A 72,089-nucleotide genomic window follows, 5' to 3' on the forward strand; every position below is an offset into this window, starting at 1 on the left:
TCTTTAAGTCATTCACGTCAACTTATAGATATTCAAGAAGACACATATAACAGCTCACCCTTGCAGAATAACAACCTAGAGTCGTATGTTTATCAAGCCTACTTGATATATACAATATTTCGCAAATGGTTTTGCGTAGCCGACTTTGTGATGAGTTTGTACGCAGCACACGTACATATACGCCAGGATCTGTTCTTAGCTCAGAGATCATGAAACTAATTAATTCTAACACATCGATCAGGTGATTAATTATATAAGATATTAGAGATGTGCATTATTGAATGGTTATTTGGTGTATTAAATCCTACATCTCTAGAAGAAGACGGATCTTGACCTCCCAATAACCCATAAAATTAGAGTGGTGATATGTGCAGAAATAGTTGACCGGAATATTCTTTTCACTAGAACTCAAGTCATACTATTCATGCTTTTCCCAATATAGCATTTCAAATTAATATTTGAATTGTATCTCTTAGTTGTTTTAGAAATGTGCATATATACATGCATATTTTTTAGCTTATTAACTCCAGCTATATATGTTGTTCTAGAATGCAAGTAATAACCATGCATTCCGTTCCCCATTGAGGAGGAGCCGGTGATAGATGCATGTACATTCATAGAATATATTAACGTACATCCAGTAATTTGTTCTAGTTAAGTGATGTACCATTCCAAGTCATATATCCAAATGACTTCATTGACACACTGGTTGCCTTAGATAACAGACCGGCCTTCAGAAAAAACACGATCCGCAAATAGGCTTGGAAATTTTAATTCAAGATTGGCGCGCCACAAGATTAAAGCCACCCGTGCTGATCGAACGTACTAGCTAGGAAGACAAGTTCAAGTCTTCAACCACAGAAAGCAACGCATATCAATCGAAGACGGGAACAGTGAAGTATATGGTTGTAAATCACATGTGAATTGTGAAAGTCTGACCTCAAAATTAAAAGAGATCTGAAAACAGCAAAGACTCACCAAGGGAGAAAATGGACAAATCTTGGTGAAAGGAAGCAAACACCATGAGGCAAATTAACCTTAGAGGAGAGCAACAATGAACCCAATAACGAGTTTACTACTAATTAACAATTTGACACTTATTAGTTGTATATTGATCATTAAAAAGAAGAAGGATGGAAGATATTACAAAGTCTTAATTTGGAAGTAAGAAAATAGTTTTTTTTGTTTTTCGTTTTTTTTTCATATGGTTAAAGGGGGCAAGTTTTTCCATGGCGGTTAGAAGCAGTGAAACGTACGTTCACATGCAGATTGGATATTTTTAATTTTGTAGAGACCACTGCAATTCATATAATTTTTAATCTTCTACATGATAGTAACTTTTAGATTTTTCTTAAGCTCAATAGTACTGTACGTATAAGCAGAATCATACTATGTATTCCTTATGTTTTTGGGATGTTTCGCGCGCGGTTGAGCCAAAGAAATATATAAATTGAAATCAAAAATATAAGATATGAATCATTATTACATGACGTACATTAAGTTTTGGTGTGGTCTTAATATGAATCACTGACCCTAACCCTAAACAACAATTGTCTGAAATTGGGATATAGGTGCAGAATACAACTTATTGTCAATAAGCTTTGCTTTTGAAAAACATCAAGTATTGCCATGATTCTTGAGGTTTACTCAACATCCCTATATTCTAAATTACTATAGCTAATAATATTCTTCAAGTCATTTTTTCTTTTTTAATAGGTATAAGATTCTTCTTTCTATGAACAATGAACAAAACTCCTTGATGTTAATTGATTAAAAACATATGCATGAAAAAGTCCTCGAAAATTAAATTGTGTCAAACATATATATATATACACAAACGTACGTGGCAGCAATTCATTTGCTAAGCCATCGTGATGCGTGGCATAATTACTTGTTAAACTATAACCGTGTAGTATATTAATTAAGCCTTCAGGGCCAGTTAACTTAATTGCATAATTGCATTTACAAGTTTGATGTATAAGCTGTATAGAGACCTACTTGGAGATGAAGCTAGTTTAAAAAGAACACGTCACGTATGCATAATGTGTATAGTGTGCTTTCTTCATTGTGCAACAACAATTCATTAATGCTAGTCCCTTTGCTTACCCTAAGAGCGTGCCTAAATTTCTTCAGGTCGGCTGTTCGAGCACATTGGATTCACATGTACGGGGCACTCCATGGTCAAAGGGGATCGAGGATACAAGATATCGAAAACACCCTCTTTGACTATCAATAAGGCAGAAGAGGTTAGGACGTGTGCAATGTAGGGGTCGATAATTAAGTGGTTGTCGAACATGTATATTTGAGTATGAAGAGTAATATTAAACGTTTGAACCGTTGAAGAGTGATGTGTTTGGAGAAGTCCGGGTGTCTCCGTTAAAAATTGTTGAATTCTACTTCATTATTAACTAATTTTAAGGTGCATGCATTGTGAACCATATTTCTGGGTATCACTTGTATTCCACTTTATATGGCACAACCACGTCATTTAGTGAAATAATGTGATAGGTTGAATTTTTTACAACATCAGTTCCCACATAAGGTGGAATGCATGTGGTACTCAAAAAGATGCTTCACCTAGCATTATTCTTGTCTTTGTGTAGAGTAAAAATTCAAGTCGCAAAGAGTTGTATTACTCGTGGTAAACAGTACTGTACATTGATCTATTTCCTAACTCTTCAGCATGTTAAACTGAGACCCTAGCTATAGTATGCATTTCGGGGCACTCCAGCTTCGAAAGGAGTATATATATGGTCATCTTGAAACAAGGGTGCCCTTTGAATGTGAAATGTTCCGAGTGTCCAAATCAACAAAGTTTCCTTAACAAGTAATGTGCTTAATTAGGGCCTAGAATTCGACCACACTCTTTGCAGCACATCCCAAAGAAACAACTGCTTTTACCACTTTTCCCGCGTCAACCCCCCATAATATAAACCCCAAGTCTTCCCCCCATTCACCACCAAATCAAACACCTCCTGAACTCCCCCATCAATCCCCTCTCTCCCTCTCTCTCATCCCCTCTTCCTCTCTCTCCACACACACCACAACGTACAACAACCTTGAGTTGATCACAGCAAACACATCAAGGGACAAAGCCATGGAGCTCATCAAGATTATGCTGATCATAGCAACAACCATGGCTTTGTCCATCACTCTCATGACCGTGAACAGGGTCGGTCGTGAAGAAGAAGAGAAACCCTCTTTCGTGTCGGAAGAGCACCCCCTCTACGACGAGAAAAATCTGCTTCTGCCTTCGAAAAGGGTGAGTCGTTTCCTGGCTGAGACTAAAAACCCTAGAGCAGCCGACCATTGCAACAAGGACAACGAGATCTGCGCCTACTTGGCAGACAGCCACACGAACTCGACATGCTGCAACAACAAGTGCATGGACTTGTCCGAGGACAAGCACAACTGCGGCGCCTGCAAGAAGAAATGCAAGTACACTGAGACGTGCTGCAGAGGAGGCTGCGTTGACACGAATTTCGATAAGAGGCACTGCGGAGGCTGCAACCAGCGGTGCCAAAAAGGCCAGTATTGTGTGTACGGCCTGTGTAACTATGCCTGATTCATTTCATAAGGGCCGTCCGTTAACGGATTGTGAGTACTCCTGAGGTTTGTACGTAATTTTATTCATATTGCAATAAAAAAAAACCACAATTAAGAAAATGGTGGTTTCTCAATTATAGTTAATTTACTTTGATTATACAGTCCTCGATCGAGTGCTTTTCTAATGTAATGTTGTTATTTCTGTTTAAGAACTTATGGTAATTGGTGCCTAATTGTATTAATCAATTACTTATACCAATACTTAATTAACACATTTTTTGCTCACAATACACAGTATTCAAAACTTCATATGCATGGAAATCATTCAAAAGTTTGTTCATTGAGACTTCATACTTCCAAAAGTTGGGGGTGGAAATCCCCAAAAACATCTTCTATCTATATGCAATTCTTCTTTGTTCCTTTCTTTTTCAAAAATTGCTCATTATGCAACCCACAATCATTTAGTCCTTAATTTTTTTAGTAAAAGGTCCTGAAGAATTACAAGAATATTTTTCCTTTATATATTTTTTCTAACATGGCCATAAGTAGCATTTGTAGATGCATTTGTTAAGAACGAAGCAAGTTTAGGAAGTGGTGCAAGTCAAACGTACGTACAATAAGAGGCTGTATATATTTTTCATATTAATTGATAAGTGATAACTTGATAAGCAAACAAACCAAAGAAGCAAGAGCTAGCTTTAACCTCCAGGTGATCCATCCTTGATTCCCTCGATCAATTTTGAATTCCTCAACAATTAAATTAACAAAATAGTAATTACATGCGTTCGTCAATGAAGCAAATCAGCCATAGCTAGCATTTCCCAGATTAGTCGCTAATAAGCACATGGCTTCTCCTTTAACACCCCGTTCACTTACATGTATAGCTTCATTTTAATTGCTTTTCCACCAAAGTGACCAAACCATAATGGTCATCTTGCCAACTAATATAACGTAGAGATGCAAACACATTCTTCATTCTTCTCTGTCAGAAACTGGAGTACATTGGACCGAATGGTGGTATTCATCTCCCACGCCAGCCTTCAGTGTCCAATCGTGCACCCTGGTAGTGTTCTTCGAGGAGACCGTGCTAACTGCCGGCAATTTTTGTTTTCCTCAATGATTTCATATTTATATTTTCTAATTTGTGTTTTTGTATTTTACTTTGTTATCCCTCGTTGATAATTTTCACTTAAGTTAAAATGTTCTCTAAATCATGGGTAATATTGGGAGTTCAAAATTTTGGTGAAGCTTTGACGCCAAATCTAGTGTCTCCCTTTTAGTGATGGCAATGGGGAGGGTAGGGTAAGGAGATTAAATTACCATCCCCATATCCGACTTCATTCTCTATCCCCTTACCCTCCCCAATCCTCATAATAAGATACTGGGGATTCCCTGTCCCCGTCCCCATTGGGGATTAGGTCCCCGTACCCGCCCCAATCCCCGTTAACAATATTACTAATTTATTATATAAAAATTTATATAAATAATTATGGATTGTAAAATATGAAGTTAAAATCAAACATCAAAATAAAATAAATTTCTTATTTCAATCAAAGAAAATTAACATGTTGATAAAGATATTTTATTAAAAGAATCTTCTTTTTTTTTTAACATATTTATTAATAGAATTTAAATATTGACAAAAAGATGAAGTTTACATAAATATTTATTTATAAATAATATAAAAAATATATATAATAAATAATATATATATATATATATATATATATTTCAGATAATTCTTATTGGGTGGGTATGGGGATGGAGATCAAAATACCATCTTCGCCCCGCACCTGATTTCAAAATTCGAATATTGGGGATCTCCATCCCCGTTACCCGATTTCCCCCGAATTTCTCCCCGTTAGGGTCGAATATCCAATGGGTACCCTACCCGATGGGGATTTTTGCCATCCCTACTCCCTTTATAGTAGTAGAGATGGAAAATTATCTCTCTCTTGTGCATAAATAAAAAGCAGAAATCGTCTAAATTTTAGAAATATTAAAAAATTCACACAAAATATATTACGGCCTCTGCCAGGCTAGTAATATCAATCAATTCCTTGTAGACCATACCATCCCTTGTTTGTTTATTCTCACCATTAATTTATGTGTTGTCTTAAAATTGCTTCTCACTATTAGTTGAAGCTTCTCAACTCGTGTCTTCTAACCCTCTACTTCATCAACATAAACAACTTATGGTGATAAGTAGAGAAAATTTCACAAATGGTCACTCAATTATGACTTATTCGACACTTTGGTCACTGAAGTTTCAAATATATCACTTTGGTCACTCAACTATTACATTGTCAATCACTTAAGTCACTTTGTTAATTTTGTTTCATTAAAAAAATTATAAAAAATACTCTTTGGGTGACTTAAGTGATTGACAATGTAATAGTTGAGTGACCAATTAAAGTGATATATTTGAAACTTCAGTGACCAAAGTGTCGAATGAGTCATATTTGAGTGATCATTTATGAAATTCTCCCTTATACTGAATAACCACATGAGCAGCACGAGCTCAACAGTTATCAAGATGCAATTTGAGAGTTTGTCGGCCTCAATTTTGTTTCGCAATCATGATAACAACAACACACCAACGAAATAGAGGGTACAATACTATAATTAGCTAGGGCAAAAGGATACAGTCAAATAGAGCAAGGTTGAGGATGAATTTTCTGATATTTTATTAAACCCATTCTGTGGTGTATATAAACATATTATAATTGTACTACCACTATTGTGTACTACTGTACTACACTACATATACAAGGTAAGTAGTTACAACAATATATTCCCTTGTAGTCTATTCCTAATAGGGAACTATGACTCACGCTAACACTCCCCTTCAAGTTGGCGCATATACATGAACCATGCCCAACTTGCTTAGTGAGTCATAAAACGCCTTCCTGGAAACTCTTTTGGTAAGTATATCTGCAAGTTGCTCTTCAGTTGAAACAAAAGGAAAACTAATAATTTTGGCATCTAGCTTCTACTTTATAAAGTGACGATCAATCTCCACATGCTTAGTATGATCATGTTGTACCGGATTCTGTGATATGTCAATAGCTGCCTTGTTGTCGCAATACAACTGCATAGTATTTTTGAGTTTGAAACCCAAATCATGTAACAGATTCCTCAGCCACAACAATTCACACACTTCGTGAGCCATACCTCTATACTCAGCCTCAGCACTAGAACGTGCCACAACTTTCTGTTTCTTACTCTTCCATGTAACCAAATTACCTCCCACAAAGGTAAAGTAACCAGATGTCGACCTCCTGTTTGTAATATTTCCAGCCCAATCTGCATCTGTGAAGCCACAAACCTCAAGAATGTTGTTGTGTTTAGAAAACAGTACTCCCCTTCCTGGAGCTGACTTTAAGTATTTCAAAATCCGCATAACAGCATCCATGTGACTCTCACTCGGATTATGCATGAACTGACTCACCACACTTACTGCATATGCAACATCTAGTCTAGTATGATCTAAATAAATCAAGCACCTAACTAACCTCTGATAGCGAGCTCGATCAGTAGGTACCTAATCTGGATACTCAGCTAAACATTGGTTCTGCTCAATAGGAGTATCAACCGGTCTGCAATCCAACAAACCTGTCTCTGTCAACAAATCAAGAACGTACTTCCTCTGACATAGATAGATTCCTTCTCTCCCCCTGGCTACCTCAATCCCTAAGAATTACTTAAGCTCACCCAAGTCCTTCATCTCAAACTCAGAGGTTAGCTGTCTCTGTAGTCTATCCATCTCAACAGTATCATTGCCAGTAATTATCATATCATCCACATAAATAATTAGAGCTGTTACCTTCCCTTGTTGATGCTTGAGGAACAAGATATGGTCTGAGTTGCTTTGTCTGTAACCAACCTTCCGCATGAATTGTGAAAATCTTCCGAACCAAGCACGAGGTGACTGTTTGAGACCATACAGAGATTTTCTCAATCTGCAGACAAAATCACCAGGAGAAACAACTACATATCCAGGTGGAAGGCTCATGTACACTTCCTCGGCTAACTCTCCATGAAGAAATGCATTCTTGACATCAAACTGTTGGAGTGGCCAGTTTAAACTAGCAGCAAATGAGAGCAGAACCCGAATAGTGTTCATCTTGCCAACATGGGCAAATGTTTCATCATAGTCTACGTCTGAGTAAACCCTTTTGCTACAAGGCGTGCTTTGTACCGATCCACTGATCTATCTGCATTATGCTTAACGGTAAACACCCAACGACAACCTACAACCTTCTTGCCTTGTGGTGGAGGCACAAGTTGTCAAGTATTGTTCTTCTGTAACGCCTTCATCTCTTCCTCCATTGCCTTCCTCCACTTTGGATCCCCCAACGCATCCTGCACTTTGTTAGGTACTGACACAGCAGATATTTGATTCACAAATGATTCATATGACTTAGACAACCTCCTAGTGAACATATAATTGGCTACTGGGTATTTTGATTTGGCAATAAGAGTAGGTTCATATCTTTTGGCTGATTGACCCCGAGTTGTCCTATTTGGTAACACATATTGCTCAACATTAGACTCACTACTACTAGTACTAGTGGGTGGACATACCTCAAATGAGTGATCTTCAATACCAGGAAGCTGTGGGTCAAGGGTAGAAGCAATGGCAGGAGGGGCAATTGTGTCTTCAACTTCATTTTCAGCCATAGAAACTGGTGCGTGGATGTTTGGAGCTACTGATTTAAGAGGTGGCGAGCTGATGGTCTCAACTGGATCAGTCAAAATACCTCCTGCTTGTGTAACTTCTTCTTCTCCTCCTTCTGATTCCTCCCCCTCTCCATGATACAGTCCTTCAAAATATGAATTCTCCCCCTGAAGAGCTGTATCTGAAGAGGAAAAATAACTCATGTCCTCAAAGAAGGTAACATTCATAGTAACATAGTATTTCCTGGTAGGTGGATGATAGCACTTGTACCCCTTCTGATACCCTCCGTAGCCAACAAACACACACTTAAGTGCCCGGGCATCCAACTTAGACCTCTGGTTTTTAGGAATATGGACAAAGGCAACACAACCAAAGATACGAGTGGGAAGATTATGAAATGAAGGTAAGGAGACATGAGATGTAAGAACCTCAAATGGAATTTTTCCCTAAAAGACACTAGATGGAAGACGATTGATAAGATGGGAAGAAGCATGTACAGCATCGCCCCAAAGATACTTAGGCATATGAGCATTAAAGAGAAGGGCACGAGCCATATCAAGTAAATGACAGTTTTTCCTTTCAGACACTCCATTTTGTTCTGGTGTTTGTGGACATGTAGTTTGGTGAACAATCTCATGGGTTATAAAAAACTCTTGGAAAACATGATTAACATATTCCCCCCCCCCCCCTCCCCCCATTGTTAGAACGAAGGACTTTAATGGTGTAATGGTATTGTGTTTGAACAAGAGTACGAAAAGTTTGAAAAGCTAGAAAGACTTCATCTTTGTTTTTTAGAAGAGCAACCCATGACAATCTTGTACAATCATCAATAAACAACACAAAGTATCACATACCCGACACGGTGGGTTCTCTAGATGGCCCCCAAACATCAGAATGAATCAACTCAAAGGGAGCAACACTTTTATTAGAAATACTAAGAGAATAAGTAGCACGATGACTCTTGGCCAAAACACATGTTTCACAATGTAAAATAGATTCATCCACACCAATAAACAAAGTAGGCATGATTTTTCTCATAAGACTAAAAGAGGGATGCCCTAAGCGGCGATGCCACAACCAAATTTCACTTAGCTTATCAGAACTTGCGGGACTGTGCTCTTGGTTTCTCTCCTGCGTATGTCTGATCCAGATGGAACAACCTGCCCCTCAGATACCCCCGACCGATTATCTCCCTGGTGAGAAGATCCTGAAAAATCACATACATGGGATAAAAGGTTACAAAGCATTCAGACTCAGTATTCAATTGGGGAACATATATCAAATGGTGAGACAAGTCAGGCACATATAACACATTATGAAGTTCTACAATGGGAGTAACACGAACTGACCCTGACCCTAACACAGGAAAGGCCTCACCATTGGCATTGGTTACATAGGACACTGGTGGGGAAGACAATTCAATAAAATATGATTTGTCATAAGTCATATGATCGGAGGCACCAGAATCAATAATCCATGTATCAGAACCAACAAAGTTAGAAACCTTTAAAGCCATACCAGTTTTACCTCAACCAACTATAGAGGCTGTAGAAGTAACTCCACCTGCTGTATGATGATCTTGGCCAACCACTCCATAGAAATCTAGTTCTTGGACCAATTGAACTGCAGCTGCTTTCGCCTTAGGACAATAACCTTGCTTTTTAGGTTTAAGGTGTGGGTTCAACTTCCAACAAGTCTCCCGAACATGCCCAAGGTCGTTGCAATAAGAACATTGAGGACGAGGGCGGTTGGTGAAGCTTTGTGGGAAACCTTGCTGATGAAGTGGGGCTGAACTCTGCTGATGAAGGAACGGTGCCGGTGACTTGGCCTGAATGGCTAGGCTAGATACTTCAACCTATGCATGTTTGACACTCTCCTGCTGAGACTCATCCTTGCGGATGTATGTAAAAGCCGTGTTCAAACTAGAAGGGTCTGTCATTCTGAGCAATTCTCCCTTAGCACTGCTATGCTTCTCATCAAGCCCTCTCAGAAATACATGAACTTTTCTAGCTCCTTCTCCTTCTGGTACCACACAAGATCTTCCTGATTCTTGATCTTGCAAGGACGCTTCTGATCAATTTCAGCCCATACATTCTTCAGCTTGGTAAAATACACAGCTACTAGTTGGCCATTCTGTTACATACTAGCAGCTTTACACATCAATTCATGAACCTGTATAAAATCAGACTCGTTGGTATACAAATCCCCCAATGTCTTCCATATCGCCTCAACAGTTTCACATTCTTCCACCATCTGTAGCACATAATCAGTCATGGCTCGAAATAGAATTGACATTACAAACCCATCATCATTTTCCCACTTAGCATAGGCCTCCACATCATCTTCACCAGGAGCCTTGATTGTTCCAATCACATGCCCCATTTTGTGGATTCCACAGAGATAAACTGACATAATCTTTTTCCATGTTCGGAAATTGGTACCAGTGAGTTTGGTACCCCCGAAAGAATCACCTTCTGAGCTCTTGACAGAGACCTCAACCTTCTGCACTTCATTGGCCTTAGAACTTTGACTGTCATCACCACCCATTGCAATAGTACAATAGCAAAAAACACACAAATCCCAAAGTATGCAGCGAAAATAAGAAGAACAGAAAAGGCTCTAAAAATAATAACAGATTTTTCTTTTCCCTTTTTTTTTTTTTGGAACCTATTGGAGTTGACCGGGTTGAGTCGACTGGGTTGAGTTGACCGAGTTGAGTCCGATCGATCGGGGTTGCGAATCTTTTTTTTTTTGCTTACTGCTGTTCTAGGCCGGAGATTGGAGCAGATGACCGGAGGTGGGTAAGCTGGGCACGGCCAGTGTGAGGGCTGATGAAAAGAACGTGGCGGAGAAGAGGATCACGATCTGGAAAAGCGGATCTGGAGAAGTCGATCTTTGGGTGGGTGCCCAAGTAACTTGCTGGGTCTGGTCTGGGCAAAGCGATGAGACGAGAACTGCGACTGGGATTGGAGCGGCTTGGCTAGATGAAGGCATTGACTTGAGTCTGGGCTAAAGACGAAGGCGATCTGTATTGAAAAGATCGCCGGTCTTGGCAAGTGAGCTACTGGATGATGAAGATGGTTGTGCGTAGAGATGGTTGGACTATCGTCCTTGGATGAACGACGAAGTCAACCTGGACAAGAGGAGAGCGCCGACGGTCTTTTGGCTGAAGACGAAGCCTACCTGGAAGAGAGACTGACATCTACCAAGGTGGAGAGCGACGTCGTACAGAGACTGACCCAAATAAATGGGTTCAAAAAACAACTATCTTCTTTGGATTGAGAGAAGACTAAAGGAAAAGAAGAGACAAAGTTCTTTTCGGATCTTTACTCTGATACCAAGTCAAATAGAGCAAGGTTGAGGATGAATTTTCTGATATTTTATTAAACCCATTCTGTGGTGTATATAAATAGATTACAATTGTACTACCACTATTGTGTACTACTGTACTACAATACATATACAAGGTAAGTAGTTACAACAATATATTCCCTTGTAGTCTATTCCTAATAGGGAACTATGACTCACGCTAACAGATACAGGGGGAAAAAATAGTAAATTAAGAAATGAGTTTAATTGGTTATGATTGAGTTTCTTTTGATTATCAAGGATCGATGTACTTTTTGAAGACGGTTGTTTTAATTTTTCTTGCTCCCTTGTTATTTTAATTTGAACAAATATAAGGGCAAAGGGCCTAACCTTCTAACTCGATTGAATTCTCAACCCCCGAGGACCGATTTAAAAAAAAACAGAAGGAAAAAAAAAAAAAACACAATGCAAAGTCAAAATAACAAAGCTCCGATTGATGTAGTTCTTGTTCACACTAATTGCAAAGGCAACTGATATATGACAAGTTCTAGGAAGCTCGTTGTAGGTCAAACCAGAAGTACAGTTGGTTCTAATTGATTAATCACTCTACATATAGTGGAAAGTTTGGTTCTCATACATTCCGTAATTCAAATAGAAAACAAACAGGAGGAGACATGATGGCAATTAGAAAAAATATAAATTAGAAGGTCTCCAAGAACCCAGATGTTTAGTGTGTCTAAAGTGAGATCTCAGTTGATACTGAATTGCTCCAGATGTCTCTTCATTGTATACTTTAGGATATAAGTAATGTCTTGATCGATGTTTTAGCAATTTATAAAACCTAATCAAACTCAATCAATCTTTGATTACAGGGGTACGTGTCTAGTCGAAAGTATAAGAAATATTACTCCATTTTGGCCATGTGATCGACAAAATCCCTGTTCTTCTCATACTCATAGAACCTTCATTACCAACCATGAACCATTACAGACAATTAATTATCTTTCATGGCATGCACTTCACTCTGCTAAAAGATTTTCCATCCACAATTTTATATGCGTGCTTATCCGATCTTAATTTTAATTATTATTTTTGAACAATCAAATAATTTTAATTAATTAGTGCCTGCTAGCTTCCACTAATACAGTTTTCTTGCAATTACGTACTTTGGGCGGTAATCTGATGATAGAATAGTTTTTATGTGTAGAGGGAAGCTCATTCTAGTCCCCATGAACATGTTTGCATATTTACAAGTCAATAATCAACATGGGGTCGTCTTGGGTACCTTAGTGTTTGCCATACTCTTGTTTTTTTTGTTTTTTTTACTTTTAGTAAATTAATATAGTGGAAACCTACTGAACTGGTCAACAAGTTACCCAATTAAATATCGACATGTGTCATTTTTAAAAATAAAATTTACCATGTTAACAACACACTCTTTCTTGATATGTAACATTGTTAAAAATCATGTAACAAATATTGTCAAAATAATAAATTACACATAGTTGAGCTACAATTACGACTTATGACAACAATTGTTGTGGTTATTGTAATTGAGTAGTCAAAGATGTAAACATCATATTTGGACAACTTTTATCAAATTTAGAACCTTGATTATCAAGTGGAGAAGCTCCTTACAATACTGAGTTGTTACATATCTTTTGGTCTAATTTTAATTTTACCATGTTCACAACACAAATGTTGTCAGAATTGTAAAATGGTTGGTAATTAATCTTGTAAATGGTATAGTTTTTGAAGTAATTACTACAATCAAAACAAAATTTACCGCTTTTACACCAATAGTTGCTAGTTATGGTAAAATATGTAGTCATTGAATAATTATTCCATTAATGATAAAAATTTAAAGAACTACCACTTTGACAACAAATTTGTTGTTGCACTTGTTAAATTGTCCATAAATTAGTACATTAGTTTAGGTTGAGTAATTACTATAAATAGGACAAAAGTTACCGCTTTTACAGCAATTGTTGTGATTGTGGTAAAATGTGTAGTCATTGTAGTAATAATTTCATTAATGATAAAAACATAAAGATTTACCACTCTGACAACAAATTTGTTGTCATACTTGTTAAATTGTCTATAAATTAGTACGTTAGTTTAGGTGGAGTAATTACTACAAATAGAACAAAAATTACCGCTTTTACATCAAGTGTTGTGGGTTGTGATAAAATGTGTAGTCATTGTAGTAATAATTTCACTAATGATAAAAACATAAAGATTCATACATGTTCTATTTTATATAATATTTACCACTTTGAGGACTCATGTAACCACTTTGAGGACACATGTGGTAATTAGAAAAAAAAAATCCGCATTAAAGTAAATAAGGTCTTCGTTAGAGAAAAGTAGGTTCTCATTTGAATAATTAAGTCCTTAAAGTGGTAATTGTAATAAGTTCTCATTAGAGTAAAGTAGATTCTCATTTGAGTAAATAAGTAGGTTCTCATTTGACTACATTTAAAACAAATATTATTTATTTTTACACTAATTGTTGTCGTTGTCGTAAAATGCATGTAAAAAGAATTATATTTGGTTAAGGAAAGTACTAATGATATAATTTATTGGTAATAAAGATTACTTAACTAATACTAATTTTGCGAACTTAGGTTAGAAGGTTTTTATTTTGTTTTTGAAGGGAGAAGGTTTTTGTTTTTAATAAGGAAAAAACGTAATTTTCAATTGTGTAATTGTCCATTAATAACAAGCATTAATTCACTAATAATAAAATTAATTAGTAATATAGACTATTTAACTAAAAGTAATTCGGTGAACCTAGGATAGAAGGTTCTTTTAATTTTTTTTGAAAAAGGAAAAATCATAATTGTCAATTGTCAATTGATAATCAAACATTAATTGGCTTTATTGTTTTCACTATCTTTATTGTTTTCAATTCAATTAGTAGTTCATTCTCAAAAAAAAATTCAATTAGTAGTTTGTGTTACCAAAAAAATTAGAAAGGCTAAGGGCTAAACAAGTTACCAATTTGTTAAATATTTTGAACCATTGGATATATTACTAATCCAATGGTCCAAAGTATTTAACAAAATGAGGATATGGCAAACACCAAGGTACTCAAGAATTCTCCATCAACATGTTTGCTAATTAACTTTGTTGGTTAATTTGTTTACTTTCTTTATTTTCTTTTGGGGATTACCTTCTTTCTTTTTAGATTCAAGTAAGTCAGCCCCAATTGTTCGATCTTGAGGAGTTGATCGATCTTGCCTAGTTCTTTACTTAATTTAAAAAGAAAATACTACATATATCAATAGTTCATTAACTAATGTTGATTGATTGGTATTCATGGTCTTGCTGTATTCAAATTAATCAAAGAACATAAACTGAGCATAAAATTAGTTCAAAATAAATTTATAATAAATTATATTCTCATCATTCTTGGTTATACTTGCCAAAAGAATTCAAGAATTTGAATGAAATGTACAGAAAGAAAATGATAAAAAGATTATGCATAATTGCATATGCCGAATGCACAAAACCCTCCATCTTTGCACCTATTGTTACATCCACCACAATGAGTCCGGTTGAAAGATGGATTCACACATTTCCCTTTGCAGCAAACCTCACTGTACTTGCATTTCTTCCCACATTTCCCACAATTAAGCTTGTCTGTTAAAACATTAACACACTTCTTCTTGCAGCAATGAGGTCCTGGGCTTCCCTTAGTATAACATATCCTGGGGAACTTGTTACAGGTCAACCGCACCGTATGTGTTCTCATCTTTTGCCTCAGAGAGCGGTCATTTCTGTGGAAGAAGGAGTTTGATTCAGTTTCATTGTCAGGAGAGTTCAGAGAATCATCAATGGCGACTTCTTGATGATCATCTTTCTCTTCCTGTACAGTGGGCTTTGCTTCGATATTCATTAGTAAAATACTAAAGAGGAGAATAGAAATGAGGAAACAATTAGTAATGCTGAGCTTCATGGATAAGAAATAAGAGGGTCGCTGCTAGAGAGAGGTCTTGTACTTGTATATGTTGTTGGAAGGGAAGAGGCTTAAGATGGGAATGGTTTGATTAAGGGTGACAATGGAGGTGGGTTTTTATAGTAAAGTTTACATGCAGGTTTTCCCTTTCTGAGCTTAGTGGAGTGGTCTACATACCAATAAATAACCAACTCTGAATAATGAAAACTGCAGCCAATTAAGTTAGGTCCTCATTAGTCAATTCAAATGTCAAACATGTTCGAATATTAATCATAAAGAAGAACACGTCAAACAATAGGAATGCGGCTCGATAGGCTGACTGATGCAAAAGTGCAATTAAAATGAAGAGCCCGGTTACATCTAATACCTGCATATAAATTATCAATATTAACACTTATACAGTTAGGCATGATTCAAAAATGAGACTTCTGACCTGTAAAAAGACTACATTAGTCATCATACTAAAACATTATGTGATTTATGAAAAGTTTATCTTATTATCATTATGTGCGACTGTACTATAGGCACCACCCTAGTTCAGATCGATAATAGATGATGCATGGCCTAAACGAGGGTGTAGTCGGAGTATCTGGGTTTACAAGTTATAAATCTTAAAATAAATAGTTCTGAAGTCCACCAGAAAATTTGGGTAAAACTCTCATTTTGATTGATAGTAATATGAAATATGAAGTCTGCAGCTGTTTGGATTGCTTAAATAGTACAAAATAAACGCGCGCTTGGGGGCTCTAACAACCATCCTAATAAGCCCAAAGATGAAAATAAAAATAACTACAAATTTAAAATTCGACAGAAATAGAAAAACCCCAATTTTGTGGCTCTAAATGATCTCGGATGCCCGAAAAAACCCATATATGCTACGAGTTTTGCTCCTATCGTCATTTTCTTCTTGGAAAGGTTATCGAACATCGAACGCCAAATCTACATAGTGTCAACTTTGCCTTTTCTACGCTCAAGTGTTCTTCAATCTCTTTGGCCATCCGTTCTACGTCAAACGAGTTTTGAATATTTTGATTTCATGGTGAATAAGAAAGATTCTTAATCAGAAAAAATAGAACGAAAAAGGAAAAAAATTCAAAAGAAAACCAAATAGTGTGAAATTGATGTTACATAAGAGACAAAAAGCTTTGATGTTGATGTGGCATACATACATGCATTTAGGTTATGAAGTTTGTTTATATTTAATAAATTCCACACAACTTTATAAAAATCAATTTAAGAGGAACTGAATCCGTACATGTAATATACATATTTAATGCGTGTTTTACGAGTTGATCACACCACACACATATAAACCAAATACTTTGTGCATAAGTTTAGAAGCTTATGATTATAGAACACTTTCACATATTTTAGTTCTGAGGCCAAATCATATCTCTGTATCTTTGACTTGCTATAACCAAATCTAATTTCGTACTAGATAGTACTAGGAATTTGGGATTCATGTGAAAGTATTTTGGATATTGATCGAATAGACAGTATATATAGATTCTGATAAACCTTGGCCACATTGCACACATGCAAATATATAGAGTAATTTCCACCAAGTCTAATCAACATCTAGAACTTTAGACGATGTGCATTTTCCGCGTTAGTCAGAATGAAAGCTTTGACATATCTTCCTCGAGAATTGTTATACACTAGGTACAGCCCCAAAATCCAAACCCAGTTTGCCTAATCTGCCTCCACCAACCCACTAATTACATTATGCATGTGGGCGAGAATTGAAAACTTGTTCCACCAGAGACAGCATGTAAGAGTACTCACGGAATATTAATATATGTTGACATTTTGGAATCAAAAATCTCTATATTAATATAATTTAGCTACACGTAATGTTGGAATTTCAATATTTTAAAACATTATAAAACACTCTGATATGAAAGAGGAATAAAAAAAAGACATAAACAAGGAAAAGAAAAGCTATAGCCGTAGCATGGGGAATTTGTAGGTGTTGCAAGGCAAGGGCAAAGAGGATTTCTCAGTCCGTTGGATTAAGAATATATTGGGATGATGAACATCACATGAAACACGAGCTCGGTTTTCTTATCTTCCCTAAAAAACTAGGAGCTCTTCTCGCATCATTCCATCTGGCTCCAACTTTTTTTCTTTTTTTTGTCAAGTAATCATTCATTAACCACAAAGGGACCAAACAACAACAAAGAAACAAAGCAAAAAGAAGCAAAACAGAAAGACAAACTCCCCAACAAAAACAACAAAGCTGAGGAGCCAGAAACCAAAAGACTATTAAGTAGGAGCATGTCCAGCATCATAAAGGAGAATACGGGTGAAGGTAGAAGGAGGATGATTAACCCAATCAGAAGGGCCCATCCTCCTGCTAGCCAAAGAAGCCATATGATCAGCAACTTGATTGGCGTTCCTGCTGGTCCAAACCCAGCTAACGTAAGGAATAACAACTGTGATCTCACGGATATAATGCACCAGCGGAGATATGATCCAATCCGGTAGCAAGTGGGAATCATTCAGGAGATGCACAAGATGAAAGGAATCCATTTCAAAAATAACTTTTTGAAAATTTAAACACAAGGCCAGCAACACGGCTTGATAAAGGGCCAAAGTTTCAGCAAGAAGGATCGAAGAAGCCCTAACAATCCTCGTCTTGCCATGAAGGAGCTCACCAGAACTATTTCGAACTATCACTGCCAAACCAGCCTGCAGAGATTGTTTATCCCAAGAAGCATCTGTATTTATCTTAACAAAATCGAAACAAGGAGGAGTCCAAGGTGGAGGAGGAGGAGGGGGAGGAGGGGGAGGCCTATTGCAAGTAAGAGACAGAGTACGAGATGTTAAAAACTCTGAAGAAGCCACAAAAGCCCTCGTAGCCACCAAAGTCGGATTAGGAACCTTGTAATTGAAAATGCAATCACACCGATGCTTCCAAATGTGCCAAAGAAGAAAGCTGATATGAGTAAGCACCACAGATCTTGACAACTCAGAATGAAGAGGAATAAGTAGAGCACTTAACCACTGATCAAAAGAAGTAAGGGATTGCAAGGGAATCCGATATCCCAGTGGGTGCAAAAACCAGGTTTGCACAACCCAAGGACAAGAGAGAAGAAGATGTTCCACTGATTCTGGGAATTCTGAGCAAAAAGGACAGAGAGGTGAGCGCCCCAGGTGTCTTCTAAACAAATTCTGTTTGGTTGCTAACACATTAGACACAACTCTCCATAGGAAAATCCTTATTTTTGGAAGACTCCGAATAGTCCAAACCAAAGTCCAAACTGATCGAGGGACTACATGAGAGGAATGTGGAGATGGAGCTGAAGCAATAATATTTGAGTTAAAAGAGACATGATAGCCCGACCTCACCGAATACTCACCATTCATAACATGAGGCCACACGAGTTTATCATCAACCAACTCACTGAAAATAGGAATGGCCTGAATCACAGAAGAATCACCCGGAGTAAGCACATGTTGAAGGGACTCCAAATTCCAGGTGAGGGTAGAGAAATCTAAAAGGGTGTTTACAGATTGTGAGACAGGCAGGAGAGAAGGGAACCTAGTACTGAAGCTGGGAGTGTTTGGGATCCATTTGTCATTCCATAAATGTATAGAGTGACCATTACCCACTCTCCATAATGAGCCTTTAAATAACACATCTCTACCAGCCAACAGACTCGCCCACACCCAGGAAGATGAAGGACCCTGTTTGGCCTCCATGAAGGAGGTATTTGGGAAATACCTATATTTCAGGACCTGAGCCCATTTTGCAGAAGGATTTTGAAGCAGACGCCAACCCTGCTTAGCTAACAAAGCTAAATTGAAGTCCTGTAAGCTACGAAAACCAAGACCTCCCACAGATTTCGGATTGCACAAAAGATCCCAATGCTTCCAGTGAATACCCTTGTCACCATTTGTACCCCACCAAAACTTTGCCAAAGCATTATTAATCTGAACACAAAGGGATTTTGGAAACTTGAAAATTGACATTGGATAGGCAGGAAGTGCCATTGCCACCGCCTTTATCATGATTTCCTTTCCTGCCGGAGATAATGAAGCTTGTTTCCAACCTTGAATTTTCCTAAGAACAGCATCTCGAACATAACCCAAAGCTGCACGCTTCGATCTGCCCCAAACAGTAGGCAAACCTAAATAGGAGCCCGGATTATCCGTAGAATGAACTCTTAGAATAGAAGTAATAGACACAATCAAAGCAGGATGAGTATTAGGACTAAAGTAAAGCATAGATTTGTCATAGTTGATTTGTTCACCTGGCTTCCTTTTCAGCCCGTGCCTCCGCCATCTGAAGCTTGGTACGCCTATGCCTCTTGGGAGGACGAGGAGAATCAGTAACCTCAAGGTCACCATGAAGACGACATTTGAGGTGGAGTTGCTCAAAATAGTCTGCAATTCCTCCAATTACCGCCGGCCGCAACGAATGGGAGTCGTCAGGTGATTGTGGTGGTGGAGAAATGTGAGAAGATGAGGCTCCAGTAGAAGACGGAGGGATTGAAGGTGGAGTTGTAGAGTCTGACAAAACCGGATAAGGAACAGTATGAGCCCAAATGAGGAAACGATGTTGATCGGGCGGAACTCTATCCACCTCAACTGGAATAAACTCCTGAGTACTAGCGTCAAACAAGAAGTGATTGGGTCCAGGCCCAATAGGAACAGAGGGGCCAGCAAGCCCACTCGGAGCCGGAATAGGTGGAATAGCATCATCACTGGAGGACTCCGGGAACTCGATGATAGCCTTGCCCTTGCCTTTGTCAGTGCATAGAGGAGCAGGTTGTGACAGGGCACGAGGGCAATCCGGGTTCGGTTCTGCAATGACAAGAGCCCCAGTATGGCGGCGAGGAGAAGAAGATGGTGACAAAAGGGCCTCGGAGAGTACAGGAAGCATAACCTCATCTTGGGAGGGCTCAGGAGGATGCCCAACTGCAAGAGGAGCAGATTGAGGAGGGGTAGACACCGGAGGGTGAAGCTCATCAACAATAAGAAGGTGAGGATCAAACATCCTGGGAACACGGGAGAGAATGCCAGCACCCAACTTGTCCATGTGACGATGACGGGGAAAGGTACAAAACCGACCACTATGCCCCAAACGACCACAATTGAAACAAAAGGAAGAAATACGCTCATACCGAATAGTGGCCCAAAGTGGTTTGACATCGTGCTGTCTGAACCAGAAGCCAGGAACTAGAGGGTTGCGAGTGTCAAAAGAAATACGAAGACGAAGATAACCCCTCCAAGCCAATGGGTTGAGAGGATTTTCCACAGCAACTACCTGGCCTACCATAGTTCCAATCGACTGAGCGTTGACCATAGTAATATGACGACGAGGTAGCCCATGCACTTGAATCCAGACAGAAACCAAGTGTAATGGCAAGTCCTCCAACCGACTTGTAGGAGGCCACAAGTGGACAGTAACAGTTTGTCCCATAACAGACCAAGGACCACGAGCAATGATGCTCTCTTCGATGACCTGATTCCCCGCCGTCGCAATAAAAGTATTATTATCATGGAACGGTTCGACAATGACCACACCAAAAGGTGCCCAGGCGTTGGAAAGGATTCGAACAACCGCAGCGACGTTGAGAGAGCGAGCTGTGATGATATGCGCTACTATCTGAGGGGGAAGAAGATCAGCGGCCTCATCAATTTCCAAATTAAGAAAAAGGTCACCAGGATTCGGCTCCATGAGAGTGCGGGCAACAGGTCCCACAAAGAAGGGTAAGAGAAAACGAAGCAAAAAACGGAAGCAAGGATGAAGCGTAAAAGGGTGAGGACTGAAGTTGTGGTGAAATAAAGTAAAGAGCTTGTGATTGATGGAAGAGTAACTGGAATCCTTGAGAATATATACAGAGGCAAAGACGGTGAGATCAGGGGAGTGGGAAAGAAGAACAGGACACCTGTTAGAGCAAACGGTGAAGAACATGACAGGTGTTAAAATCAAAACGAAGATCTGGAGAATTACAGAGGGGTTGAATACTGTTCAAGAAGGAGTAGTGTAAAGGATCAAAGAACAGGTGGCGATGAATTGAATTAGATGGAAAAAGGAAGCGGTGAGGTGAGGCGGTAGAAAATTGAAGGCTTTGGGATATGGAATGGAAGGTGGTGATGAAGCGGTGAATAAAGAAAAGTGAAAACAGAGAAAGAAAACCAGAAGAGGAAGACAAAGAACTGTAATTATTGCAGGGAAGAAGTTCGGAAGGAAGGAAATGGAAAGATCTAGGCCGGGAAACACCAACCTAAGCGATAGGGATGAAGAACCCTAAGTGTTCTACCTGGTAGAGAGGAAACCCAAACGTATGCTTCTCTGCCTTTGTCTTGCTTTAGTAACATGCCAAACTCTCATCTGGCTCCAACTTTTGGCAAACGTACGTTAAAATTAGGAATATAGCTAAGCTGTGCCAGTGGTTAGCCACTTTAGTCATTAGGTGCCCCTTACCCTGTATATTTCTTCATTAGCTTTGACCTTTAAGCAGCCATTGTCTTTTAGGAATCAATAGTGTAACACTCCACAAGGTTTGATTTTCAATTGCTCTTTCACTTCAAAAAGCAAAGAAGATATCTTAGCTTGTTGAATGTTTAAAGTAGCTTTAATGAAGGATAGACATATTGGCAAAAAAAAAAAAATGGTTAAAGATACTTTAAAAATTCGTAATCCTAATAGTTAATGAACACTTTTTTTTCATTTTTTTTCTTTCATAGAAGCAGTTAATGAGCACTTACAAGTAGCAAAATTAGAATTAGCTAAAAGGTAATTAAAATCGGATGACTTGACTACCTACATTAGATTGGCACTCTAAGACGGGAAATTATTTTGTGGTTCTGAAGTATCACGTGACACTGCCATATGGTGGTCCCAACTAATAATATCACTTGAAAAGAAAAGAAAAATGTCAATTAGAAATAATTACAAGTCACATGAGCCAATAATATCACTCAGGACCACCACGTGTACTATGGTTCAGGACCATGTAATAATTTCCCCCCATAAGACATAGGCCTATAGATCGAGGCCGAAATACTAGTCTGCGATCACATGCTCTGCATGTATAAGAAAAACTTTCGCTGTAAAAAATAAAAAATAAAAAAGATAGAAAGTTATCTATAGAGAAAATGGATTCAGTGGATGGTTATCCATGAGGTTGGTAGTTCTCTCACGTATTTATCTTTTTTTTATATCTTTTTTCTTTTTTCTGTTTCTCTTGTAATTTGGCTATATTATCCCTACATATTTTATGAGTGTAAATGTTTATTAATATTTTAGGGTTATTTTGGAACAATTTTTCAGTTTTAACTAATAAATAATGTTCTCTTAATAATAGTATAGATATTTAATCATTAATTGTCGAAACACTTGGGTCATTGCCTCACTTTGATTGACAGGCTTCCTCATGACTTGATGCCAAAGCACCAACGTTCTCGCAACTAGATCAGGAATCGTCGGTGACCCTTGAACGTCAACAATAACTGATCTCGATATCCGACTATTGATCGGAGAGATGAGTAGCTGGGGTATGAAGGCCTAAATATGTAATTAGAAACCACAATGACGTCCATCACCATGGCAAGGAAGGAAGAAAGGGAACGGGCAGTAGTGAGGAGTACATGGTCTAGGGTTTCTTGCATCTTTAAAACTATGCAATATGAACTCTGAACTCTTAATTAACAACCAATCTATTCAATTTATTGGAAACAACAATAAAGATCTATCTCATCAATGCCTATATTAGTGTAGCAAAAATTATAGAAAATTTAAAAGAATATGGAATGCAAGATTGAACTTAATTTTGAAGTGCAATAGTACTAGCAAATTCATATGAGGGGCGAGTGAAGAAAATCGACCCCGTATAAGAGCAATTCCAACAGCTTCTCTATAATTTTTGTATTATAAGGAAGTAAATGTACGTCAAACTTTTAGCCTCTTTTTCTTCTCCAACTCCAACATATTCTCTATTTAATTTATACTAATCTCTAAAATCTCCATATTTCTTCTTTAAAATTTTAGAGATTGCTGTAAATTTAGGAAATTTGGTTTTCTCTTTCCTCACTTTTCCTAAAATATGAAGAGTTATAGAGAGAGCAAAAGAGACTCATCTTTCCCTAACATAGAGAAAGATCAAAATATAGGGAAGCTGTTGGAGTTGCTCTAACATTTTGTTTGCCAATTCAATTGCTTAAATAGCTAGCTCATTGTTTCTTTGGATTTTTGCTTATTTCGTTGAAGATGAGAGCGAGGCTGCCTATTAAATACCTCAGACAGGAGAGGCAGGACAACCTAAATTTCTTTTGAGCTTTTTCATCGGGTCTTTCTACCGGCAAATATCTAAATAGACCCAGCAAAATTTCTACACCTAACAAAATTACAAAATTTCTACCTACACCCAGCCGGCTTTCCAATTATGCCCTTCTCTTAATTAAACCCAGCAAAATACTCATAGCAGTTCCATACTTCAATTGCATCGCTCAGAGAAGTAATCACTCCTGTAAGCCCTTTCTCTGCAGTTTTTCTTCCCTGCAAAGGAACTCCAATGAAAATGCTGCAATTAATACATGTCACTGATTTTTCCCTGCTACAAGAACTCCATTCTTTTTATCTCCCAAGGGATTATTGTTCTTCCTTTCTCTGCAATTATTATAAGTATGATGAGTATGGAATCTCTAAATTTTGTAATGCCAATGAAGCGTGCAATGTAAACAAGAAAACGGAGGAGAAGTTAACTCACCTGGTTCATTCTAATCACTCCCTATCTTATAATTGTACTGCTTTGAGGACAAGGTAGTCGTCTTAATATTTGTATCTCTACTGCTAAGTGTCGCATGATCAGATGATAAGGGTAAAGCTTGCTCTAGCATTGCAGGATTAGGCACTTCATATTCTTCTTTATCTTTGCTCGGTTGAGTTTCTTGGGGATTTTGTCCAGTATTTCGATATTTGTATGAAGGAGTACGGTGAACCAATTCATTCATGACCTGATTTGCCCATAAAGTTAAAGCAACATTAGTAATAATCATGTGAGGCTTTTCACTCACCTCACATTCCACCTTATCACCCTTTTCAATCAAATTGAGGATTTCTAGTTTCACCAAAAGGCTATTCAGATCCACTCTTCTTCAATTCCTCCTGCTTAGGCTCATCTTCATTCATGGAATCAACACCACAACCCGACCATTCTTCATTTTGTCTTCGCTAACTTTCTCTGTGAACTTAGACTCAGCTACTTAAATGGCTCTTAGGCCTCAATGCCGACCGGGTGTACCTCATCAACGGCTTTTCAATCACAATCACTTCTCCTTCCACCTTTTCACCATTTTCATTCAAATCGGGCTTTCTTCTTCAAGAGTTTGTGGGGAAGGGATGAAGATTGTTGGGTACAAGTATAGGGGTAAAAGCGGAAATTACATGATTATTATTGTCATTTTGTACCAGGATATAAATATTTTTCATGCAAAATTGATTTGCTGGGTCTACATAAAAATTTGCTGGGTACATTTAGAAAATACCCTTTTTCATCTCATCTTCAGTAAGAAAAAAAATTCTGAATTACTTCTCTCGTTTGAAATTGTTCCTACTTGTAAGCCTAGCTAGCTTTACCTTCAAGACGTCGTACGCATATTTCTTGAAGCATTTTACAAGCAACAAAACCTGAGATGGATCGTGGATGCATGGTCACGTTTTACTCGATCGGAAGCACAACGAATCTGATTTTCACACAGTACGTACAGTTTCACTTTTTTACAGCTAGCAAAACAAAAGTGATGGGGGCAATTGCGAAGATAGCAAACATTCCAAGTAGATTGAAAAAAAGTACCTACGACTGACCCAACTTGACCCAACACGCTGTAAAAAGAGTATCAAAAACAACTATATATGCTTTACTTGTTCCTCAATCTTACCCAATTCAAAGACAAAAAGGAACAAATCCACTCGATCTCCTCAAACACAGGTACATACGATACATTGTAATTAGCAGATTTGGCATTTGCAGAGAATTTCCTCCCAACCGTACTCCAACATGTGCTGGTGTGCATTAATTCTCGTACTGACCTTGTCCTCCTCCTCTCTCGTCACCACTGCTCATAAGAGAGCCAATATTTGTACTCCCATCAACCCCATGAACATCACCAACTGCAAGAAACTACTCACTTTGGGAGCTGAACTCGGCTGGAACATCCACAACGAAACCCACATTGACATCTTGTTCACCATTCCAATATCTATGGACGACACACCAAAATGGGTCGCCTGGGGTGTGAACCCGCGTCGGAAAAGGCCGCGGATGATCGGAACCAGGGCCATTATCGCCGTTTCACAGGCCAACGGGACTTTGAAGGTCAGCAGATACAACATCACCAGTGACACCAAGCTGGGATGTCGTTTGCAGCCTCTGGAGCCTTCCAAAGAGTTCGAAGATGTCGTCGTCCAAAACATGACAGGTGATGTGAAACCTAACAGATACATGTCAATTTTTGCGACGCTAATTTTGCGTCCAGATTTAGCTGCGTACGACATTGCAAGGTTGAACCATGTGTGGCAAGTTGGGTATGAAGCTGATGAGGTTGCTCTGGAGCCTAAGATGCACCCGACGGCTCTCCAGAACGTGGATAGCACAGAGACTACAAACTTGCACAGTTGGAAAGGTATCAGCATTGGACATCGCCGGCAACATCTTAGAACCGTAAGATGCGTAAATATCAGTAAATATGGTGCAAGTAATATTACATAAATACATATAAGCTGGTGAAGAAAGTTTTTATTTTTATTTTTATTTTTTTATTGAATTATGTAAATTCTTTATGTCATAATTCATCGCCAATGAGAAAGATAGTCGTGTGCTTATATAGAACTTATCAATGCCTTAATTAAAAAGAAGTTGTGAATGTGTCAAATCAGAACTTATGTTAACAAAATTGACATAATTTGTACCAACTAGCATTTAGTTTAGTGGTAAAACATTTCTCTCTAACAAAGTATTGATAAACTTCGCTTTTCTTTATTTCAAAAGCTAGAAAAAGGCCAAAACACTTGTTATACATCAATCCTTCTGGTAAAACTAATTAGAATTTTTTAAGTCTCTCAAGTTTTTTAAGCACTTCAAATGAATTGGTGACAAACATGGACTCTACTCATTGTAATTAGAACCATACAGATACTAACTTCTTTTTGTTCTTTATCAAATATCTTTGTTTTTCTAACAGGTGCATGGGATTCTGAATACTGTGGGATGGGGAACATTGTTGCCCTTTGGAGTGATTATAGCGAGGTACTGCAGAAGATATCCCTTTCAATGTACACATTGGTTTTTATGGCACGTCTCTTGTCAGATCGTTGGTTACATTCTCGGCACGATTGGTTGGGCAATCGGAATATGGCTCGGAAATGCTTCCAAAGAATATCACTTCCACACTCACAATATTCTCGCCATGTTCATATTTGCATTTACAACATTACAAGTAATTCACTGATCAACTCTCTTTCGATCAAGAAATTTTCAATGCATATGGTTTTTCATTTGCTTGCACCTGTAGAAGAGTGACATTGTTTTTGTTATGTTGTCTAGATGATTGCTCTGCGTTTAAGGCCAACGCCAACAGATGATTACCGGAAATACTGGGACATGTACCATCATTTTCTGGGCTACGCACTTTTGGCTGTGATCATATTGAATATATTCCATGGCATTGCCATTTTGAAGCCAGACAAAACCTGGCTATGTGCTTATATTGGAATCCTTGCAGTGCTTGCTTCCATCACATTGGGTTTGGAGATTTATACTTGGTATAAATTCATGAAATCCAAAATGAGGAGACCAAACACTCCCGGAGAAGTTCAACCTGTTAGTAGTCAGTCTCAGACCTCTTAGGGCAGGTGTATTTGTTCATCAGGAAATTCGGCAAATTTTCCACTCTTAAGTCGCAATTCACCTACATTGCTATCTACTAAATCGTTTTATTTTTTTCCGATTCTATTTTCCACTCTGGCTTGGATTTTAAATCAATTAGCCAATCTTATGTACCTGTTTTTTTTATTTTTTATTTATTTCAATAGAATAACACTTTGAGGTACTTTTGGTTTAGTTTTTTTTTAAGAATATCATGTCGATATATATTAATACTCAGGCCAAAGAGGACCATCCTCCCTCTACCATCTCTGGGTAGATAAAGAGTTTGTGGAAAACCACAGCGATACATAGATTAAGTCCGATCATTTGACGGTACCCATGCTCACTTATTTAAGCAAGTCTACAGACTATGAAATAACATAGTAAATAAGCAAGCCTAAAGGTAAAAACTTATAGTTGCCCTAAAAACAAGGAAAAAGAGTTCCCTCTAAACAAAGGGAATTATTGAAAAAAGACAAACTAAAATAGCATCCTAACAGCCTGAAGAAAGAAACCTAACCTAGGCCCAAACAAAGAATGGCTTGACCCAATCCATAGTCCATCTGCAGCCTCACTGGTCGATCGCCGCAACAGACGCAAGACGCCACTACCGCAAAACGACGCCAGCCCTCGCCGCTGCCATCTAACTCCAGACCTCGCCGCCTCAACGCATTGCCCAACCTCGCTGCCTCAACCCACGGTGAAACTCGACTGAGCCACGCCGAAACCAGTCCGATGCCTTCCAATCCAGAGCGCCGCCACCACCGTCCAGCCTCACCATCACATCCCCGATCATGGGAGTGCTTCGACGACTCGACCAGTGTTGTACCGCCGCCCACCGAGCTCATCGACCGGCGTCTAGTGCTCGTCACTAAAGCCATCCCGTCCACAGCCCGAGTCAAATCCCTCTCCAAGAAGCTCCTAGGCTCTAGTATTCAATTTCCTGTCCGGCAACAGCCTCTAGCCGGTGAGGCGAGCCACTGTCGCCCATGAGCGCCGTCGGACAGGAAGAAAATTTGCAAACCCTAGACCAAAAGCATCACCGAAGGAGAATGGTTTGGTTGGGACTTACTTATTCATTCATTCTACTTTTGGTTTAGTTGTTTAAACACAATGCGTAGTTTATTCAGTATTTTTATTTATATTTATTTATTATTATTTCTAGCCTCTTGACTAGTGGCGGATCCAGGATTTGAAACTTGTCTAGGCTAATCTCTCTCTCTCTCTCTCTCTCTCTCTCTCTCTCTCTCTCTCTATATATATATATATATATATATATATATATATATATATATTAGGTTTCGAACCCATTTGAATATCAAAAACATAGAAGCAAAACTAAAAGATACTAAAGATAGTGGGAACTACAAAGTTTATTTAGAGAAGAGCTTCCAAAACTACGAAGTTGAATGAAAGAGATTTTTGTCATTTTGTTGTCTAATTCTTTTAATATGCTATGATTTAGTTTGTCTATTATAGCATTCAATTTCAATGCGTTGTTTGCATTCCATTGCGATGAGGATAATAAAAGCAAAAGCAACTCTATTGTGATGGGCGTCTGGCGGTTAGAATTTGAGCCCTTTGGCCTGATGGTATCTGTAACTGCGGTTGTGTGGGGTTGTGGTTTATGTCCCCTCCACTGTATGATTTCTGGTTGAATAATTGAATGAATTTCAGTTTTTCTCAACAAAAAAAAAAAAAGCAAAAACTTTTCTTTTCTTTATCTTCTGCAAGTTCTAGAATGGAAAAATTTATAAATCAAGATTAACAATTACACATTGCTATCGATGTGAACCAACTGGTCTTTGGAGCAGTGTGGTAAGCCTGCTCCAGAAACTTGAAGTCGAGGGACCCAACATCCCCAAGATCGTCTCGATTGTCTATTCTAAACTTTTCAAACATTAACAATAGATTTCTTTGTTGTCAATTCAAACATTTCTGTACTGCCTAATTGATTTGATTCCACCAACTCCAAATCAAACAAACAAAAGCAAAAGAATAGCTTGATAAAAGTAAATTTTACCTAGGGAAACTTGATCAAGCACCTCTAGAGACTAGAGCATGTCGTGAATTCCATCCAAACGCAGCAGCAGTATATCTGCAGTTCGCCTACAACAAAACCACAAACCCAACAAGATGGTTTCAAAGATTAGAGCTTTTCAGATTAAACCCACAAATCTAACAATTGGGCTTCAAGATTGTTGCCAGAAATTTAGAGCAGATTCATGAGATTTCCCATATCGGAATTTAAATCTCCATGAAGATGAAAGAACTGGTTTCTGTACCTGTAAATCTGTGATCCCATATCAGACCTTAAATCCCCAAATTACCGGTGTGGCTCTGGGTCGTTGCCAGATGTCATGGACTCATGGTGATTTCGGGCGGGGGTTTGTGGGTTCAAGTGTTCAATCGTTCAACTAAGCAACCATTAACGGATTGACTTGAGGATTGAGGATTCAAGGGCTCCAGTTAGTCAAATAGCTCCAGATATTTTTTTTCTTCTTTGGGCTAGTATGGGCTAAAGGGAAATATACTATATATTCTGGACTTTTTAGGCCAAAATCTTGTCTAGGATACAGCCAGACAACCCTCCATGTGCCTACGCCACTGCTCTTGACACGCATACACACGGTGTATATTTGATCTTTCACTTTCTTTTAGAGAAATCTATAATAGTAAATAAATAATAAATAAAATATTTTAATAAAAAAAGATTTTCTTCCACCTTTTGTGGTTAATGGCAATTCATCATATTTTATCCTTTTTTTAATAAAAATATTTTCCTTCTGCATATTAATAAACCATGGGTATAATAGGTAGTTCAAAATTCTAGGAGTTATTATTTTTTTTTTTTTGAAAGAAAAACTGGTATTTGATAGAAGTTAATGAGCAGAAGAATACCGAACAATGTCAAGAATACAACTAGGAGTGCAATGTAGCCAGCACTCCTTTTGAACAGAATCAAAGCCTATACTGGCAAGTCTATGTGCCACTTTGTTACAGGTACAAGGAGCGAAGCTAATTGTTACAATGTGCAAAGCTTACTTGGATTGATGAATATCATCTAAAAGGTTGCCAAACTCAGACAATGCCATTGAAGTATTCTTGATGTCTAGCATAGCCTGATTACAGTTAGATTCAATAGTAGCTCTAAAGATATGAAGTTGCTGTAGTAGATCAAGTCCAGCTCGAATAACAAGCAATTCTACTTGTAATGTCAAGGTCACATGTTGTACAAGTTGAGCAAATGCAGCAAGCACTATGCCATTTTGGTTACGAAGAACTCCTAGTCCTCACTTTGGTACTTGCATTAGAAAGACTCCATCTACATTTAGCTTGAAACCATTTAGAGCAAGCTTCAACCGGTGCACATAAGCTTTGTTAGATGTTGAACCTGCCATTCTGGCTTTTTGAAATTCCTCAAGCCATGTCATGCGGCTTAAGAAAATATGAGTGGCAAATAAAATCTCAGGTGTGAGATGTAAAGCTTGTTCTGACATCCACTTCTTAAAATTAACATGAGGCAGCATAGTAAAATTAAATGGAGCTTGAGATAGTAAAAGTGAGGTTGTTGGACACTTACAAAACAAATGAGCATTGCCTTCAAATTGATGATTGCATAAGAGGCAATGAACTTCATCTACATAGGCTTAGTTGTTAGTTGGTCTCTTGTTGGAAGTAGATTTTTACAAGCTCTCCAAGCACAAATTTGGCTTAATACATAAGAGATATATAAGATTATTGTTATTATTATTGCGAATTGAGCATTTTATATTATGCAATCTTTTTTTTTTGGTCGAAATTATGCAATCTACATACGGTTAAAAATAAACAGGAAAAGTAAATAATAATATTGTCCACAAGTTAACCACCATTTCAAGTGTGGTGTTTTAAACTAGATTGTCTCGTCCGACAAAACTTAACTGGTGAGGAAAGGTGAAAAACTAGATTATATAAAACAAAACTCAAAACTTCTAGTGTATGCCATGTACCCATTGATCCAACTCAGTCTCTATAATGAACGGTAGAAATCCCTTACAATGCTCACACATCGTCTGATCTATGTGTGATGGCGTACACGAATGTGTAGTAGACGATCCAAATAAAACTAGGTCATAGAGTCATTTCCCTCCAACGTAACCCAAAGAAAAAGTGATTGCATAACACATACATTACTTGTTAGAGATTAACTAAGAGTTGAGGTGATTCGCTATGAATATAAAATTGAGATATTCTCTTATAAACTATTACATGTAAGTAATTAATTGTTATATATATAGCAAGCAAATTGTCCGACAAGTAAACTGAACGTTAACTAGGTTGTAACGTGTTTTGCCAAATGACCATAAATCTATATGTATTGGACGCTTGTTCGATACGTGGTGGATAAAAAAATAGAGGTCTATTTTTTTTTTTTTTCAAAATAAGTAAAATTCAGAGATACATAGAAATTTCTGTTTTAAGAAAAACGAGATTATTTATTTTGAGAGATCATTGGTGCAAATAGAGACCACAACATGATGAAATGGTTAAAAAGAAGGGGAAACCCCAGCAGAGGCTGAAAAAACCAACGGTCCACATTTCCCAAATTTCCACTGCATGGCTGCTCAGGCTGTCGAAAACGTCGCCGTATCCGCGCTCCGGTCGGTCGTTCTCCGAGTCCGGCAGGCTGCGGAGCGGTCGGGCCGGAATCCCGGTCAGGTGAGGCTGGTAGCGGTGTCGAAGACGAAGCCCATTTCTCTCATCCGGCAAGTCTACGACGCCGGCCACCGGCGTTTTGGGGAGAATTACGTCCAAGAAATCCTGGAGAAAGCTCCTCAGGTCTATCTCTCTGTCTCCGTCTCTAAGTATGTGGGATCGAAACGCAGCGTTTTAATAAACGTGTGTGTCTCTGCAGCTTCCCGAAGATATGGAGTGGCATTTTATTGGGCATTTGCAGAGCAACAAAGTCAAATCGCTTCTGGGTATCATACCCTTTCTTCTTTCGTCGACTCTTTCAGTTTTAATGGTTTTTTTTTTTTTTTTTGAAATTTGCGGTGTTTGTATGCTGGGATGAACATGAGTCGGAATTTAAAATAAGAATCGAGTGTATCAAAATAAGAGTGGGTGTTGATAAAGAAGTCGTTTTTGATGTTTTTAGTCACAAATGCTTATTATAGACCTTAATTTTCCGCGTTTTCTATGATCATATTTTATTATAGTACTTCCGAGAATCTTCAGCTGCAACAAATCTCTCTAGTTCATATGTCTACCTCTCATGTAATATCAATTCAAACTCGTCATAATACTAATTACTAAGAGAATTTATGCTGTTTTTGTGTTTCATCATGTGTGAGTTTGGTGTCTTGCACAATTGCAGCAGTGTCCGAGATTGTTTACTTCATCATCATAATATAAGCTCTGATACAATGATAATGTTACATTCTGAGTGTTATGTTGGGATTCATTTTTTAATTTAGTTACTCTGTGCAGCTGGAGTGCCGAATCTGGCATTAGTTGAGGGCGTAGACAATGAGAAGGTAAAGACGGGTTCGATATCTGTTTTATTTGTTGAACTTGGTGATTTATTCTGAAGAACTTATTTGAAGAAAATTCACATAATTGGTTTTTCAAAATTACTGGTATTATGCAATGAGAAACTTCAAGGCTTTCAGTCAATCAATCATTGAACTGAAGTTGTGCTTGTATTATCAATCACCAAGTTCATTCGTTACTTTGTCTTCATAATTCACAGCTAGCAAATCATCTTGATCAGGCAGTTTCCAACCTCGGAAGAAATCCTTTAAAGGTTTTGGTCCAAGTTAATACCAGTGGAGAAGAATGTAAGTAATTTGAAAATCACCACTCCTTCCTGCAGTAATTATCCTTTTGGTCAGCATTAATACGACCTCAGAGGCATTCAAGTTGATTGACTCTTTCTGTTCCCTCCACCTTTTAGCGATATGTACATTGATCTTTCCTTGGTTATCTTTGTGGTTTTCATGTAACCAACAAAATTTTACTTGAACAAATCTACCCTAAATTCTTATGTTTAGTTACTAAATCAATCTCATCTGTCATATCCCTATATCTTGATGTCTCTAGACTAATCTAAATACATTTTGCATGGCCTCAACAATTGAATTTAACTCAAAGCTGTCTCCAGTCAAGAAATTAGATATATAGTTTGTCACATGTGGAAAGGAGGTTTACTTGCTTTCTTACCACTGAATTGAATAATCTCTCCAGTAATTCTGGGTTAATTTATATCCACATTGCGTACATCATGTATTTTGCTGATATATTTGGTTATTTGCAGCTAAATCCGGGGTCGATCCTTCTGGTTGTGTTGAACTTGCAAAACATGTCAAATTGCAGTGCCCAAATCTAGTGCTTTCTGGCTTAATGACAATAGGGATGCGTGACTATACATCAACTCCAGAGAACTTCAGGGTAAACTTTATACTTGCATAAGATGATAAGGGGGTGCTTGTGCATGAAAGAGACATTATTGTTTCTTTTGTTTCCCAGGACATTCAGGATAGCTTGTCTGTCACCCAAATAGATGAATTCCATATGTTTTAACTATTAATGCCTTCCTTTTCCTAATATATTTGCTTTGATTAGATGCTTTTGAAACTAGAATTGAGCGACTTCATGTTCACTAACTTTTAATCATCCACGGTTGGAGGCTTGTTGTACCTCTGTGGGTCTCAGTTGCGGCCTCTCTCTCTGTTGAGAATTGATCATATCAATCTAGTGTTTGACTGTCTGTTTGTAATTATTATTAGTGCCTCTTTGAGTAGCCATACAAATTGATTCTGATTTTGTATCTTGGCTTAGTTAGGAGGCAAATATTATCTTAATTCAATTGTGTTAATTGACTGAAGCATATTGAGTCTCAATGTCTTCATCAAATTTAATAGAAAAAAATGGTAACTTTGAAGGTCTGCAATGTAGAGGCAACCTTTTTCACTCCCAGACCTTTCCTTGTAAAAGGGGAGAGGGTTGGTTGTATATCCAATTAATGTTGGAAGGCCCTATTACTATAGTTGTATAATGTCATGGGCATTTCATTTGTTCTTTCCATGTCCTTTTTAATTGTCACTTCTGTAAAATCATTATTTTATATCTTCTAATTCCACAGATGCTATCTAAGTATAGAACTGAGGTATGCAAGGAGCTTGGTATGGCAGAGGAGAACTTTGAGCTGTCAATGGGCATGTCTGGTGATTTTGAGCAAGCGGTACGGACTGCCCCATGTCCTTTTAACGTTTGTCTGCAATTTTTATCCCTTCACTGTGCTTGATAGAGATTAGGCATACCTAATGTTCAACACCCTCGATCCCTGCAGATTGAAATGGGCAGCACCAATGTCAGAGTTGGATCCACCATCTTTGGGCCAAGGGAGTATCCAAAGAAGCAACCAAATTAGTATACTTTGATGCCTTGAGTGTTTCTTTGTAGATCCTGGCAAAGCTTGTAGCAGAAATGGCCTCTTTTCAGTTGTATAGGATACAAATAACAATCATTATGTTCATCACCATATGTAGCAACTAGCAAATACTATTATTTTTGAAATTGATATGCTCATATGCATGATCAAATCATGTACCACAGAATATTCCTGATATTCAATACCAAATCATTTTTAAGGGTGTATGCTTGTCATCCTCAGACTCTACTTTCAGAAGTTGTGTTTAAAACAATAAGCAGGTAGATTATGCGATGTTTACTTAATGGGGCAACTTAAGCTTGTTGAATAAACTTAATACAGGGAAAAGAGAACAGTATATATGTTGAAGTCTTTTCGTTCTTTGAACACCACGAAAGGTAAGGGAGATCTGTACTGGTCAAGAGAGAGGCAGACACGGTGGGAGAAGGGTTGGCGGTCTCCTCCTCCTCATGATCCTTCCTTTTCTTTTTGTTTCCTATATTCTCTTCTCTTTCACTTTTCATTTTTGAAGGGCAAAGGTATATAGGTTGAAAGAAATACCGTAGTATGGGACGGTGGCACATTTAATCCTTTGCATGCAGCTGCATGGTCAACACAACTCCTACTAGAGTATCAGCGTTTGCACCCTGTTAAAGAGGTACGAAAGAATAATAAGAGAGAGAAAGCTAAATGGGTTTTCCCTCGCTCCTCGAGGTCGACTCAAGATCAATCTAGATGGGTCGTTCAGGAGTGACTCTGGACATGCTGGTTTGGGTATCATTGTGAGAGATTATGCTGGAGCATCAAAGGTGTTTGGTCAAGGTTCCTACCCTATGTAGACTCGGCACTTCATTGTGAAGCTGAGTCGTGTCGTGCAGCCTTGCTACAAGCCATACACCAGGGTTGGAGAGAGGTTGAAATAGAAAGTGACTCCTCTCTTTTGGTGAATGCTCTGAACCATCAAAGAAAGGACAACTCAAAAGTCAGTCGAATTATAGATGATTGCAAAGACTACTTACTTGCTTTTAATGTTATTGTAATTCAACATGTCCCCCCCTGATGCGACAACTGATAATAAATAATAACATGAGCGTGGGGATGAGTTTTCTAGCTTGACTGAGTTCCAAACCTCTTTTTTTTTTAAAAGTAACTAAATTACCACCGGCTCTCCCGACTTTTCTCATGTTTGTTGATGTACCCTTGAACTTTTTTATATCAATAAAATTGCATCATATATTTTCCAATTTCTGCTGATTTACCTCATCGTCAAATTTTAGTAATCGCATCAAAAGTTTTCATTAAGCTCACCTCATGCTAGCATGTGTGAGGACATGAATAAATGATAAAAAAAAAAAAACTCTATATTAGATAACCAAATGATAAATTAGGTGTAGTTATCTATGATCCTAATTCAATCCATAAAATTTTGAGTTTATGTTAAATTAGTCCACCTAATATCAAATTTGATTCCAATGCTACACGGTTAAATTTTAAGGAATGAAAAATCGATAATATCTTAGAAATTTCGGCAATATTTCCCTTTTTTTAGGGTCTTGATATATGTTTGACTTACCAAGAGAATATCGTGAGAAATTTTTTAAAATTTTGAGATATTACCGGAAATATTCAAAATTTTCACGAAATTTCGCGATATTAATTTCCGAAAATATTCGAAATTTGACCAAAATTGAAGCCAAATTTTGAAGAGGCCGGTTGGGGTTCAAACTTGATATCTCATGAAAACTAGCCTCTGTCCTTATCCAACCCAACTAAACTGTATTACATCTAAAGAGGAAAACTTAAAAAATTTATAGGGTCATGTATCGCTCTTTGAGTCTTTTCCCTCCATGCTTATATCTTCTGATTATCTAATTTGCTAAATAGTAAACATTTGTCTCTATTAAAAAAAAAAGAAAAAAATTTTCTATGGATCATTCTCTACTTTTTTTTTCTATTCGTTTGAAGACCGATCAATGTTTATTTTAACATATCTATTTAATTGTTGTTGACACCCAAATTTCCAGCTAACAAGCCCAATTCATGCTTTAAGCCCAACTCATATTTCGAGGCAAATTACACCAGCAAACATCATGCCACACACGTGGACCCAAGCCACATTCACGCACTTGGGGCTTATAAGAATGGGTGTGGTGTGGAAGGTAACGGAAATGCATGAGGCCCATTATTAGTTTTAGGCTTGTTGGTAATTTCGGGTTTGGGGACTGAAATTCAAGCCCAACAACCCAATTCTGATTATGGGTGAGTGAAGAAGAAAGAACCAAAAAATCCCTAATCACAGCAACACTTCTTTTACCCATCACCAAACCATTTTACTTAATAACCATACATCTCAAATACCATACTACATTCTTTTACACAATTACCAAAACTATACCTTTGAACCGAGACAAAACAATGACCTCTCTTATCCCAGTAGCAAAACCTTGGAATCACAGCAGTAGGAATCCTGGGATCACAGCAGCAGGATTCTTGGAATTAGCAATGAGATCTTGAGGACACCGGAATCCTGGAAACACAGCAGCAGGATTCCTGGGAACAGCAGCAGACCTAAGCCACCACTACTCTATAAATCGATGGTGATAGCTGCTGTGAAAGGAGGAGGAGGGGGGAGGCACAAGCGAACTACTAAACAGCCCAAGCAACTCTCCCACGAGGAGGACAGAAGCCACAACAACCCAAGCAAGAGATCAAGCCCTATCTTTGAATCCCTAGCCATCAATTCCTCCCAATAAACCTTAACCCAAAAACCCAGAAAATCATACCATGGCCGGAATCTCTTCTTCCGAAACTCATGCTTTTCTAGATCCCATGCCATGCATATCTTGCCAAGCCTTTACTAAAATTGCACACTAATTCACTGCCGTGAACATGGAGAGGAGCTGCTGGGAAGAAATCAACAGCACTCTTCTTAGGATTTATTATCCTTTGAGGTTTGCTGGACCTAGTTGCTGCTTACTCAGACGAATGGGCAAAGTCTTGGGTCCTCACCCATGAATTTTCACTGCCGTACAACTCCGATCAAAATGCCCCCCACATTTTTGGCGACTTCACTGGAGACTAGGCCATTATTCCAGCAGCTAACTTCTTATTCCGGCAGCTAACTTCTTCCTTGCTGGACGCATGCCAAGCTAATCTCTGATCTTGGTAATCAATGTTGGGAGCAAGTTATAAACACCCTGTGCAAGTTGTAATCAATGTTGTAGAGAGTTTGAGGAGAGAGAAAGTGGATCTGGGTTTTTTTTCTCTCTCCTCCATCACCTACTTCCGGTCACCACCGCAACTCACCTCCACTACCACCGTGCTCATAGGCCTCCGGCGAATCCATCTAAGCCTCCGCGATGTCCGATGATGTCGAGGGTGAGGTCACGCGCCGACACGCATTACCTAGAAATCCTCTCTGGACACCCATAGTTTTCTCTCTCCTCCACCATGCTCACTGGTCTCCGATGAGTCAAGGCAAGCTTCCACATCGACCACCGAAGCCTGTAGGCGCCTCACGCGTCGACTGTAGACCCTGTGAAATTCCGGACGTCACTTTTTGACGGGAAAATTTTTCGCGACCTTTGTTCGGCTAAATACTTTTGGAAATAGTTTGGGCTTGGGCCTTGGGCCTGAGAATAGTGTAAGGTTAGAGTCCAAAATTTACTCTGGACACCCAACAGACGGGTATGCTAGTGAACCTAGCCCAATAAGTTAGTCGACCTTTGACCCAAACCTCTTCCTTGATCCAATATGGTTGTAGCTCATAATGACATCTTTGCATAATTTTGAAATATACTTGTGCGTGCGTTTACGATTTTCTTATTTTACCTTTCTTAATAATTGGCGAAATTTCTGCTCGCCTTACCCGAAGCTTACTCGTCAAGCATCTCACCGACTTTCAAAAGCACAATTTATTTACTCCTTATGTTTTTCAAACTCGAGCAAAACTCCGACAAAACTTGCTTGCCATTTTTCTATCTAAAATTGTGAGACCCGATACTTATTTGTCATTGTCAACACTTTAATTTGAGTTTTCTTGTATTTACTTTTATTTTCCCCATCATTTTGGTTTTTACCACCTTATTTTTTACCCTAAATTAATTTATCTGCCCAAGCTGAGCCTTCTCCTTCACACGCAAAGCTCAGCTTTTCCTCTTTCCTTGTTCATGTCAGAGTTGGGCAGAGAGAAAGGGAGCCTCGTTCAGCTCTTCCCCTCCACGTTTCCATCATGCAAAGGGCAACTCTTCCAAGAACATCATCTCAGGCCTTTAAAAGAGAGAACCCAGGCCATAAATCGTCATTCACCCTTCTCTTCTCACCTTTCCTCTCGTCCCTGGACACATCAGTCTGTTTACGAGCCCCAAAACACCTAGTTAGAGACCTCCGAACAAAAAACTTTCTTCACCAAAGTTTCTAGTCTCAAAATTTCAGCTCCATTGGAGTCAATTTGAGTCCTGTACACCCCTCGAAGCGGAAGCTGTTCTGAAACGAGCCTGTTCCGGATTTCTGCTTGAATTCCCTCTCTTGCTTCACTCGAATCCCTCACATCTTACTTGAGACTGATACAAACACTTGGTAAGATTCTGGAACTATCAAGTTCCCCTTTCTTTCTTCAATTTTTAGGCTCAATACGTTCAAAACAACTATCCCACATATTGAGAAGTTTCTGTTGCACTTTGCATGTTCGACATTGAGCGAACTTCTTGGCCTGCGGCTGGACTCGATCCAACCAGCTCCCTCAGCTCTCTTTCCTGTTGAAATCTTCAAGAGAAACTCACCTTTTTGGTTAGTCTTTGGTGAGTATCATCTTTTCCATAAAACTCTATATATTTTTTGTTGTTATTACGAATCCTTGAAGATTATGAACTTGTCACTGCTGTTGTTGGTATCTTGCTGCCTTAATTTTGATTTGTCATCCATTCTAATGTCTAGGGATTCTGCTAGGTCATGGCTACACCTTGAGTATTAGAATCGTATTTGGTTCAAAGGTTATTTGTTGTTTGTAGCTGTCCAAATATCATGTTTCAATGCATTATGTCATCGAGCTACAACACCTGCCCATATACTATTAGAAAGTAATCTGAGCTATAGATCATTAGGAGCATTAGACATGCCTCTTAAATGTGTTGGATTTGTGCTAGAACATGGTTATTTTGAACATTGAAATCATGCTTGATCATAGAGTTTATTTGTGTTATTGTTGTCCAAACACCATGTCTTCAAAACATCATGTTAGTGAGCTACAAGACCTTCCCCTTATAGTATTGAAGGGTGACTGAGACTTTAATCTTTTAGAAGCTTTAGATACTTTGTATAGGTGTCTTAGAGTCTACTTAACCAGCCATTTTGGGTACCAAAAGAGCTTTACACAAAAGAACCAGTTTCTGCAGATTTTCAGTTTTCAGTAAAATCTGATCCGGTTTCATTCATTTCAAAACTGGAGCTAAACCGTTGAGAATTTGGGGTCAGTTTCTTCTAGAGAAATATATTAGACACATATATGAACATTCCAGAATTTGAATCACCCCAAAATAATTTTTCTAGAATTAGTTATGAAATTTTGAAATAGGGGGACAGAAGCTTGTATTTCTGGAAAGAATCTGCACATTTTTTTACTTCAGCCTTTAAAACCTTTACTCTTTGTTTGGTTTCACTTGAAATTCAATAACCATTTCAATCTTACTGAGTTGGTTGTCAAGCCATCCTTCTTTCAAAATTTCTCAAGAATTTACCTCAAGTATTTTGAACAATTCTGTGACCCTTGACAGCTCCTTTAAAACTCTGTTTTCAGTTTTCAGCAACTTGTCTTTTAAAAAGTGTTCTTACCCCCTCTTCCTAACAACAAACTCCTTATTGGAACCCAAATGGTCTGGTTATTAGTTACTAATTAGGTTAAAGGAAATGTTTTCTTCGGAGAGTCATGTGAGTGAATAGCTAGCCTAGTTTATCGTGATTAATGTCACTTATTTGGTCTAGGCTTGATATCTTGGTAGGATCTTGTGAAGTGGTGGTTGCTACAAGGTTGCATTGAGGCCAAGTGCTGCAAGAGAAAGCTCGAGTTCCAGGTAGGGGATGCCTTTAACTCTATCTATGCTTTTCTTGCATATACTATGTTTTATATGAGGCCTCTTGCATGTTTTGGAAATTATCTGTTTTTACAACTGGAAATGGTTTGCGTGGATTGGATTGATGTGTTGGCAATTGATGGGGATGTAAGGAGAGGTCAGTTCCTCCTTGAGCCACCGGTGGTGGGCAGTGTGCACCATGCCCTTGATTATTGTTATCTCCCCTTTGTCTCTAGCCTTGTGATTATTGAATTACGAAAAGTGATTGGCTAGATGGACGGTTGTGATGGAAGTGTGAAAGATGATCAATTGCCGTGGGATTGTAGCTATGTGGTGACGATCACGTGGAAGCGCAAACCGGTTTTTATCTACTTCTTTTATTCAAAACGATAACTCATGTTTTTAAACTTAGATATGGGGGCGGGCATGGGCAATGACTGGATGTAGGAACCTAACCCCTACTTTAGTTTGTTTTGCAGGCTGTTGTTATTGAAGCTTGGGTACGGAGGATAATCCTTGGAGGACACAATTTGTTTTATTTAAAGTTTATTTCTTTTTGGCTTGCTTGATTTCACTAAATTTTTGTAACATTATGTATGGTTGATGATGTGTATGATTGCTTACCACCAAAGTAGAACCCTAGGGTTAGAACCTCCATTTGAGTTTAGGTCCTAGCGGGCTAGACCTAGAAGACTCACATAAATTATCATTTAATGAACTTAATGCAAACTTGGGCTAAGAACTAAAAATTGACATAGGTTCTAAAACTCAACTCAACACCACCTTCCTTTCCTCTTATTCGCCTAGTTCGTAATCTTGTGATTACGAGCCAAGCCCACTATACAAGCCCAAGAATTTATGGCTTATAGATTTCTTGTTCTCCAACCCAAAGGCCTTGTCTCTTTGAGGAATTCTAGGCCCAAAACACTTACTCCAAGTGTCGCGGGTGTAGGGTTCCTTGGGGAGGCGGCGCTGTGGTAATCCGATCTCCGGGTCGCCACATCGACGCCGACCACACCCGAATATGAACTCCTAATTCTCTTCTACCTCGCTCGTCCATACCTGGGACAGCCCCATCTAGTCCTCCGTGATGCAAAGTCTAGGCGAACACTGTCTCTCGGTAATGTTAGTTTTAGTATGCTCGCTGCCTTTGCATTACCGGCTGTAGTTCGACGTACCGGCAGTAGTCGCTCATCATGGCACGTTGGACACTCATCCCGGGCGCAATTACATGCACCAGCAGCAATTTGACTTCCCGGCAGCAAGTCGTCATCTTCTCCGGTGACTCAACCCCCAGCAGCGACCCAATCTCCCAGAACTAAACCCATTCCAACATCTGCTTGCCAAGATGAGAACAACCAACATGGGAAATTGGGCAATCTAAGGTGAACTCAAAGTTTATATCTTTGTTGGGTTATCATCAGTCATGGGATGTGCGGGTTCTGCTTCAGCGAAGAATTAAGTCGCGGTACTCCAATAAATATCACCAGATACCAGAGATACAACTTGCACTTTCTTCCCAAGACAACCTCCAGACAGCGGAGGTTCCAACAAAGTGAACCGCTTCAAAAGAGTTAAGTATTCTTTTTGCTTTTATCTCATTGAACATGGGCACCACTAAAATATGTATACCTGTCGAGACTATCATGCTTGGGCTCATCTAATTTGTTTGCTTCTGTTTGCTTCAATATGAGATATGTCTTCACTCCACCTCACACATATATCATATAAGCAAGGTGGTCAATAATTCTAATTCACAAATCATATACATATATATGAAGGTCAAAAGCTCCACAGATTTATTTATTCATGGTATAGGACAGTGGGAAACTCAAAAACTGCTCTCTGCTAGCAATACTTGCTGCGATGAATGATCAATCTTGATTTGGTACACTTTAACACACTTTCAACACGCAAACATGCTAGATTCATTTAATATGGCTTCCATGGTTTATAATTGACACGTAGTCCTCATGCATACCCTTGCTTACACATACAAAGCACATGCATCAAAGTTCGTGCCTCAGCCTTATGTGATACCATGTTTTATGACAATTATTTCAACTATATCAACCTTTGGTCCCATACTGCCATGCATGTTGTGTCGCAAATCAAACATAGAATTTAATCTTCCATGAAGAATGGACAAACCTTTATGTCGGGGTAGTGTGTCCCCTGTATTCACTAGATTGATATAAGGCTCCAATGCCTCTACACATTGCTATTTATGAGTTGCTTCATTACTCTCTTTTAGTTGATTGCTCATAAGAACTAGGCATGCCACCAAGTTGTGGTCTCCAGTGCACATTAGTGTGCCGATAACACCACTTGTGCTTCCATTCAATTGGTGCACGTAATATTTATTCAAACATCTCAACAAAGCTACATGAACACATCATGTTTTAACTTAGTCATTTAAATATTTTGAATGAGCTACTACTCACTTGCTTATTTTTGAGAGGTATACTCACCCAATCGGGCAACTTCTTATGTGAGAAAGCTCAAGCAAACGTATTATCGGTACTCGCTAGCCAACATGAAGTCCTACGTACGGACAACTCTATTATTGCAAGTATTGTAGAAATGCACGCAAAGGATTTCTGGTGCCTGTTTCTCTAGCCAAAACCATTTGAGCAAGCAATCAATACTCAATCAAGCCAATTCCAAGAAAGAGGCAGTCCATCACTCTCCAAAAGCAACCAGTATCTTAAATGATATGCTTTGACACTTGGGGGCTATGCGATTAAGGTGATCAGTTGCCGCGGTGATCACCGCAATCAGTGAAGAACCACACCTATATCGAAGCTACTTGCATATCAGTTGAAATTTGTACGCCTCAGTCATGCACATAATTGAATCATGGTTTATGAATCCAATGGAAGTCATAAATATGTTCATAATTCATATACAATCCTAAAGCAGAATCTAATGGAAGTCATAAATATGAGCAATCTGTTCAAAATTCCATGATGCAACAAGCAATTAGTCAAAGTTCAAGCCCGCACTTGCCATGAGTACTCAGCTTACCTCCTGAAGCTCATGCCCATGCACTCTCTCTTAATCATTTAATATATTTAAGAGGACACTTATCACACTTTCACGTATATTACTAATTCATATGCTAAGTCATAAGTACGATAAGCTAATGCATACTCCGAGCCGCGCTAAGCTAAACACAATGCCAAACGGATTCACGACCAAAAGAGACATGCCTAGTCTTATTCAAGCTCATGCCAAGCACTTGCTATATGCTAATTCATAAGTACGATAAGCAAATGCATACTCCAAGCCGCGCCAAGCTAAACACAATTCCAAGCGAATTCATGACCAAAAAAGACATGCCTAGTCTTATTCAAGCTCACACCAAGCACTTGGTAATCACCCGTGCCAAGCATCTCTTTGTCAAGGTCATGCATCTATCATAGATCGTATAAGTCATGCCAAGCCTATTCTCTTAAGCATGTACATTTCAAAGTCCACGCACTCTCCCTTGGTCAGCTAAATGATTAAGGCAACATTAAGCTAAAACTATCAATGCACATGCCTAAGCATAGTTTCCACAAGCTCAAGCATAAAGCAAACTCTCATTCTACACATAATCAAGCATGTAGAAGCCAAGCAAAGAAAATATAACTTTTCACACACCATGCGAAGCAAACCATCAAGCATATCTATGAGCCAAATGCAAATAAATACTTTTATGCTCTCTATTTTTATTCTGCACATCCTACTTTACTCTAACCACGTATCATATTTAACACACATACTTACCTATTTCGTTTTAACTTTCTTTTCATTTGCCAATTATTTTGCATATACTCTTATTGTTATGCTCTTCGTCATCAACTTTGAAGTCAAAAATCATTTCTACTCTTCGCATTTTTAGCTTATTATTTCCACTTGCCAAATTACTCATTCATCTACTCATACTCACGTTCTTCATTTCCAAAAGAACAACTTATTTTCTAAATCTCATGATTATCCTCTCTTGCTCATTGCTTACTTAAATCCGCAAACTATGCTTGACCATTCACGCTTTTTTTTTTCATTATGTCTAAAATTTTCTCATTCCCTCGTGTCTACAAGCCTTTACAATATTATTTCTATTCTGTGTTGAAACATGGACATGCTTTACTTTCAAATTCACTCTTAGCATACACACATGTTCTTCTTCACAATCCATGTTTGTTTCATGCATATACTTATTCGCTTAATTTCAAAATCTTCAATTCATTAAATCAATTATGCTCATGCTTTACAAAACATATACGCGGCTTCTAACCGTATTGGTCATTCCGTTTTTCGAGTTCAAGTTCACTCTCATTTTACTCTAATTCGTTATCAACTTTACTTTTACTTAACTCATTCTCATTATCTTATGCTTACTTATTTTATTCATTGTCCTCGTAAACACATGCACTCTTCTTTAATGCAAATCATGCAAATACTTCAAATTCTCATGCGGCTAACTCTCTCAAATTCCATGCTTCTATACACTTGGTTTTCATGCTCACCTTAGATTACTTTCTTATTGATTCTGTAGCTTATTTCATAGTCATTGCATAGCCTACATAATCAAGGGGGCTAATGTTGACACCCAAATTTCCAGCTAACAAGCCCAATTCATGTTTTAAGCCCAACTCATATTTTGAGGCAAATTACACCTGCAAACATCACGCCACGCACGTGGACCCAAGCCACATTCACGCACTTGGGGCTTACAAGAATGGGTGTGGTGTGGAAGGTAACGGAATTGCATGAGGCTCGTTATTAGTTTTAGGCTTGTTGATAATTTTGGACTTGGGACCAAAATTCATACCCAACAGCCTAACTCTTAATACGGGTAAGTGAAGAAGAGAGAGAGCCCAAAAACCCAAGCCCAAATTCTTTAGAACCAAACAAAATAGTAAATGCTAAACATAGGATTCTTGATCCTAGCCGCATAACATAATCCCATAATCCCAGCAGCACATATCCCAGCAACACAGCAGAAATCTTGGGATTGCAATCCCAGCAGCAGATTTCACGGCAGAAAATCTGCCAAACCTATTCCATAATCTTCTTTAGACAAAACCTGACAGATCAAGAGGCAATACAAAATCCAGTACATGCATTTAACCCAAGCCATCTCTTTACCCAGTAGTAGAGACCTTCCGCCGAGATTCCTTTGGCTGCTAGAATTGCATATAAATAGCTACTGCTGTAACCAAGGAGGGGGGGGATCAGAATGGGGTATGCTAGCAAGGTCTCTAGCATTCTTCTTCTGCCATGCTTCATCTCTCCCAATTCCACCTTTAGTTTTCCATCCTTTCCAATTCATATCCTACCTAAATCTTTTATTCTATCTACCTAAACCAATGTGCCATCATTGCCGAGATATCTTCTTCTGAAACTCATGCCTTTCTAGCTCCCACGCCACATGCATCTTGCCAAGCCTCTTTTGAAATGATCAACTCACTGCCGTGCATATACAAGGAGATGCCGGGAAGAACACAACAGCAAGCTTCCTAGGATTCTCAGGTCCTTCGAAGTTTGCTGGGCCTAGTCTTCGCCAACTCAGATAAAGGGGCAAAGTTTTGGGTCCTTACCCATGAATATCCACGTACAACTCCGATAAAAAGTGCCCCTACAATTGTAAAATATTATTATAATTAATCATTAACTCTCCTAGTCTCCTATTTAAGTAATTTTTGAGATTTCTCATATGGAGTTTCCTTTATTTGTCATGTCAATGTATCTTATTATACTCTAAATTACTACAATCATTATACAATTAAGTTTATCAAACACTTTTTTTGAAATACAATAGGTAACTAATCATGTAAACATTTCATGAAAATTCATTAATAATTTTCATGTTACTTTCTAATTTTTTATTATTTTTTTCGAATATTTACTTTAGATAGGAATTTCCTCAGACTATCAATATTTATTCGATATTCGATATTTTAGCCATTTTTAAATTCACCAAAACCCAGATTCCCTTTTCTCTACAATTTGATCATGGCTGATTCAACCAAACCAACCACCGTCGTCGATGATTAGATCACCGCTGCTACCACGAAGCTCAACAACCCCTATCAAGACCTCAATGCTCCAACTAAGAAGCTCTACTGCCTCACAACTTCGCTTGATGTTGAACAGGTACCAAAGGCCGACAACCGCACATTCCCTTTCCTCATTCAATTCTTCAAATCCCTTCCTTACCTCCAATCATTAAATGAATCCATGACTGTCTTTCTCTTCAGGTTCGATCAGGACCCCTTTGTCCAAACCTCGCTCATTCACATGTACTCGGCTTGTGGCAATTTGATGCTTGTACGCCAAGTATTTGATGAAATTAACCAACCAGATTTGCCATCTTGGAATTCCATCATAGATGCATACGCGAAAGTGGGTTTGATTGATGTTGTAGGAGAGGTGTTTGATGAAATGCCCAAGAGAAATGTGATCTCTTGGAGTTGTATAATAAAGGTGTATAATAAAGGTGTATGTAATGACGTTAGTGGTTATAAGGAAGTACTTGCCTTGATTCTTTTGATCATAGAATCAAAGCTTTGCTTTCTTTAATGAAGTTGGCACCTGGAGATTCGAAAAGTGACATGGTCAGTGACTTATTGTGACATGAACTGTGATATAAATGACATGAATTGTGACATGTACTATGACATAAACTGTGACATTCCTAGTTAGTGACTTGGTCAACTTTCAGTCAATGACTTGGACTTGGGGCTTCAAAAAGTGACACGATCAACAACTTGGATTGTGACATGTACTATAACGTGAATCAATAAACTGTGACATGAACTTGTCCGTATCACTAACCACGTCATAACTACAGAAGTACGGAGGAGGAGCTTTGTCATACCTCAACTAAGTTGAGAGGCAGTATTAAATTAGGCACCGTTAAAAATTGCTTGTTTTCCACAAGTCATTTAATTCTCATTTTTCACCGATTGTAGATCAGACGTTCACTCTTTCAAAAAGTAAAAACTTGTGTAATTGGCTTGTCAAGATCAAGCCTAATCCATCTTTTGAGGAAGGAAAGGTCTATCGAAAACGGCATGAGCTGAGCCCTTGGAATCATCTCCTCTCTTCCTGTTCTATCATCTGCAGCATTAGTCCATCGCCGGAGATCAACGTACTTTACAGTTTTACTTCTCCAAGATCTCATGGTACGTAGGCCGCGGCCGAATCGCCGCAGATTGATAGGAGAATTGAATCAGCGTGGGAGGCGATCGGAGGAGGCTGAGGACGAGAGTGGAGCTTAAGGTTTCATCATAGTCACCGGCATCGGATATTTGATTTCGGCCAGCCGCTAGCTCGATCTGCATGCATGGTAGCACTGGTAGTGTCTTCGTACGTACGTAGGCACGACGCTACTCTGCCAACGCGTAGTTGAGCTCGTATAACAATGACATAGTTTTGTTACTAAGAAGCTGTTCTCTAAGATGTTGAAGTGCTTGCTGTCGTCCTTGTTGGATCATCCAGTGTTTATCTCGCTTTGTTGTTTTTATCTGTTTGATTAGCAGAGAACACTCAACCAAGTAAGAAAAAGGAACTCTTCTGGATAATTGAGAGCGTCTAGCTCCTCAAAGGACTTAAAGAAGAGAAACTTTAAAGCGTCCTCTGCCATTCCTTCAAACTGAAAATATGATGGCTGGCACCGGCAGAGATCATCAGTTGAAAAGAAATTTCAAAATGCGGAGTTCAATGTGTTAGATTCAATATGAAACATAAACATATAACTCAAGTATACTATCTCAAATGTTAGATCAATGTTATGAAATAAAATCATAAAACTAACTTAGTGGATTGCTGCCGTTATCCATCTTGTGATCTGCTGCCGTTATCTATCTGATCTTCTCCTAGATACACACCGTATCTCTCTTTATTGCTTGATGGGACAAACTCAATGAGAGCGTTTTTATGTTCTAGTAGGGATCAAATACAAATGCCATTCTATATATAAAGCTGTTGAACATAGTAGTTACATGGCAGTTCCTTCCATCAAGGAACTGTCAAAATAACTTCTTATCCTAATAGATTTGTCTGGATAACCACACATTTGAATTTTAAATTCTTTAACAGATATTCTAATATATAAACTAAATTCGATTACTTAATAAGTTTATATACATATTGGTTAATGTATTTATATTTGAATTCAAAATAGTTTATTTACATTAACTGATGCATACAGAATATAATAGCTAGTTCATATCTATTGCTGTGCAATAGGTATGATCTTACAATCTCCCACTGAACTAGATATTGTATGATGTATACCATGTAAATAACCTATTTCTTAATTGTGCACTTGAATTCAAAAATACTATCTGTTTTACAAAACCCTGTCAATTAAGATTTACTAAGCTGAATCATAGAAGAGAATGACAAATTAGCAAGTTGCCAGTCTTTTATAATCACATCATAGTAATCAAAATTACATGGATTACCTCAAGTGTGATCATGCTTGTTATCAAGGTTCGAAAAATCGCTAGGCGCTAGTCGGGCGGTGGGATGGGGAGGAGCGCCCAGGCGGCTAGGCGGGTGCCTAGGTGGCGCCTAGGCGGTTTTGTATTTTTTAATTTTTATTTAATTTTTATAGCTTTTATTTATGTAATTAAAAATATATAAACTTATAAAAACTCAAAGAGTAATAAAATTGCACCAAAAAATCTAGAATATTCAAATTTTAAGAGAGTCCTAAATAAGCATACATAAAGATTAAAGACCAAAGTGATAAAATTGCACCTAGAATGTTCAAATTTTAAGAGAATCCTAAATAAGCATCCACAAAGATTAAAGACTAAAGTTATAAAATTGTACCTAAAATGTTCAAATTTTAAGAGTCCTAAATAAGCATCCATAAAGATTAAAGACTAAAGTTATAAAATTGCACCTAGAATGTTCAAATTTTAAGAGTCCTAAATAAGCATACATAAAGAGTTAAAGACTAAAGTGATAAAACAATTGCAAGCCTAAATGGCTAAATCTCTAACTCTTCCTCTCCATATCCATCCAAGACTCCTTCAGTGTCGGACTCAAACTCAACATCCTCTTCTTCTCCCTCCTCTTCCGTGTCCTCATCCGATACAAAATCTTCATCATGAAGCTCTCTTACCTCTACATTTCTAGAACTTCTCCTAAGCCCACTATCCACTCCCAAAGACTCTCCCTCAATTTCACTAATAATATCCGAGTCATCTTCTTCATCACCACCATCCACAATCCACCCTTGAGCCTTGCTAGCTTCATTACCAAGTAGCACATCCACACCCAACTCTTGAGCCCTTCTCTTTTTGTTGATAATCTTGGCATTGAATTGGACATAGACTAAATTATTCAATCTTGAAGCATCTAGTCTATTCCTTTTCTTTGTATGGATCTACATAAAAAATATATATAAATATTAGTAACAAATCAACCATTATGAGAGAGTATTATTCTAGGCATTTGAAAGAAAACACTTACTCCCTCAAAAGTACTCCAATTCCTCTTGCACCCGGATGAACTTGTAGTTAAAGAGAGTATTCTTCTAGCCATTTTTTGCAATTTGGGTGTTCCATTTCCATAATTGGACCACCATCCAACTACATATGCACAAAGCCACAAACAAAACAATAACAATAAGTAAACAAAATAAATATCATGAGTTAAACAAAATAAATATCATGCCTTCTAATTTTCACAAAATAATGAAAGTCTTAGTTTCTTACCCGGATCATACTTGTCATCATTCTTTGCACATCCCAACTTAGCTATTGCTCTTCCAAATCCACCCCCTTTGCTCTTATACATCAACAATTCTTCATTTGTCACCACACTTTGGGTCTCAAGGTCATCGGGATAGAACTTCTCCACACAAAGAAAGAACCCTTCCATGACAACATGATCATATTGAATGTCTTCATCCTTGTAGAAGTAATAGGGGTTCAAGAGATAAGCCGCCAAATGTAATGGATTATCAAGACGACCACGGGCTTTCTCATCAATAATCTCTATAATTGGTCGATAATTGGCCTCTTGATGTTTGAATGCCTCTTTAATGTCTTCCTTTGCCTTGAGTAATTCTCCATACAAAAAGCCCATTGATGGCTTTTTATCCCCATCCACAAGGCGAAGCACCTTAAACAAAGGAGCAAACACTTTCAAGCAAAGTGTTACCCCATTCCAAAAAGAGGTGCTCAATACGGTATTATATGCCGTTTTCCCCTTAGCACTCTTAGAATGTTTGCAAGCGGTCCAATCATCACAAGCAACCATACACCTCAACTCACTCTTCTTCTCCATCAAGCTTTGCAAAGTTAGAAAGGAAGTGGCAAATCTAGTGACTCCCGGCCTCACTATGTCTCTTTTCTTTGTATGCTTCCTCATCAAAGCCAATGTCTTGTGATGTGCATAGATAAAGATAGTGAATGCCTTTGCCTTCTCAATCACTCCTTTGAATTTTGGTTGGTTACCAATCCCTTGAAGCATGAGATTCAATGTATGAGTGGCACATGAAGTCCAAAATATATTTGGCCTCTTTATCTTCAACAAATTCCCCGCCGCCATATTGTTAGTAGCATTATCCGTCACTACTTGAACAACATTTTGTGCCCCAACTTCTTCAATGCATTTGTCAACATATTCAAAGATATAGGCCCCGGTGTGTGATTGATCCGAATCTTCCCTTAAAGAAAGAAAAGTAGTGCCTTCCTTGCAATTAACACACAAGTTCATAATACTTCTTCTTTTTCGGTCACTCCAAGCATCGGTCATAATGGAACAACCATTCTTTGCCCACTCTTCTTCATGCTTCTTGAGTGAATTTTTCGTCCTCTCAACCTCTTCCTTCAACAATGGCTCTCTTAGTTGGTATTGAGTTGGAGGTCGGTAACCCGGGCCAAATTGACCAACCGCTTCTACAAATCTTTTGAAGCTATCATTATCAATGGCATGAAATGGAATGCCGGCTTCATACACCCACCTAGCCAACCATTGATGCACACTATGTGTTCTTTCCTTCCAAATTGCATCATTAATGTTTTGTTGACGCATCTTCTTGCTTCCATCAATTGAAGAATCGGGAGTGATTGAAGATGCAAACTTGTCTATAGGCCCAAGAAAGTGCGGCCTTTTTCTTGACAAACTTGGCCCTTCAATTTCTACATCTTCTACATCATGGGAATGAGTAACTTCAACTTCTTCCCTCACTTCCTTCTCATGCATATCCTTTTGCTTTCTCTTAAGTTTTGCTCCCTCTATTGCGGCTATACATTTGGCTTTATCGGCATCCGTAGAATTATTGCATGAGGCAACATTTCCCTTGATGTTGGCAATGTGTTGCTTCATTCGATGTATTCCACCACTAACCACTTTCCCACACAACTTACACTTCAACTTGTCTAAGTTGTGTGGATCCGCCAATACCGCAAAGTCCCATCCAACATCGGTTGACCCACGCCTCAATGATCTATCCACTTCATTAGTAGCATTAGATCCTCCGGAAGATGCCATCCTATTTTACCCTACCAATAAACAAACAATGAAAGCATGAAACAAATAAAACAAAAACAATAAAAGTTATAAAACAAATAATAAACAAACAATGAAACAAATAAAACAAAAACAATAAAACAAATTCAACAATAAGAGTCTTCAAGTCTTCGGTCTTTGACAAAGACACAAAGTCGGTAAAAGTCTAAAACATATCAAGTTATCAACATTCAACAATAAACTCAACCAACAAGGCAACAAGTCAACAACAAACCAACAACTCAAAAGCCAACAACAAACCAACAGTTTCATACTTTCATTAGTTTCATATCTAGATTCCAGAAGAAATTGAAATTCGCATACTAGCAGAGTAACGATGGCATTCATACAAATCAGATTTAGAGGCAGTAATTATCAACATTCAGCAACAAGCAGATTGATTATCAAACATTCAAACAATCAAACCCAGTTACCCAGATTATCACTTTTCTAGTTTACCCAGATATCCAGAATACAGAACAATTAATTGGCATTCATCAATCTTCTGAAGCTGTAAAATTGAGCTTAGCCCAGCTCAAATCAGCTACTGCATACTCTCTTCTACCATATAAACCAATCAAATTTTCAAACTTTTCTTTCACTTCTCTTCCAAAACAATCAAAATTTCACTTTTTTCTTTCATCAATCAAATTCCGGAGCAAAACATAATCATCAAATCGCATCTGAATTCAATTTTTGAGATTAAAGATAAGAACTTACGAGAACTCCTGAAATGCATAGACGATTGGGTCAATTTTGGGAATGACAATCGCGAGTCTGAAGGCGGCGCGGAGCAGAGGAAGTCTGAGGTGGTGGAGCAGAGGCGCAATGGAGCTTTGGTGGCTCGGGGGCTGCTGCGATGGCTCAGGGAGCTACTGTGGAAGGGCGCAATTGAGCTTCGGTGGCTTGGGGAGTTGCGGTGGCTCAGGGAGCAGCAGTGGAAGCGTGGAGAAGACGAGGAGTGAGGCAGTGGCTTGGAGGAGACGAGGAGCTACAGAGCGAAAGCTGCGGTCTGATCTGGGATCGACGAAACTTCGTTTAGGTTTAGGTGTTTAGCAAACATATTTAAAAAAAAAAAAAAAAAAAAAAACCGCCTAGACGCCCGAACCGCCTAGTCCGCCCAGTCCGCCCAGGCGGGCGCCCAGGCCGCCTAACTTCTCTCCGCCTAATGCCGCCGATTCCCTCTTACTTGCCTCGGCCTCTCACCGCCCAGCGCCTAGGCGGCCTGGGCGGCCGTTTTTTAGAACATTGCTTGTTATGTAGTAATCGACTTTCACAAGCATTGGTGATCCTGATAGAGTTATTCAAACTGCATATTTGCTGATGTGAAATCAGCAACGTCTGAATGTATATACACACTAAATTATGCAGTACTATATTTGAATAAAACAATTTCATTCAAAATTATATGAATGAACTTGATAATGACTGAGATGATTAATAACAATGCATTACTAAATAGTTGCAATACATACTAGTAACTTAGTGAAATACATAACTAACCATCAATACTGCCTAAAACTCCCATATTTTCCACATGTCTGATGAACACAGAAACTGGCAATGCTTTGGTCAATGGATCTGCAAGTTGGTCTTTTGTACCTATTTTGGTCACCTCTACTTCATTGTCTCTCACACTTTCTCTCACAGAGAAATACTTAACATCAATGTTTCTAGATCCAGAAGTCCTTTTGTTGTTCTTTGAAAAGAACACAGCAGCTGCATTGTCACAGTAAATGGTCAATGGCCTTTCAATTGAATCCACCACTTTCATTCTTGAAATAAAATTTCTCAACCACAAAGCATGTGCAGTAGCTTCAAATATTGCAATGTATTCTGCTTGAAAGGTTGAAGTAGCAGTTAATGATTGCTTATTAGTCTTCCATGAGATAGCTCTGCCAGCAAACATGAAAATATATCCAGATGTTGATTTCAAGTCATCCAAGTCCTGTTTGTATGAAGCATCTGTATAACATTCCACTTTCAATTCTTGATCATCAATCCTTTTGTATACCAGCATGTGATCTCTGGTAGATTTCAAATATCTCAAAACTTTCTTTCCAGCAACCCAATGTTCATGTCCAGCATTTGATTGATATCTGGACAACATATTGACAGGAAAACTTATATCTGGCCTGGTACAAACCTGTGCATACATGAGACTTCCAACCAATCTAGCATAAGGTACATTCTCCATGGTTTTTCTCTCTAGAACATTTTGAGGACATTGCCCTTTGTGCAGCTTATCACCTTTAGAAACAGGAGCACTTCCTGATCTGCATTTTTCTAGATCAAATCTCAGCTGCATCTTATCTATGTAATTCTTTTGTGATAACCCCAACATGCATTGATTTCTGAATCTGCTAATTTCTATTCCAAGTACATAGTGAGCTTCCCCCATGTCCTTCATGTCAAAGTTCTTCATCAAAAATTCTTTTGTGTCTTTCAGCAAACCAATATTGCTGCTGGCTAATAAGATATCATCCACATATAAAATTAGAAATATGAAATGACTCCCACTAACCTTGCAGTACACACACTCATCTAATTTATTTTCTTCAAAGCCGAAATCTGAAATCATAGCAGCAAATTTTAAGTACCATTGTTTGGATGCCTGCTTGAGTCCATAGATGGACTTGTTGAGTTTGCAGATTTTCTTTTCATCCTCAATGAACCCTTCTGGTTGAAGCATGTAGATGTTTTCTTGCAAGTCTCCATTTAAAAATGCTGTCATAATATCCATCTGATGCAATTCTAGATTGTAATGTGCAACCAAAGCCATTATAACTCTGAAGGCATCTTTAGTTGAGACTGGTGAAAAAGTCTCATTGTAATCTATACCCTCCTTCTGATTGTATCCTTTTGCCACAAGCCTAGCTTTGTATCTTTCAATCTTGCCATTTGCATCCCTTTTTTGTTTTATAAACCCATTTGTAGCCAATTGGTTTCAAATCTGCAGTTCTATCTACTAATGTCCAAACTCCATTCTTTGACATGTTTTGAAGTTCATCTTCCATTGCTAACTTCCATTTGTGGCTGTTATTAGATTGCATAGCTTCTTTTAATGAAACAGGATCATTTTCTTCCCCCAAATCAAACTCAATTGCAGTCAAATATAGATGATAATCACTGGATATTGCAGATTTTCTTGATCTTTCTGATCTTCTCAAGACTTCATGTGCTTCTGCTGTTGGGATTTCTGCATTTTCACTGTTCTGAACAACATCATGTGGATAATTTTGATTTCCAAAATTGACTGCTTGAGATTGATTTTCAACTTGTGTTGCTGGTATGAATGCTTCACCTTGTGCTGCTGGTATGAGTGCTTCACCTTGTGCTGCTGGTAGGAGTGTTTCACCTTGTGCTGCTGGTAAAAGTTCTTCACTAATCATCCGTGTGTCAGGTGGCACAAATTCTGGAAAAATGAACCAATCATCCATGTTGTTATACATTTGATCAACACTGGTCCCCTCACTTACATCTTCATTTTGATCAAACATTTCATCATAGAAAGTTGCTCTATGTGTCTCAAAAATTCTGTTGGTTCTTAAACGGTAGTAAAATTTGAATCCTTTTGATTTCTCTGAATAACCAATAAAATATGAAGTTATTGATTTTGAGTCAAGCTTGTCATTTTCTCCATTGTATACTCTTGCCTCTGCCTTGCAACCCCAAACATGTAGATGATTTAGGCTTGGTTTATAGCCACACCAATTTTCAAATGGGGTATTCTTAATTGCTTTGCTTGGTGTTCTATTGCAAATGTAATTTGCAGTTTTCAAAGCCTCTCCCCATAGAAATCTTGGTAAACAAGATCTGGAAAACATGCTTCTAACCATGTTCATCAAAGTTCTGTTTCTTCTTTCAGAAACACCATTTTGCTGAGGTGTGTATGGAGTAGTATATTGAGGCCACATTGTTCCAAATATATAGCAAACGGTCCTTTATGTTGCCCTTTCTCTGAATGTTTTCCATAATACTCCCCTCCTCTGTCAGACCTGATTACTTTAATAAGATGTTTAGTTTGTCTCTCTACCTCAGTTTTGAAAATTTTGAAAACATATAAAACTTGTGACTTGTCAGAAATCAGATACACAAAACAATACCTTGAAAAATCGTCAATAAAAGTCACAAAGTAAGAATTTCCACAAATAGTGTTTACTGGGAATGGACCACAAACATCTGTATGGATTAGCTCAAGCAATGATTCACTTCTTTTAGAACTGAAATTTCTCAAATTTGTCATTTTTCCTTTCAAGCAATCCACACAGGTTTTAAAATCACTAAAATCCAATGCAGGAAGAATATTTTGTTTAACTAACTCATGCAATCTTTGTTTAGAAATATGTCCTAGCCTTTTGTGCCAAAGAAAAGAAGATACATGCTGCTGGTTTTTCCTTTTAACATCAGAAGATTTGGACACGTTGAAAATATCATGATTTTGTACTTGCGTAACAACAACAATATTGGAACAATTAACACACCAGTAGCCATCGATTAATGTTGCATCACCTAAACAAGACATATTTTTAAAGAAAAACATAGCCTTATTATTACTGGAGAAACTAAAACCATCATTCATTACAAATTGAGAACCAGATATTAGGTTTCTCTTTATTAAAGGAATACAATACACATTTTCTAGTACTAATACGAACTGATTTTTGAAAACTAATTTAACAATTCCTACAGCTTGAACTGCCACCCTTTGGGCACTTGCAGTGCATACCCTTGTTTCATTCTTGTTTGGGATTGTTATGCTTGATAATCCCTGTAATGCATTAACAATATGAATGGGTGAGCCAGTATCAAACCACCAAGAATTATCATCAACAAATGCAAGTGACTCTAAGTTAAAAACTGATTTTAATAAAAATGTACCTTTCTTGTTCAACCAGTTTTTGAATCCCTCACAATCCTTCTTGAAATGACCTGTTTTCTTGCAAAAGAAACATTTCATTGGACCACTGGTTTTGAGAGACTTATTCTCATTCAGGTCATTTTTCACAGCAGCAGATTTAGATGAACTGGCCTTGAAGTTCTTGTTGCCAAAATTTTTCTTAACTTTTGGCTTTGCAACATAATTGATGTTGACTGTCTTTCCCCTCTTGATCATTTCATCTTCCTCCTGCACACCAATGGAAATCAATTCATTTAGGCTCTATTTTTCTTTCTGTGTGTTGTAAAGGCTTTTCAAGTGACTGTATTGATCTGGGAAAGAGTTCAGCAACATGTGCACCAGAAAAGGATCATCAATGTTCATGTTCAGGCCCTTCAATTTTCCAGCAATATCAATCCCTTTCATTATATACTCCCTTATACTTCCATGCCCAGTGAACTTCATTCCCGTCAGTGCATTCATCAGGGTGCTAACTTCAGCTTTGTCAGAAACTTTGTACTTCTCAGCAATGGAATTGAAATAAACTTTTGCAAATTCAGAATCTAGAATGCCTCCCTTCACAGCATCAGTCATGCTCTTTTTCATACAGATCAGTGCCATCCTGTTGTGCCTATGCCACTATGAATACCTGTCTTTGGCCTCCTTAGATGCATTAGCAGTCAGTTCTGCTAGTGGATCCTCTCTCAACACATGGTCAAAGTCTAGTATGCCTAGGTTGAGTTCTATGTCTCCCTTCCACTTCTTGAAATTCAATCCATTGAGCAATTCAATTTGATTAATGCTCATTGGAAAATGCATGGCTGGAATGAAATTAATTTAAATCAGTCATTCAACATATATTCTAGTTTGACTATATACTAGAATCATATGCATATCCCAAATGTTAATTCATATAGACTAAACATTTTAAATGAATCACATACAGATAGATAAATAAACATATATCACGTTCAAGATGCTGGTTTCATTTGTGATACACTTATATCTAACGATATATTTATGAATGTTCATTATCATACATATGTTATACCAGAAAGCCTAATCTTGATATCCAACCGCTTTGGAAGTTAGATTGTAATTTAAACTTTCAAGTTTTCTACTGTGAATGTATGTTCATACATATACATTACAACTATTTTGATAGCATTGAATACATATGCAGAACACATTCAGAAAGAAAAATTCTATTTAGCCTATTGCATATATCAGTATAATCATGGCTACTTTGGCAGCAATATGAATCTACATGAAATATGCAGTAGTTTCTGAAGTTAGATACAATTTTCACATGTTATATATATAACAAATAATCATTATATAATTCGATAAAAACAATACTCAGTTTATACAGATAACAGTAGTAAAAGTCACTATCGCTTTGTATTTAATTGATATGCAGATATATTTATACGAACAACAGCATGTTATCATCAAGTCCCAGGATATATATAAATTTGCATTAAGATAAACATTGATCTAAATCTGAGCATAGTTGCTCTGATACCAATTGTTAGATTCAATATGAAACATAAACATATAACTCAAGTATACTATCTCAAATGTTAGATCAATGTTATGAAATAAAATCATAAAACTAACTTGGTGGATTGCTGCCGTTATCCATCTGGTGATCTGCTGTCGTTATCTATCTGATCTTCTCCTAGATACACACCGTATCTCTCTTTATTGCTTGATGGGACAAACTAAATGAGAGCGTTTTTATGTTCTAGCAGGGATCAAATACAAATACCATTCTATATATAAAGCTGTTGAACACAGCAGTTACATGGCAGTTCCTTCCATCAAGGAACTGTCAAATAACTTCCTATCCTAATAGATTTTTTTTTTTTAGGTAAAAGAGGTCAGCCTTTATTGAGAATTTGGAAAATTACATATGATAGCGTTCAGCTGCAATAGCAGCTAATAAGAAGGAAGGAGGAGAAAAATAAAAACATTCATGTACTAGAGAACTAGCATGCGCAGCCATTAGGTGTGCAACCTTGTTGGCATCTCTTCTAGTGTGAGTAATCTGCAAATTGGGATTTGAAGCCAATATGGAGTTCAGATCCTCATAGATACGGCCCAGCAAGGAAGTATTAGGCCCTTCGGAGTTACATAGTTGTCGTTGCACCATCTCAGAATCAGTCTCTATTACAGCAGGTAACAAATTCTGATCTAAAGCAAACTCAATTGCCATCTTACATGCCAAAACCTCTGCATGTTCTGGCGAAATTAATCCAGACAAAGGACGCCCACCACCAGCAACCATACTGCCATATTCATCACGAACCACAAACCCAGCACTTCCCATTCGTGAGACATGGTGACAGGGCCGGCCCTGAGGGCTGCCACCTGAGGCAGCCGCCTCAGGCCACCGGCTTCCGGGGGCCTCAGGAGTTTTTGTATGTACGTTGTGGATAGTATATATGTATATTGTTTCCTTCATAAACCAAATAAGGTGTGTTGCTCCAGTGGAAATGTAGTTATTATGTGTCCTCCGGTCCTCCCCACCCTAGTTCAAATCACAAGAATGGCTCATTTGCTTTTTTTTTTTAAAATCTTTTTCAATCACCATCTTGGACCCTGTGGCCCACCACTTTCATTTTTTTTTTTCATTTACTTATGTTAATTTTTCTTGGACTCCGTAGCCTAGCCAACTTTTTTTTTTTTTTTTCTATTGAAAAAAAAAATGGGTATGACAAGACTATATGTATTTTTGCAGCTAAAAATGTGAGACGAGCAAGGTTTCAGTGATGCTTACAAATATATATATATATTTAACTAGTTTTTTTTTTTTTGAAAAGATATTTAACTAGTTTTGTAATTCAGAAATTTATGTAGGGAGTAGATATCTATATACTGTTGTTTTGTTATTAATTTCATATTTACTTTTATTCAAAATACATAATTTTGTACTGTTATTTGGCGAAATTTTTTTTATATGTATATATAGGAGGCCACATTTTAATTCTTTGCCTCAAGCCTTTAGAATCTTAGGACCGGCCCTGCATGGTGAAAAGAACCATCCACATTTATTTTCAACAAGCCAGATGAGGGAGCTTTCCATCGAGCAATTCTAGAACGACCACTCGCTTGAGTAATCGGTCTGGTATTATGAAATTGAAACTCATGCAATCTTGCAGTAGACTTAAGAAGCACATCAATAGCATGACACCTTTTATTGTCCCAAACTCTGCTATTTCTCTCCTTCCAAATTCCCCACAATAGATAGATAAATTCCCCCAAATGCAGTAACGAAAGGTCATGGACACAAACTTAACCAATGCAACAAATCACAAGATATTGCATAAGAACTTAAACATACTTGGGCCAACACTCCTTTACTTTGGAGAGCTTGCCTTGTAAAAGAGCAATCACGAGTAATATGTAGTGTAGTCTCAACTGCACTATCACACAAAACACATACCTGTGACTCCAACACCACCCTTTTAGAAATGAGTCTTTCCATGGATGGGAGAATGTTATGGCACATTTTCCACATGTAAATCTTCGCCGAATTAGGAATCTTCACTTTCCACAATTTTTTCCAAAAATCAGTGTTAACTGATAGCTCAAAAGGTACACAAGAAGGAGAATGAGAGAAGGAGAACCTGTAAGCCGTTTTAACTGAATATTTTCCATTTCTTTCCAATTTCCAGACCAGTCTATCATCCACCCTTCTCAAACTTAGAGGCACACTTAAAATGACCTCCACTTCTTCTGAAGAAAACAATCTAACAATCATATCATAATTCCAATCACCATTAGTAGTACGCAAATCAGAAACATGAGACACTTCAGCAAGACCTGCTACTTCAGAGAGACCTGCTGCAGTCTCATGAGGCCTACCACTAGGCAAGCTTGGCAACCAATTATCATTCCAAATATTGACCTCTGTCCCAGAACCAATCTGCCAATATGTGCTTTGCTTCAATAGATCCCTTGTAGAGAAAATACTCCTCCAAGAATATGAAGGAAAAGAATGATTGTCTGCCAACCAAAATGAGCTTGTAGGGTAATATTTTGCCTTAAAAATTCGAGCAACTAGAGAAGTAGGGTTAGAAATTACCCTCCAAGCTTGTTTAGCAAGCATCGCCGAAATAAAGCTAGCCAAACTGCGAAACCCTAGTCCCCCTTCTTCTTTCGGATTACACAAAGCATTTCATGTTTTCCAATGAATCTTTCTTTTATCCATTGTAGATCCCCACCAAAACCTAGCACAAAGTTGTTCCAAATCTTCACAGAAATTCTTTGTCAATTGGAAGACACTCATAGCATAGGTAGGTAACGCTTGAGCTACTACCCTGATCAAAATTTCCTTTCCTGCACCACTAAGCAGCTTCCCTTGCCAATTAGATAGCTTCTTAGCCAAATTTTCCTTAATGTACTGAAAGGTTGCAGTTTTCTTTCTCCCTACATAAGTAGGTAATCCCAAGTATTTTTCATGGGAGGCAACTACTTCTACTCCCAACAAACTGGATATTTCTTCTTGTATAGCAGAGTCCATATTTTTACTGAATACCACTGAACTTTTGTCAAAGTTAACCAATTGTCCTGAGGCTCTCCCGTAAGTTTCAAGAACTTCTTGAATCTGGTAACAATCTTCCAAAGAAGTTTGAGCACATAACATACTATCATCGGCGAATAAAAGATGATTTACAGAAGGGGCTCCATCACAAACCTTAATACCTTGGAGCAAGCCTAACTCTTGTTTCTGGCGCAATAAAGCAGAGAAACCTTCTGCTCCAATTAAGAATAAATATGGAGACAAAGGATCCCCTTGTCTCAGTCCCCTGTTAGGAATCACAAGCCCCCGAGGCTTTCCACGGACTAAGAATGAATACTGGACAGTACTAATACATTGCATCACCAAATCAATCCATGAATGAGTAAAGCCAAACCTATCTAGAACTTTTCTCAAAAAGCTCCATTCCATGCGATCATAAGCCTTGCTTAGATCCAACTTCAAGGCCATAAAACCTTCATTACCCTCCCTCTTATTATGAACAAAGTGAGCAGTTTCATTAGCCACAAGGATATTGTCAGTAATCAATCTACCGGGAACAAAAGCACTTTGATATGGAGAAATCACCTCAGGTAAGATTAGCTTTAATCTATTGGCTATCACCTTAGAACAAATCTTGTAAATAACATTGCATAACGCAATAGGCCTCAGATCTGACATATTTTCCGGATTATCTACTTTGGGAATTAAGCAGATATGAGTAAAATTAATTTCACGAAGAAGTTGACCTGAATGGAGAAAACTCCGAACTGCTTCAGTAATGTCTGCACCAATAGTGTCCCATTAATGCTGAAAAAAGAGCGGAGGCATGCCATCCGGTCCTGGGGATTTGGTGGGATACATTTGAAACAAGGCAGTCCTCACTTCCTCCTGTGTATAATTAGCACACAATTGTACATTCATTGCCTGTGTTACACATGGTTATATAGCTGCTAAAGTGTTGTTCACTGCCTCAACATCAATATTCGAAGCTGTAAACATCTTTTGAAAATAAGTAGAGATAACTCGTTCCAGACCTGCGTCGTCATCACACCAATTCCCATTCTCGTCATAGAGGCCATGAATGAAGTTTTTCCTCTTTCTATTAGCAGCCTTTCGATGAAAAAAGCTTGTGTTCCTATCCCCCTCCTTCAACCATGTCACTTTGGACCGTTGCTTCCAGAAGGATTCTTCTTGTGAAAGAAGCCTCTGAAACTTGCTCATCAGCTCTTTCTTTTCATTCTGCACCTCCACCGACACAGGAACATCTAGTAACTCCTCAAGACGAGCACGCACCCCCAACATCTGTTGTTGCCTAGTCCTAAAGGTTCTCTTCTGCCAATCATCAAGTTGTATCCTTGTGAATTCAATCTTCTTGGTTGCACAGTACATAGGACTTCCAGCCACGTCTGTCGCCCATGCTTGCTTCACAACCTCGTCACAATCATTATGCTGAAGCCAGTAAGCTTCGAATTTGAATCGGTGCACTCGTTGTCTTTTGGCCAAAGGAACAGAGCTGGCTTGTAAGAGTATCGGTACATGGTCAGAATCACTGGGCGCTAGATGACGCACTCATGCATGCCTGTAAATATCCCACCAACAGGGTGTACAAACTGCACGATCTAACCGGAGTTGTGTGTCAGAATTTCACCATGTAGACATAGCACCCTGAAACCCTAAATCAAGAAGGTCACCATATCCAAGAGCTTCGCGAAATCCACACATCTGTTGTTCCGATCGAAGCAGACCATCAATCTTTTCTCCATTATTCAGGATTTCATTGAAATCCCCAATAACAGCCCAAGGTAGAGAATCGAGATCACGTAAATCCCTTAGTAGTTGCCATGACCGATCCCTTTCTATCGTCCTAGCATACCCATAGAATCCCGTTAGCCTCCAACGAGGATCTCCAGGACCTCCTACGATCTCCAAATCGATGTGATGCGCAGAGAAAGTCAAAACCTTCGCTTGTACATCATCATTCCGGAACATCGCCAAACCTCCTGATAGATCATCACTCAACACCTCCTTTGAGTGTGGAAATCCAACAGCCCGGTGCAATTCACGGAAATCAGCAAGAGTGCTGATCTTCGTCTCACAGAGAAAAATAATTTGAGGATGATTCTGGGAAATTAAATCCTTCAGCGCCCTCTTTGTCATGTCATTGCAGATCCCTCGGCAATTCCAACTAAGTATCTCCATATCCATGGTAGATCAGATCTTGCTTTCTAGAACCCTAGAAAGTAAACCCTAGCAGAGGAGGCTAGGTCAAAGTTTTAGAAATGGTGTTAGTTAATCATTGGTTTCCTATCCTAATAGATTTGTCTGGATAACCACACATTTGAATTTTAAATTCTTTAACAGATATTCTAATATATAAACTAAATTCGATTACTTAATAAGTTTATATACATATTGGTTAATGTATTTATATTTGAATTCAAAATAGCTTATTTACATTAACTTATGCATACAGAATATAATAGCTAGTTCATATCTATTGCTGTGCAATAGGTATAGCAATAGGTATGATCTTACACAATGAGTTTCAAAGAAATTTCATCTCTTCGATCGGTGCCTCAAAATATCATGTGAGGTGGTTATTCCAGAGAAAAAGGTAGAACTTGCATTGCAGTCCTTGGAGTTTCCACTAGATTTAGAAAAATTGGATCTTCCTCTAGCAAAAGTACTACAATGGCTGAACCCGAGAAAACTGAAGAATTTGAAGAAGCTATACGTAAGGGGTGGGGAGCTTCATAGCTTGGATCATGGGGAGAGGTGGACAGTGGAAATTTTGCATCTCAAGTACTTGAGGAAATTGGAAATAGGATTTCAAAAGTTGAAGGAAGAGTTTCCTCATCTGCGATACTTGTAGAGAAGATCCAATGTCATGAACTTAACACATCTCCTAAAGGGAATCCACAGGTGGTCGAGTTGGTAAGATCCTCCAAGTGTGGAACCCCTACACCCGAGTTTGAATCCCGCCGACTCTGATTGGAGTTAAATCCAAATCTATTCTTTGTGGCCAGGGGGAGGAAGCATTTTGACATGATCCCCGACACAGATTAGTCTCTGAGCCTAGAAAGCCTTTGAAGAACCGTGTGATCTCCATACAAAAAAAAAATAATAATAATAATAATTATAAAAACAAAAAACACATCTCCTAAAGGGAATCCTCAATGCCCTGTGACCAAAACGGTAACTACAAAAGTATTTGATGAAGACATTGTTTGGAATGACGCTGGAGCCTATATTTGATTACGAGGCTAGTGAAAAAGCCTTAATTACCATCAGGTAATTATTAGTAGTCATAAGTTACACTTCTCCTTCCATGTTTTGACTCTTGAGTAGTAGAATGTTGTTTTACTTCTACTATGGTTTGAATTTCATTTGTGTTTAGTAATTCTGTACTACTTTATTTGCTAGAGTCGTTATGTAACTTATGTTTTGTTGTTGTTCCTTCGATATGTTTATTAAAATTGTTATTATCAAGGGTTGAGATCATCTTATAACTGTTTAGTCATTTGCACCGTCGGTGCATAGAATAATTTCCATTTATTGTAATTGCACATTTGAATAAAAATTGTTTGAGAATTATCACTCTTAGTATCAAACAAACTTAATTGTACACGCCACTTGTTGAAATGTTCTGTTCATGTGAGAAGCATTGATGAGCAAACAAACATCGACGTACGTGCAGATGAGTTTATCTTTGTGATTATGCAGAGAAATGTGTGTAGAATAGCAACTAGAAGTAGCAAAATCTCAAACATGCTGATTGATCGAAAAGATGCTCTCATTTCAGATCTATAAACTCAATTTTTCTAAAACCAAATTAAGAGTGCACCATACTCTCACTCTGTTGTACAATTCCAAGTCTTTTAACATTTAATAAGAGATCATTTAAGTTCATAGTACTTGGTAAAGCATAAGGTATTCTATCATCAAGATGCAATGAATGCGTGTTTTGGTGAAAGCACCAGCAATGGTTTTGGTAAATATGGAGTCGATCATTATAATTGTGAATCTACAAAATTCACCAAATTACCTAACTATACGTCTATACCATACGATTTTCCCCATTGAATCTTCAAAAGTAGCAGTCATATTGATTAATGTACAAGTATCTTGAACTGAACATGGATGGGGTAAAGTATAGATTGAACAAATTACAAAAACAGTAATTTGTAAAAGGGCAAATGGGCTCTCTGTACAAAGAAATAATACACATTGAGTAAATAAGTCTACTGCTATGTACATGTAAATGTACTGAATTGTGAAGAGGGGAAAAATAATAAAATATTACAGTCGATCTACAGACTGCAGAACGAATACTCGAAGAACAAACAATCTGATCATAGTAGCCCTGACAGCTCATAGTCAAATATGCTGACCTCTTGATCAATCTGACCATAACCGTTAATGTTGAAAGGATCAAAAGGCTCAGTGCCCAAAAGCCATGACTCAAGATCTTGAAATGGCAACACATCCACCATTTGGTCTGCTGTTGAAGGTGATGAACCTTCTAAAATATTTGTTGTTGTAGTATCGTCTGAATACATCTGGTGACACAGTTGGTTTAATTCTTGGTCGTTAATAAACATTTCTTGGTTCCACAGCTCGGAAGAATCAAATGGTGCATCAGTTGAGACATCCACGCTACTACCACTAGTACTCCTTTCAGGCTCTACTTGATACTCCTCAACATCTACAACTGGTACTCTGTGCTGTTGCTGAGGGTGTGATGAGGAAGTAGCGATTGAGATATTAGAGCTTCCGTTGCCGGTGAGGTCTTGCACAAGGGTCTTGAAGCTTGAGCAGTCAGTGATGTAGACTTTAGGCCTCAAGAGTCTAATCAAACTGTTAAACTCCTTCTTCTCTTTCTTAGATATTTTCACTGATGTTTGGCTTACTTTCTTCCCCATAGTTTCTTACAATTCTACTTTGCTGTCTTAGCTGCCTGCCTAGGATTCACCTCCAAGATATTAGGCTAAAGCGGATGCCTCAAAGAGCTATAAATATTAAGGCTAACAATGGAGATTAAGTTTTGAAGGTGGTGGTAACAGAATAAGGCACAAAAATTACAGATGCTGAAATTGATGTTGGTTTGTAAAATATAAGAAAAGAAAGCTTCACGGGGGAATCCATATTGACCAAACTGAAATCATACTCTATCTCATGTTCAGAGAATGACCCATCAAACTTCAAAGCAAATGCCAGGGTTTGGATTTACATGGAAGCAGATGTAGACATTGGTCAATTCAAGGGGGTAGAAGATAACTGTAGAAATATAACACTGTATGTAGTAAAATATAGGGTAGAAGAGCATTCGGGATACGCGGCCAACTATTTAGAAATGAAATATTATATCAATTATATGTACTGCATAAATGCATAATTGTTTATTCTGCTTCAAGTAATCAGGAATAATAAACAAATGAGGACACCTAGTAGTGAAAGGGGAGTTTAATACTCATTTACTTGTTTTATGAGGCAGAAATGGAAATGCCATTAGAACAGTGATGTGTGAATGCACTTAACTATCCTCAATGTCCACATCTCAGGTAACACATAAGAAATTTGGAATTTTGGCTTTGACTGTCTTATATTATTTGCTAGCTTCAATCACACTATGCCACATTTCAAGAATGAAGATGGGTACGTGAAGCTAGTGTTTAGCAAAGCAAGTCATTAGAAAAGTGATGTGTGATTAATGCACTTAGCTATCCTCAATGTCCACATCTGAGGTGTCACATAACAAATCTGGAATTTTGGCTTTGGTTGTCTTAAACTATTTGCCACCTTCAATCACACTGTGCCACATTTAAAGAACGAAGATTGGTGAAGCTAGTGTTTAGCAAAGCAAGTCATTTTCTTAACTGGTTGATTAGGGAACTAGTTAGTCTCCCATGAATACTGCAGACTCATGATCCTGACTGCCTGTGGACTCTAGCAAATTTCTGTCTTCCTACTCTATATTCATCAACAATGTTTATACAGGTCACCCTTCTGTTTGCTTAGCTAGGAAACTTTTGGAACAAGTCATTTCAAATCCATTTAGTCCAGAACAATCTCAAACTTCTGTAGCATTCTCTATATAACGAATCTTAATTTTCAGTGGAATTGCGACTTTGTACTAAATTTTCCTCGTTTCGTCGAGGTTTCATCCAAAAAAAAAAACATATAATTCCCCTAGGTATTTTTCCGAATTCATGTTACCCTGATTAGAGTTTCTTTTTAATCAACAGGATATGGATTGTCACTGTAACCATGAGTACGTAAAGGCAATTCCACAAGTTTGAACAGGAAACAATATGCTTTTGTTTGCATTAGATAAAAATATAAGCGGTAAAACATGTATTGGCATAGTAAACAGTATGATCAACGTGGATGATAAGTCATCAGTCATCACCATGACACTGGCAAACTCTGTATGCTAGCATTTGTATGTATTAGGTTCCCAGCAAAGTGATGTCAACAATGCCATGACAAAACAGACGCTTCAATTCAATTCACTTGAGTGACAAAGAGTAGAACCTAGCTTAACACATAATAACTAAACTTGACTTTTGGTCAAAAAAGTGGTTTTGGTCTCAACTCTTTAAGATATGATCATCAGATGATACAATACTAGACATAATTGCTAGAGATAAACAACCCTTTGCAGAAGCAATCCCAAATAGGGTACCAAAAGGTTGGAAGATCCTTAGAAATGACCTGTCCATGCTAGTGAGAAATCAGCTCGCCCAAAGGCCTAAAACCCGGGGATACTTGACTCATCTAAATAAAATTGTCCTCAAAATATCTGTTCTTCAAAAGCGTCTAATCTATAGAGACATGAATATACATGCATCAATGTTGTCCTTCAAAACATGTCGATCAGAGGATCTTCCTCATCTTGACGGTTCTCAAGGGCCAAAATGTGATTCTTAAATGAAGATGCAGCCTCTTCTCTGTCCTCTAGTCTTCCCATTTTGTCAAAGACAATAGCCATTAAGTAGAAAGCTTCTGCTGCCAATTCGTGATACTGTACACCAGAAGCATTTTGATCCCATTAATAATACCATGAGATACTAGAGCATCCAACCAAGTATTATGTAAGCTATATGTTGTTTATATATAGTCTATACAACTATATGCTAGCTTGCATCTGGTTTAGGTTACAATTTAACAATACACTAGTATAAATATAGCCATGGTGGCTGTCACATTGTATCAGCTGCTCCAGCCACCATGAGCACAAAGCACTACAAAAAACATTATTAGAAAGGAAAAAAAAAAAAACATGTTGAAGGATGTCGACATAATGTGTGCCTCTACAAACTAGAGTTTAGAGTTGTAATAGGAAAGTGTTCTAGGTATTCAATTGTATTCAGATTCTATTACCTATTGTGTACCTTGTAACTCCCTATATAAATGGCTCCTATTATCAATAATAAACACGATTACAATTCTCCTACAACACGTTATCAGCACGAGTTCTAATCCTAGCCCAAAGAAAAAAAAAGAAAAAAACCCTAAAACTCACCACCACAAAAACTTGCCGCAGCCTTCAACCCTAGCTGCACACCACAGCCTCCTGCCGAGCCTGCAGCCCTCCCCTGCAGCCTCCTGCCGAAAGCTCCCCACCCTAAGCACGACCTGCAGCACCTCCGCAAAGCTGTGCAGCCCTGCAATCTGCACGCACACCCTGCTGCACAACCGCGCACACGCCCCCGCGTCCCTGCTCCCTTCTGCTTGCTGCCCTGTGTGCTGCTACTACTGCCAGTCCTGCAGCCCGTGCTGCATCCTCCTGCTGCTGCCCCATACGCGCCCCGCTCTCCCTACCGTGCTCGGGCACCCTAGCGACAAGCACTGAAGCCTCCGTAGCCCTGCAGCCTGCCTTCCTGCACTGCTGCTGCCTGAGTCCGTGCACATCCATCTATAGCCCGAAGCCTCCACAGCCTAGCGACTACCTTCTGCCAGCTAAAGAAAAAAGAAAAAAAACCTAGAAAACAGAAGGAAGAAGAAGAAGACACGTAGAAGAAAGAGGGAGAAGGAGTGGGCCCAGAAGAAGAAAAAAAAAAAAAAAAGGAAAGCAGGCCTGGGCCGAGAGGAAAAAAAAAAAGGGAAGCAGGCCTGGGCTGCGAAAAAAAAAAAAGGAAGAGAAAAAAAAGGAAGGGAGAAAGGCAGCCCACCAACTGCCAATTTCCGACCTGATTTCGGCAATCCTAATTTAGCTACACGTCTGCATCAACACGCGCGTGTATAAAGAATCGTGAAGCAAAGCTTCAAATTACCAAGTAAGTTTTTACGATTAAAGTTCCTGGTTTTTTGTCTTTTAAATTCCTTTTATTTTCTACAGAATATTGGAATATATGTTGCCAAATGGTTTTGAGTATTTAACAAAGCGGAATTATGGGGATTCACGCTTAACGAACTAAGAGTGTTCATAATTAAACGAACTAAGAGCGTTCGTATGAACTAAGAGTGTTCATAATGCTTGGACTAAGAGCATCCGTAAGCATCAAATTGTGACCATATTAAAACATCATTGTTTGGTCTAATCCAAAAGAGATTCTTGAAAATTGATTTCTTGGTAGCATAGCTCGGAAATTTTATTGTTTTAGTTTTCGTGGAAGTTTAACTCCGAAACTAATATATCTTCTCTTCTTATTTTCAGGATGTCGAATGAACCTAGACTCGACTTTCCCATGCTTGACTCAACAGGCTCGGATTACCACAGTTGGGTAATTGATGTTGAGAACCATCTCACTTCAAAGGGAATATTACCCATAATCCAGGCACCTAACCCGGATCTTGTGTTCGTGCAAACACCTATAAAGCATGCTCAAGCAGTTATCTTGATGTGACGCCATATGGACAAGGCACTTAGATTGGAGTATATGTCGATCAAGAATGCAAGAGAGCTATGGGTAGCGCTAGAAGAGCGCTTTGGCAATGTCCAAGATTCCCTCCTCCCTGACTTGAAGGTTCAATGGAACAATCTGCGCTTTGCTGATTTCAAGTCTGTTACTGAATATAATTCAGAAGCTCTTCGCATACAGTCTATGTTGAGGTTTTGTGGACAACCTGTCACAGAGCAAGAGCTAATTGAGAAAACTCTCTCCACATTCCCCGTTTCAGCCATTGTGGTATCAAAGCAATACCGTACTGAAGTCAATGCTGGACGGATCACGAGGTTTCATCAGCTTATCAATGTTATATTTGTAGCTGAGAAACATGATAACATACTCGTGAGGAATTATAATTCAAGGCCCATTGGAACTAAGAGCGTTCATGAGGCGAATTATAATGCACCCAAAGGAGGGCGCAAGGAGCGGTACCCTAAGAATGAGGGACATGAGGGATGTATAGGCCCATATAACTGCCCTAATCAGGAAGGAAACCGCAAGTTTGGTGTGAATACATGTGGTGGTAATGCCACACGTAGGAGAGGGGGTCGTGGTATCCCTAGCCGTAATGGTGGCGCCATGGGTCATGGTGGTGGCACCAACCCTCCTTGGGAACGCCCGCAACGTGCACCTCAATTAAAGGGAGGCAACCACAATGATGTGTGTCATCGATGTGGATCAATTGAACACTGGTTCAAGCAATGCAAGGCAAGCGAGCAACTAGCTGCAAGATACAGGGCATACAGGGACCTGAAGAAGCAAGAAGTGTACCTTGCAGAAGAAGAAGAAGATAGTGGAGATGTCAATCTCACCATAGATGATTTCAAAGCTGAAGATGAAGTGCACAAGGATGCAGCAGACTTTGATTAGATTAGTCCTTTTATTTTTCCAAGAACTTTTGTAATGGCAATATGCCTTAGTCAATAAATGACAATTGTATTAACTCTTTCTTATGTTGTGGCGGACCCAATAAAATGTGATGTCTAGGAAGGTCATTGAGATTATTGGTACTTAAGAGAGCCTCGCTCCACCAACATCTCTCTCTACTTTCTTGGTCATATTTGATTGGAGTTACCAAACAGATAGAGTGACTATAATGTGTCTTAGTTTGATTTTATTTTGGATTAGATTATGGAAATTGTGATGTAATCATTGGCTATTAATAAAGTGTCAATTCTTTTACTTAATGTCTTGGACATACCTTAATTCGAACTTTATTATATAAGAGCCAATGGTTTTCATGTGGAAACACGTTATGAGAATGGACAAAGTTCCTTTGCATCACCTCTAATGACTACGGATATAAACGAGTATTAGAGAAACTTATGTGTTGCTCTAGTGGGTTGTATGCAACCACTATTCGAGTTATTGAATCCAACCATGTCATGAGAGACGACTTATGAGATTCTAACA

General features: G+C 38.3%; 5 protein-coding genes and 1 long non-coding RNA gene across 7 annotated transcripts; 3 read left to right on the forward strand and 3 right to left on the reverse strand.

Moving 5' to 3' along the window:
- The first annotated feature begins 2,977 nt into the window (after nucleotides 1–2,977).
- Nucleotides 2,978–3,764, forward strand: LOC112202123 (stigma-specific STIG1-like protein 2). The gene has a single exon (XM_024343041.2). It carries the CDS (start codon nucleotides 3,098–3,100, stop codon nucleotides 3,563–3,565), a length of 468 nt encoding a protein of 155 aa, XP_024198809.1. The 5' UTR covers nucleotides 2,978–3,097; the 3' UTR covers nucleotides 3,566–3,764.
- Nucleotides 3,765–17,467: 13,703 nt separating this feature from the next.
- LOC112203717 lies at nucleotides 17,468–21,387 on the reverse strand. The gene is made up of 2 exons (XM_024344640.2): nucleotides 19,754–21,387; nucleotides 17,468–19,608 (listed from the first exon to the last, which is right to left on the reverse strand). The coding sequence occupies exons 1-2, from the start codon at nucleotides 21,181–21,183 to the stop codon at nucleotides 17,763–17,765; spliced, it is 3,276 nt and encodes a 1,091-aa protein (XP_024200408.1). The 5' UTR covers nucleotides 21,184–21,387; the 3' UTR covers nucleotides 17,468–17,762.
- A 3,955-nt stretch (nucleotides 21,388–25,342) lies between these two features.
- Nucleotides 25,343–29,942, reverse strand: LOC112168378. Of its 2 annotated transcripts, XR_005800783.1 has the most exons (3): nucleotides 29,659–29,942; nucleotides 29,397–29,482; nucleotides 25,343–26,161 (listed from the first exon to the last, which is right to left on the reverse strand). It is a non-coding gene; the product is annotated as an uncharacterized LOC112168378 (long non-coding RNA). The 2 variants fall into 2 exon arrangements; XR_002924223.2 differs by lacking the exon at nucleotides 25,343–26,161 and having other exon boundaries at nucleotides 29,108–29,482; nucleotides 29,659–29,919.
- LOC112168377 (cytochrome b561 and DOMON domain-containing protein At5g35735-like) lies at nucleotides 25,476–27,506 on the forward strand. Its single transcript, XM_024305500.2, has 3 exons — nucleotides 25,476–26,170; nucleotides 26,691–26,945; nucleotides 27,053–27,506. Exons 1-3 carry the CDS (start codon nucleotides 25,508–25,510, stop codon nucleotides 27,353–27,355), a joined length of 1,221 nt encoding a protein of 406 aa, XP_024161268.1. The 5' UTR covers nucleotides 25,476–25,507; the 3' UTR covers nucleotides 27,356–27,506.
- Nucleotides 29,943–31,872: 1,930 nt separating the features above from the next.
- On the forward strand, nucleotides 31,873–35,036 carry LOC112201830 (pyridoxal phosphate homeostasis protein). The gene is made up of 7 exons (XM_024342754.2): nucleotides 31,873–32,194; nucleotides 32,271–32,337; nucleotides 32,846–32,892; nucleotides 33,108–33,195; nucleotides 33,672–33,805; nucleotides 34,500–34,598; nucleotides 34,707–35,036. The coding sequence occupies exons 1-7, from the start codon at nucleotides 31,973–31,975 to the stop codon at nucleotides 34,785–34,787; spliced, it is 738 nt and encodes a 245-aa protein (XP_024198522.1). The 5' UTR covers nucleotides 31,873–31,972; the 3' UTR covers nucleotides 34,788–35,036.
- Nucleotides 35,037–49,847: 14,811 nt separating this feature from the next.
- LOC112203718 lies at nucleotides 49,848–52,360 on the reverse strand. Its single transcript, XM_024344641.1, has 3 exons — nucleotides 50,578–52,360; nucleotides 50,333–50,451; nucleotides 49,848–50,246 (listed from the first exon to the last, which is right to left on the reverse strand). Exons 1-3 carry the CDS (start codon nucleotides 52,358–52,360, stop codon nucleotides 49,848–49,850), a joined length of 2,301 nt encoding a protein of 766 aa, XP_024200409.1.
- Between the last annotated feature and the right edge of the window lie 19,729 nt (nucleotides 52,361–72,089).

This window comes from Rosa chinensis, chromosome 5 (genome assembly GCF_002994745.2).
Source record: "Rosa chinensis cultivar Old Blush chromosome 5, RchiOBHm-V2, whole genome shotgun sequence".
Lineage (NCBI taxonomy): Eukaryota > Viridiplantae > Streptophyta > Magnoliopsida > Rosales > Rosaceae > Rosa > Rosa chinensis.

Coding starts and splice junctions, on each gene's coding strand:
- LOC112202123 (XM_024343041.2), top strand. CDS start 3,098: ATGGAGCTCATCAAGATTATGCTGATCATAGCAACAACCATGGCTTTG.
- LOC112203717 (XM_024344640.2), bottom strand. CDS start 21,183: ATGGAGCCGAATCCTGGTGACCTTTTTCTTAATTTGGAAATTGATGAG. Junction 19,609..19,753: donor CGGGCTGAAAAGGAAGCCAG/GTGAACAAATCA, acceptor TGTTTGGGGCAG/ATCGAAGCGTGCAGCTTTGG.
- LOC112168377 (XM_024305500.2), top strand. CDS start 25,508: ATGTGCTGGTGTGCATTAATTCTCGTACTGACCTTGTCCTCCTCCTCT. Junction 26,171..26,690: donor GCCGGCAACATCTTAGAACC/GTAAGATGCGTA, acceptor TTTTTCTAACAG/GTGCATGGGATTCTGAATAC. Junction 26,946..27,052: donor TTGCATTTACAACATTACAA/GTAATTCACTGA, acceptor TATGTTGTCTAG/ATGATTGCTCTGCGTTTAAG.
- LOC112201830 (XM_024342754.2), top strand. CDS start 31,973: ATGGCTGCTCAGGCTGTCGAAAACGTCGCCGTATCCGCGCTCCGGTCG. Junction 32,338..32,845: donor CAAAGTCAAATCGCTTCTGG/GTATCATACCCT, acceptor TACTCTGTGCAG/CTGGAGTGCCGAATCTGGCA. Junction 33,806..34,499: donor CAACTCCAGAGAACTTCAGG/GTAAACTTTATA, acceptor CTAATTCCACAG/ATGCTATCTAAGTATAGAAC.
- LOC112203718 (XM_024344641.1), bottom strand. CDS start 52,360: ATGGCATCTTCCGGAGGATCTAATGCTACTAATGAAGTGGATAGATCA. Junction 50,452..50,577: donor TGATGACAAGTATGATCCGG/GTAAGAAACTAA, acceptor GTGCATATGTAG/TTGGATGGTGGTCCAATTAT. Junction 50,247..50,332: donor ATTGGAGTACTTTTGAGGGA/GTAAGTGTTTTC, acceptor TTTTTTATGTAG/ATCCATACAAAGAAAAGGAA.